The 71,650-nt window shown below is 35.3% G+C and overlaps 2 protein-coding genes across 3 annotated transcripts; one reads left to right on the top strand and one right to left on the bottom strand.

The window, feature by feature from the left end:
* Positions 1 to 25,045: 25,045 nt before the first annotated feature.
* LOC141703169 (uncharacterized) lies at positions 25,046 to 28,695 on the top strand. 2 transcript variants are annotated; one of them, XM_074506768.1, is made up of 6 exons: positions 25,046 to 25,173; positions 25,540 to 25,702; positions 26,222 to 26,884; positions 27,444 to 27,888; positions 28,003 to 28,084; positions 28,245 to 28,695. In XM_074506768.1, exons 1-6 carry the CDS (start codon positions 25,144 to 25,146, stop codon positions 28,443 to 28,445), a joined length of 1,584 nt encoding a protein of 527 aa, XP_074362869.1. In that variant the 5' UTR covers positions 25,046 to 25,143; the 3' UTR covers positions 28,446 to 28,695. The 2 variants fall into 2 exon arrangements, with proteins under 2 accessions (XP_074362869.1, XP_074362868.1); XM_074506767.1 differs by lacking the exon at positions 25,046 to 25,173 and having other exon boundaries at positions 25,380 to 25,702.
* A 444-nt stretch (positions 28,696 to 29,139) lies between these two features.
* LOC141703171 (auxin response factor 6-like) lies at positions 29,140 to 36,491 on the bottom strand. The gene is made up of 14 exons (XM_074506769.1): positions 35,731 to 36,491; positions 35,052 to 35,164; positions 34,326 to 34,424; positions 34,193 to 34,249; positions 33,952 to 34,107; positions 33,703 to 33,787; positions 33,384 to 33,474; positions 32,974 to 33,138; positions 32,776 to 32,898; positions 32,446 to 32,521; positions 32,197 to 32,344; positions 30,738 to 32,071; positions 30,324 to 30,514; positions 29,140 to 29,605 (listed from the first exon to the last, which is right to left on the bottom strand). The coding sequence occupies exons 1-14, from the start codon at positions 35,771 to 35,773 to the stop codon at positions 29,407 to 29,409; spliced, it is 2,880 nt and encodes a 959-aa protein (XP_074362870.1). The 5' UTR covers positions 35,774 to 36,491; the 3' UTR covers positions 29,140 to 29,406.
* Between the last annotated feature and the right edge of the window lie 35,159 nt (positions 36,492 to 71,650).

The following is a 71,650-nucleotide window of genomic DNA, read 5'->3' as shown; positions in this document are numbered from 1 at the left end:
TAATCAACTGTAGAGGTCGGGGGGGGGTATGAATACAATTAATATAATCAACTAGACAAAGCTTCAACAGAATCAACAATTTTTATATCAGTCTTATAAAAACTTATTACACAAGTACTCTCTCGAAAGGATGAACAAATATCCTTGAGAGCTGCTAGGTTATGCGAAAGATATAACAATGTCGCAATGCATTTAGCACGAACCTAAACTATGCTTTATATAAAGCATCTACCAATGTATAAGGAATCTATTCTATTAACAACATGGAAACCTATACAATTGCTTCTAAGATAAAGTCCCCTACCGACTTGAGTTCTTATTTCCTCTTTCTCTTCAAAGATCAACTGATGTGACAAATACTGATTTCATCATCCGTTGACATCATCATCCGTTGATATCGTTATCCGTCGAATATCAACATTCATCGATCATCATCATCCGTCGATGCTTGTAATCATCATCTGTTGATGCTTATTACCATCATCCATCGATGTTAGTATTTACCATATGTAGATGTTTCTAATAGTTTCTGTTTGATATCATCAATTACTCCTAATAATCTCCCCCTACTTGTACATTATGAAATTATGGACAAGTTCCAATTGATGATGTCAAAACTATCTAAATGCAGGAATAAAGTATGCATATTCAATGTTGCTTCAATGAATATCAGACTTTAACTCTTCATCTTGAACTGCTTCTTTAACTTGAGCAATGTCAGAGGTTAACTCCACTTCCTCAGCTCAGAATGCTTCCAGAAATCTTCCTTCTTTGACTAGCTTGGATGATTTCTGCTTCAAGTAAATTTTCTTCAATATCAAGAGCTTGAACTATTATATAGATTGAATCTATCAGAGTTTAAAATTTAAATTCCTTAGATACCGTCTCCAGCTTTGGCTTTAGACTTTAAAATCCTTAGACTTTTCTTCTATCTTCTCATTTCCTTTAAGCTTTATGTTAGCAGTTCTAATAGCTTGTGATCTGATAGATATTTTATCTTCTGTCTGACTGATTTCCCTTATAACTATACCTCTGGTTGGTTTGTTAGAAGGATCATCTTCATAAAGTACTTGAGAAACAACAACAATATCAGTATTTGCTGTCTTCATAGAATTTTTAAAGTCTTCCTCTGTTTGCCTTAGCTGTTCAAGATCAACTCCAGGATTTTCCTTTACAAATATTCTTCTACTTACCTCAGAATCAAATAATTGAATCTTTGGATCTTTGTAGAAAAGAATTGTCTTTCTTCCTTTAACTTTTAGAGTTTGAAGATATTGGCTTGCTTCAGCACCAGCTTCTTTCTCCATAATACCTTGGTCTTCATCAACAATTGTGACTTGTGAAGATTTTTGCTTTTTAATAGTCACATTCAATTCTTCAACTCTTCTTTCATTTCTCTTGCTTCCTTTTTTACTCTCCTTTTGTTCCCCCTTATTACCTCAATCAGGATTTTCATTATCAGTACCTATCAGTGACAACTGTTTGCATTTAGATTTATCAAATTTCTCCCCCTTTTTGGCATCATCTCCAAGTAGTAGAGATAGAATCATCTCCATTGAATTTTGTACTTCAGTAAGTTGATCAGACATTTGATCTTGATGAGCTTTCAATATAGCTTGACTTGCTTCAATTGCAGTTTGTCTGGTAACTATTGGTGAAATTTGTTTCTGAATTTCCTGATGAGTAAGCAGCTTTGAAGCAATAAATGATTCTTTAATCTAATTTATTTGAGTAGTTGTTGCTTTGAGCTGTATGTAAGGATCTAACAACTAAAGTAGATGTTTTCAGATGATTCAGCATATCAGGATTTGTAATCTTCTGTTCAGCTGTTTCCAGATGTTCAATTGCTCATGTTCTGAAAATGGGATATGTATTATCTTTCCAATAAGCATTCCAGAGATTATCAGAATAATCCGGCTTCTTCCTAGCATCTAACTCTTTCATTTTCTGTTATCTCACATGCATAGGCATATCTTCAGGAAAGAAAAGATCAGCCTCAAGATCTAACATAGCATTAGATACAAGTATTTCTTTACCATCATTAGATTCTTCAATAGCAGCTGGATCTTGCACTAATTTCTGAACTTTTTCATCAGCTTCAGTATGCAGAATAGAATGAGAAATTGATCCAGTGGCTTCAGAAGCTTCAACACCTTCAGCAGTCTTCTCCATATCTTCAAATATTGTAGATAAATGAATTGAAGCTTCAAAATTAACTTCCAGGAGTTCAAGTCCTGTTGGTGATTTTAGAATGGATGAATCTTTATGAATGAACTATTTTTCAACAAAAATAGGGATTATCTCATGTGGTGGAATAGTAGAATGTATGGACTCAAGAAAGTATCAGTACTTAGACTTGTAGGGAGATCAATAGCCTTTGATACATAAGAGTTTTCCTGAGATTCAACAGACTGTTGTTCAGCATCTGTTCCTTTAGTACTCTGAGCATCTGCAAACATATAGCAAATAAAACTTAATCTATCTATTCTTTTAAAGTAGTCTCACTACTCCTCACACACACACATCTCATGACTTTTAATAGTCAGAGCTTCCTCACAAGGATTACTAAATCCTATCCCTCATCTACCTCTCATTTTTCCAGGAAGGATCATGTCTCTCTTAAACTCTATTTTTCTCTCAATCTTTTCACACATCTCACAGAAAAAGGCTCAGAAAGATCATTCTACATAAATAAGAGGTGGCTAAAGAAGGATGCTATTTGATCATACAACTAGAGGTAGTCCTTAAATAAGGTCTAGATGTAATCATATCCACAGGATTTATTTATGAAAAGCATACTATAAATGCTGAAAGAACTAAATCAGTATTTAAAATATATGCTGATAAAGTAATACCGGTATTTATACCTTGTGAATCTGAAGATGCAGATTCCGTGCGAACATTCAATTATGGTACTAATAGAATATCAGTAGACCTTTGAGATGGATGAACTCTGCCTTCAACATCAATAATAAAAGTCACTACAGCAGGAGTAAGGCTTGCATTGTAACTTTGATGCAATGGTTCTTGTGTAGCTGGAGAATTAGGAGTTGCTGAATGACTTTGACAACCAGGTTCTTGTGTACTCTTCTCCACAATGGCAGTAATATACTCCCGAGTAGGTTCAATCAAAGGCTCTTGTGCTTCAATATCTGCTATACCACTTTGAGGTGCAGGTTCGTGTGTGATTGGATCAGAAGATGTAGCTGCTGTACCTCTTTTAGATACAGGTTCTTGCCTCTTGACATTAGCTTCTACTTGCTCATGAGAGATTTCCCTTGCTCTCTTGTGATATTGCATGACTGGAGTTTCAGACAGTTCTACAAGTGCCTCAGTAGTAGACTGAATATCAGGATTTAGATTTGATGCACTCTGAGTCTCCTCAGTAATTTCCTGTTTAAGCTTGAGCAAGTGCTTATTGTAATAAGCTTTGACCAATATTCTTCTCGAGAATCAGCAGCTGTGTCTTTTCCCGTTGATGAAACAACCAGTTTTGGAGAAGAATCAGACAAATGGTTTGGAAATATGGAAGATAAAGTAGCATTGTCCTCATTTGAATCTGATTCTAATCCAGCAAGTACAAGTTTCCTCTTTACAATTTCTGAAGGTTTTGAAGAATGAGGAACTTGAGATGCTTCGAGTGTTAACTTAGCTACAACAGGATTTATAGTTTTTTGTATCAAATATTTCTATCTTTTTACAATAATTGTCTTTTGAGAGACACTTGAGGTGGCTTTTATTTGAGATGGTTTTAATGTTTGAGTTGTTGTGTTGAGGTGAGCTACAGGGGGTTTTCAATGGTTATTTCCTGCAGCTTAGCACTTTTACTATTAAGCAAATCATAAGTCTCAGGAAGTCTTGACAAAAGCAAGTTTCTTGCAACTAAAGGTAACCTCAAAGGAGCTAAATGCAACCGCTTTTCATCTTGTGAAATTAAATCAGAAAAAGCCCTTTTTGTCAACTTAAACACAAACACTATTTGATTAGAGGGGATAGGGGTATTAGGAAAACAAGCATTGAAAATTAACTGACAAAATCTAGCATAGTATATTATATTTCTATTAGCATTTATCCTATAATCAATTAAAGACAGAACTACTCTACCATAATTATAATGTGAACCATGAATTAGAGAGTACCCTATCTGTTATGTCATAATAGGCAAGGAATCAAAATTTTAGGATTTATTGTTGAACACCTTTGTGATGCAATCAAAAAAGAAATTCCATTCCTTTCTTAGCCCATTCATTTTTAACTGACCAAGGTTCCTCAAATCCTTGTCATAACCAATCTCAGTAAAGAATCTCTTCATCTCAGTATCTCCTACCAAACTTGAGTAGGAGGTATGAGTAGGCAACTGTAATGCATCTCGTACAGTTTGAGGACTTACTATCCTTGTTGTATTGTCAAATTCAAAAACAAGGATTGGAGATCCATTAGCTCCTCCATCATCAAATACGCTAGTTCTCCAGATAGCAAGCACCTGGTTACCAGAGATTGTGGGTGGAGCTGTGAGAGCAAACCCAATCTCACTGGATCTAAGAAAGTCCTGAAAAATGTGAAAATCAACTTTCACGCTATTGTTAGACAAGATAGCTGAATAGTTGTTACTCACAAACTTGGCACCACCATAATCAAATCGTTTAGAAGCAGCAGGCGAAGTCATGGTTATTTTTTCAAGAAGATTTTATGAACAGTAGTTAGGGTTTCAGAGTTTACGATTTTGAGAAGAGTAAAGTAGCGGAGAGATAATTACACAGATAAGCAAAGTATCATCTAGAATCAAAAAGTGATTTTATACAATCTTTTCTCCACTAATTTAGTCACATTCAGTTTAATAGATTACATGGAAATATACAATGTGACTTAAAAAGTAATCATGTAAACGTGTGTTACTGTATGCACATTCCCAAGAATAAGGTTGAGCATTAAACGAACATGTTCCAAATCTTACTCAACAGTAAACACTTGTAACCATGAAAAAAATTCCCATTGTGAGGCTAACTTCAACCTTGGTAATTATAATGTTGATTTAAATATTATGCTCATTTAAAAACAGTCAATCAAGATTTGACCATTAACACAGGTAATCATAATTATCAGGATATAACAACTACTGATATAAACTATTAGTCAAAATAAGTTTAACTAATAACAGAGTTTATAAGCATAATCAGCAGTTCACCATGCCACTTTCATATAAGATCATTTAGCACATTTTGCATGTTATTATTGCATCAAGCATTTAGCATAAGAATCAATGCTAGAAAGTACTGACAGATAATAAGATACCATACTTCAGAAACATCAGCAAACTTAATTATCAGAGTTTGAGAACTGTTCTGAAACCATTCCCAATACAATTCACCAATCTTGTGAATGTGGCTTCACAGAGAGCTTGGTGAATATATCTGCTACATGCTGATCTGTTGGAACAAAGACCCAATTCCACTATACCAGCTTCACAATGTTCCTATTGAAATGGTTATCCGATACTGATATGCTTAGTCATTGAATGATGCACTGGATTTCCCTGTCATTGCAATAGCACTTTTATTATCACAATATATAGACATAGATGACTAGTCTAATCCATAAACCAGCAGCTGATTCTTCATCCAAAGAATCTGAGCACAACAGCTTCTGCAGCAATGTCTTATGCTTCTGTGTTGAAGTGGAAATTGACTTTTGTTTCTTGTTGTACCAAGAAACCATTCTGCCTCCAAGAAATTGGCGCTTCTAGAAGTACTTTCCTGTCTATTTTGCATCCTGCAAAATCAGCATCTCTATAGTTAAGGTTATATCTACTGAAGAAACCAGTATTTAAATCTAACTTGGTTGCAGTGGCCATAGGAGTTGATGCAGTTGAGGCAATCTTGCATTCTAAATCTTTTGAATAAGTACTTGGTATATTGATTGATTTATGAAGATTACTTTATAGTTTGGTTGACTTGTAACCCCCGAAAGTAACCCAATTCTCCCATCATAATCATTTTATCCTTGACTGCATTAAACTTTGCAAATCTCTCAAAAAGTTTATCATTAGTAGATCCAAAAATGATATCATCAACATATATATGTACTAATACAAGTCCTTACCATGGTATTTATAAAAGAGAGTTTATCCATTGTACCTCTTGTGAAACCACTCTCTAGCAGACAATAGAGCAAATGTTTTATACCGGGCCCTGTGGAGCTTGCTTCATCCATAGAGTGCTTTATCCATTAAGTAGACATGGTCTGGATACTATGGATCGATGAACCCTGGAGGCTGTTCAACATAAACTTCCTCTTCGAGTTCTCCATTTAAGAATGCACTCTTCACATCCATTTGGAACACCTTAAACTTCTTGTGAGCAGCATAGGCAAGAAAGATTCTTATTGCCTCTAGCCTTCCAACTGGAGCAATGTCTCATCATAATCAATGCCTTCTTGTTGTGAGTAATCCTTTGCAACCAGTCTTACTTTGTTTCTTGTAACAATGTCCTCACTGTCAATTTTGTTTCTGAACACCACTTTGTGCCAACTACAGATCTGTTTTTTGGTCTTGGCACAAGACTCCAGACTTTGTTCCTTTCAAACTCATTGAGTTCCTCTTGCATTGTTGTGACCCAGTCAGCATCTTGCAGAGCTTCTTCAACCTTCTTAGGTTCAGTTTGAGATAGAAAAGAATGGTATAGACATTCATTCTGAGTGACTTTACTTGTTCTTACACCACTGTCAGGGTTTCCAATAATCAAGTCAGGTGAGTGTGACTTAAACCATTTTCTTGCTGATGGAAATTGACTCCTAAAGAAGAACCTCCCCCTTGATCCATGAATTCTCTATTATTTCTTTGAGTAGTACCAATGTTGTTTCTTGATGCTCCCCCTGAATCAGTGTTCCCATGGTTATCAGTATTTGACTCGTCAGAGTTTGAGAAAGATGAGTCTGATGATCTTCTACTGATGTCTCTTGAGTTGAATCACTTGCAGAAGTCTCTGGATTTGTGTCATATTGCTCCCCCTCAACATATGCTTCAGTGTCGAAAGAATTTATTTCCACATTTATGTGGAAACTCAGATCCTTGAGTGATATCAGGACTTACTATATCAAAATTAGGATTTAAAAGTTCAGCGTAAGGTACTTCATTTCCAAATCTCAACTTCTCATGGTCATCGGCATTTTTAAACCTGTTATCTTCTTGTCATCAAAAGATACATGTATAGACTTCATGACTGTTCTTGTTCTCAGATTGTAAACTATGAAGGCTTTTGTAGTCAACGAATATCCTATAAATATTCCTTCATCAGCTTTTAGATCAAACTTGGTAAGCTGCTCCGGATGAGTTTTGAGAACAAAACACTTACAACCAAATATATGAAAGAATTTCAAATTTGGCTTCTTTCCTTTCACCATCTCAAATGGTATTTTTCCATGCTTGTTGATCAATGTTGCATTTTGTGTAAAGCAAGCAGTTTGCACAGCCATAACGCAGAAGTAGGTAGGCAATCTTGCTTCTTCTAGCATGGTTCTTGCAGCTTCTATCAAAGTTCTATTCTTTCTTTCAACAACTCCATTTTGTTGTGGAGTTCCAGGAGCAGAAAACTCTTGTTTTATCCTCTTGAGTTTACGGAATTCTTCCATAGAACTATTGTTGAATTCAGTTCCATTATTACTTCTGATGATCGTCACTTTGTATGTTGATCCTTTCTCCAGCTCCCTCACATGATCAAGAAGAATGGATGGAGTTTCATCCTTGGTGTGCAGAAAATACACCCATGTGTATCTTGTATATTCATCAATAATCACAAATGCATACCTCTTCTTGGAAATAGACATAGCATTCACTGGACCAAAGAGATAAATATAAAGTAGATGATATGGTTCAAGAATTGAGGATTCAGTTTTACTCTTGAAAGATGTCTTCCTTTGTTTGGCTTTCTGGCATGAATCACATAAGCCATCAGGAGTAAAAACTGCATTGGGCAATCCTCTTACAAGATCTTTCCTCACAAGTTCATTGATATTGTTGAAGTTGAGGTGGGAAAGTCTTTTATGCCAGTTCCAGTTATCTTCCACAGATGCTCTACTTAGTAGATAAACTTCTGAATTATCAGTTCTTGTGGAGATCCTGCCTTCATACAAACTACCATGTCTCAACACCAGTCAATGTGATCTTGCCATCAGACTTACTGACAATTTCACACTGCTCCTTATAAAAATTGACATGGTAAACTCTGTCACAGATTTGACTCACACTGATCAGATTATGCTTGAGTCCTACAATTAGAGCTACATTTTAAATGATGACATTTCCAACTTTGATTTTGCCATATCCCAAGATTTTTCCTAAGTTACCATCTCCATAAGAAACGCTTGGGCCAGCCTTCTCCTCAAATTCTGATAGCAGGGATTTATAACCAGTCATATGTCATGAGCATCCACTGTCCAAGACTAGAGCATTCCTCATGTCACCCTGAAATCAGTAATTTGAATCAGTTAGTGTTTTTAAGGACCCATACTTGCTTGGATCATTTGGCATTTTTAAGTTTGTTAATATATGCAGCAGAAGACTTCACATCAGAGTTTATGCTAACATTTTTACTATCAGTATTTATACATGCAAAAATAGATTTTGCGTTAACTAAAGAGGGTTTCAGTTTATAAAAATCATAATACAAACTGTGATACTCTTTACATGTATAAATAGAGTGCCAAACACTGCCACAATGAAAACAAGGATTCTGTGGTTTATATCTAGTTGTTCTATTCATAAACTCTGATTTAGAAGGAACAACTTTTAACTCTTTATTCTTCCTGTAAGAATTAGCAAGATGATTAGTGCTACCACAGTTTAAACAGGTCTTTCTAGGTGCATTAGGTGGGATTACATAGTTTCAATTCCTGTTAACACCTACCTTGTCATTCCTATTTTTCCTAGACCATTTACTCTTGTCTTTCATGTGTAAATCCTTCAGCTTTTGCTTAAGCTGTTTTTGAGTCATTGAATCATTCATATTTCTCATATGATTCATAATATACCCAATGTCCACTTTTATCATTATCCGGTCAAGGACAACTTTTAATGGAATTAATGTATATTAATTCTTGTATAGAAATATAATGACTTCAGGTCTAAGGACCATTACATCATTATCACTGTGAGAATTACTTATAACACAACAGACAAGTAGAATCTCACATTGGATCTGTCCAGCACCCATATACATCTGCCTGTGTTTTTTACTTTAGTATCATCATACCTATGATCAATGAAATGTGATCACCGGTCAACAAACACACCAGTCTTAATGCATTATTATTGTCCCTTAATAATAATACTCGACTAGGGACCTTTAGGAATATTGATATTTTCTCATAATCTCATTTCTAAGTCACGTACTTAGAGATATAGATATGCATATCATATTCCAAGGATATTTATTAATCTAACATTTATATCGCAGTAAATTAAGAATTAATAAATTATAAAGGGAATAATCGATGGAAAATAAATATTAATAATCCTAATGTCTTAAACTAAAACATCATAGCGGTGTCTCTAGGGCACAAACATTAACAAAACCAAAGTACCAAAGTTTCAACGGATGATCAGATTCAAAAGAGCAGTTGACAGTGACTTGACAGTCACATGCGTTGGTTGTATGCAAATGGAATATGGCAGTCTAATTCAAGTTTTAGAGAACAAAAGAAGCATTCCCATTTCCATGTTAAACAGAAGATATTTAAAGATGCTGGAAAGATAAGTGTAGTAGCATGTAATTAGACTAGAAATAATTTGTCATATTATCTTGTCTTTTTATCATGTAACTTGGTGATATATAAACCAAGTGTAGCAAGTAGAATAGTAACCAAGTTAGTAAGCATTCTACTAGAGAAATAGATAAGGAAAAATCTGTAAAGAATTTCTTTGTTCTTGTTTATTCAACTTGTAAGCAACTGTGTACATTTTGTAACACGGAGTTCTCTACTTAATATATATCTCTGGTGGAAAAGTTCAATCCACCAGAAAATTTTTAAATACTTGTATTTAAATTCTTTGTGTTTTAATTTCTAATTAACTTTCATTCCGCACTATTGCAAAATCAAACATAGTTATTTATTTGTAGAAGAACTGTTCTTGAAATCCAAAAAGAAGCCAGAATTCCATTCAACCCCCCTTCTGTAATTCTTGTTTAGATTGTTTGGGAATAACAACGCTGATGGGGTCAAGTCGTAAGACAAGATGTTGGCAGTACATCTTTGGAGATTTACAGCTAAGTGAATGCAATTATGAGTTTGTAATTAGAGGAAAAGGTTATTCCTTGAAGCATTCAACGAACAGGATCGAGACACGACCATAACGTCTCAAAGCCGTAGATCTGCACCATAGCCTTTTAACTTGTCATCGCCAATGGAGTGTGGTTACACCAAACGGACAGAGATTCAAGGTGAAACGTTCAATCTATATCCGGTAGCCATTGAATTAGAGAACTTAGGAGGGTTCAAACCCGAAAGGGTACCAACTTTGAAAAGCAAGTCATGATAAAATCTGATATGCATTTCTGTATGGATTTGTGGGGGATTATTCGAAAATGGAAAAGTTTGAGGCATGTTTTAGATATGTTATTGATGTAATTTCCTAAAACTAATTATTGGATGTTGTTCCTTGTAATGAGAACTTAAACTTTCATGTTTGGATCTGAGTCATTTTCTTAGTGTAATCCATATAGAAATTGAGGTGAAGTTAGTAGCTTGTCATGGGTTTGTGGGTTTTGTCCCATATTAATTAAGTAAAGAGGGGTGTAGTGCTTTATATAGTACCATGTGCAAGAGTAGTATACGAACTGCTATGGCATGTGGGTGTGCATGGTGTTATCATGTGCCTCGCACACGCACACACACACACGCGCCGCCATAATACTTATGAAATCATATACTTATGAAATCCTGACTGTTTTCTCTCTCTCTCTTTCTCTCCTCCATAATATATAGATTAGCTAAGGTTTTCTAGGTGAACTGAGGTGAGGTCGCTGTTGAGCTTTACGTAACTGTGGACGAATTGCTCTGTGTTGTTGTATCCTGCAAGTGATATTGCTGCAACCCAACATAGCGTAAGTGTGGCATTAATCTCTTCAAGAACAGTCTAGACTTCGCAAAGGCTAGGCGTCTCAGCTATTTATAGTTCTTTCAGATTTGTTAAAGTTTCTATTAGAGCTAAGAATTCTATTCTCTTTTTGTCAATTCAGTTACTGATTTATCTTCTTGTTTTCCTTCGTGTTTTGTTTTGTTACTTGGCTATTGCATGTTCTTGTTAATTCTAATAATATAACTGTCTAATTGTTGCCCGTAGTCTTAAATAATAATGTAGCCTGAGTAAAAGTTGATATATCCTGTCAAAGATAAAATTTTGGCTAAGTCAAAATTTATATCTCAACGGATGTTCATTATCCGTTATAAATAAACATCCATTGAATTTTATTATCCGTAGAAATATCAATTATTACTCTGGGTATATTTTTCATTATCCGTTGAATTACACTCAATCTTAGCCGTTAATTTTAAGCATCATCCGTCGAATTTACTTACAGCCTATATGTATATTTCAACGGATAATCTTAGAATTTTGACAGTTTTCTTCATTTTTAAAACGGATATTTTGGGCTAGTTTGATTGGTTACTTTATTTACTTTTTATTTTTAGACAGTTTATTTATAAGTATAAAAGCTAATTTCATTTCTACTTTTCACTTTTATCATACTCAAGTAATTTCTCTATCTCTCTTCTTCTTCAAAGCAAATACTCTCTTTCTGCAACTAACTCCAATCACAGAAATGGCACCCGTAGTCAAAATCATGTCCTTAACAGGGTTTGTTTATGAGAAAAACAACTTCGTGGCTCTGGTTAACAAGTAAATTCCGGCATCTGAAGACTATCATAAAATGATGGACTTCATCCAAAACTGCAAACTGAGTTATGCCATGCTTGAGACTCCAACCATTTACTGTGAGGTTTTCGAGGAGATTTGGTCTGCAACAGTGTTTAATTCAAAGGACAAGACTATTACCTTCACTCTCAAAGGTAATGAACACTGTGTTAACTGTGATACTATTGAAAAGTGCTTTAAATTGCCTGAAAATAACACACTTGCTCCACACACAGACACTGATGTGAGTAACATGCTAGTCTCAATAGGTTATGCTCTAACTGCCAATAAGTTAGGTGAAGTTAGAAGATTAGGCCTTAGAAAAGAATGGAGTTTCTTGTGTGATTCTTTTATCAAAGTATTTTCTGGCAAAGTCAGTAATTTTGATGTTGTATCTTACTTACTTGTTCGCATGCTTTATATGCTCCTTAGTGATAAGTACTTCAATTTTAGCACTTCTGTTATGTATGAGTTAGGGAGTAAATTAGGAGATATTAAGAAGAGGTATAAGAACATTTAGTATGCTATATATCTTTATAATGCTAGCTAATTTTTTTTTCTGAGAATCTCTCAATTGAGAACCCAACAAACAAGTTAGCTTATTGGGTCCAAGAGAGAAGAGTTATTTCTAATCTTAACAGGTCAAATCACCATAAAGATTGTCCCTTTGTGTACATGCCGATCATGGAACAGCCTCAGGTAAGTGAGGTAAACACTTTGTCCCTACTACTTCTCAACCTATCACTTCTTTGCAATAAACTGTGGCAATGGCATCTGTGACAATGACCAAACAGATGCCTACCCAAGACACAAAAACAAAATCTACAAATCCAAATTAAAGAAAGCCCCCTCTAGTTTCTCCCAAAAGAAACTAGTTGTAAAATCCACACAAAACCAAGAGGGGAGTGTGAAGGGAAGTGAGGCTGGTGAGGGACAGGGTGAACATCAAAGAAGCCCTATGGATAAGGATGAAGAGGTGAGTGCATCCCAGCCTAGCCACACTATAGTTTCCCAACAAACTGTAGTATTTAATAAGGATATTAGCTCATTGCTAGTTGCATCCCCCAAAATGATGTAACTATTAAACAAAGCTTACAGCTAAGAGCACATGTCAAAAGGGTTAGGGACACAAGCTCACCCCAAACTTATGTCAGAAAGAAGAGATAAAAAATTATTGAGGATACACAGGGTGCACACATTGTGCCTACTGTAGTTAAAGACTCAGTACATGCACCTTCTCAAAGTCAGGTTGATGTGGTTCCAATAAATGTGGAGTCACAACCAAAATCTTTAATTATAGAAGCACCTAACATACCAAACTTACCCACAAATTTTCTGGATGTTGATATGATTCATACATCAATTTTTGATTCTCCATCTCTTACTCTCAGGGAGAAGCCAAAACCTATAGCAAGTGAGCATTATCTTTTAGATGATTTGTTGGCTCACTTGCCTTTTCTTTCTGATTCTACTGAGAATGTTGTGCAAAACCTAAAATCAATCACCACAGATTCTAAAGTAGTCTCTACTCCAAAATCTGTCATATCCACTATATCGACGGATATTTTTCATTTGTCTACTAGTAATTGTATCTCGACGGATGTGCTTAACAGCGGTCATCCGTTGAAACTTTCAACTACTATTTCGACGGATATTTCTCATCCGTTGAATATCAATGCACCACTCCAAATCTCAACTTCAGTTACAAGTGCAGATGATCTAGTGGTTGTATAGTCACTCTTAGGATTAAGGGAAGGGAGTGAACAGAGTGAGAGGCTGAGTTGCTCTCAGGTAAAACAAGAGGAAATGAGTGAAACTCTGCAAGCTATTTCTTCCAGCTTGGCAAAAGTGAGTGAGTGGAGTCCCACCTTAGCAGGTGAAGGTGAGGGTGTGAGGGTGGGAAGCCAAGGGGAGCCCTTGATATAAGAAAAGAGAGAACATGAGAGAAAAGCATGTACAGGAGAGATAAGGGTGAAAACCATTACTAGTGAGTCAATAAATGCTAGTGGTGCTGAATAAGAGAAACTATTTCAGCAAGAATATTAAGCTGTGATAGATTCTATCTCTTTGGATGCTGAGACATTTACTCATCATATTCCAGCATATCAAATTCTGGATAGACAGGGTAATGAGGAGGCTGAGAAGCTACTCAACTTGGTGCACACTACTGCTTCTATGTAAAGGGTTAAAGATGCCATCACAACCATGCCACCCACGGTTGATGATGATATTGATTATGAAATTGGTGGTTCTGAAGATATATTTGGGGATGAAGATGATGATGAAGAAGAGTTCATGGATATAGGGGAGAAGCAGGCCCTAGCTCAAGATGAAACATGCCATCTTGGGTGTTTTCCAAAATATGTGATGAGCACCATTTCAAATCCACTATGTCTCACATCATTCAACAAACTCAGGCAACTCTTCAAACTACTACAAATGCCAACACCAAGAAACTTCTACAAGCACATCTGCACTCTCTCCAACTACATCAAATTCAATCTCTCAAACAAAATTTGGATGTCACTGAACTGAAGACAGAAATTGATCAAGTCGAAAAGAATGTAACTGAGAGACTGGATGCTAAGTTTCCCAACACAACCATGCTTGACATCAACAGACAACTAAGGAAAAATTCTGATCTAGCCAGCAAGGTGGACTCCTTGGACAAAAGACTCAAAACTCTGGAAACCTCAATTACTCAATCCATCTACATCAAGCCCAAAAAACTCAGCTACTTCAGAAACTGGTGGCTGCACGGACTTCTTCCTCTACTCAACTTGATGCTAACAAAAAGGGGGAGAAAGACTCAATTGTTCCAGTTAGCCAAGGGAAGTCAACAAGTGAAGGGGAGAAAGTGCTAAACATTCAAGTCAGTAAAGTAATTATGCCAGCAATTGCTTCCCCTAAGCCACCAGTCTTGGACAACATTGTTCTAATCAAGATATCAGCTGCTAAGTTGGAATCAAATAAAAAACCTAAAAAGCTTGATGGTGCAGCAGTTGAGCAAGAACTAGATGCAAAATGGAGGAAGCTTGATGAAAATATCAAGAAGAAATTTGGTCTAATTGAGAAGCAAAATAAGGTATTTCTCACTTCTGCAAATTGAGACAAATTTCAGTCAATGAAATGAGCCTAGGGAACATGGAAAGGGGTCAACCCTTATCAATCAAGTCTTCAAAGGACAGTGTGATCTTTCAACCAAAAAGGAATTATCCAATGAATTCAGACAAAAATCCACTGGACATATCTTATGAAACCCCTAGGCCAGATGAAAAGAAGCCGCTTGAAAGGTCTATTATCTTATCCAAAGATCTGAGAGACATAGTGTCAAAGAACAGAATTGCTAAGATCTACAGGAATGGTAAACTAATTTGTGTAGTGGCTGGACATCCACAGTTTGCAAAGGCCAAGAAAGAAGAAAAGGTGAGGCTTAAACAACAACAAAAGCAAGCTGCTTTAGAAGCCAAGAACCTATCCAAGAAGCCTGCAACCATAGAAATTACATTACCTGTTGTGACAACTGAAAATCTGGATGAAGGAAAGAAGGAAGAACCAAAGCAACCAAAGAGGAAGTTTAGATACAAGATCCATGCAAAGAGGAAGATAGATTTCAATGATGATAAGGAGGACTACATGCCTATCAAATCTACAACTTCAAGTCAACCATCCATACCTATAATGAAGGAGGCTGAATTCAAGGTTGATCCCAACATCACCTTACATGGTGAACCTGTGATTCCCAAGGATGAACCTATAGATTGGGACAACCTGCCTCTTCCTGATCTAAATCTTCCAATCTTTTCCAAAGTAAGGAAAGAGTAGTCAAAACAGTCAAGCATGCCAAGCTAAAATCCAAGCAAGTGGCCAAACCCAAGCCTAATGTCAACAAGGGAGATCAACTCTATATATGTGACATCAAGGAATTTTCAGACATAAATCTCTATTTGAATGAGCTAGAAGAAGTCAGATCTATCGATTCCTACAAGCACCTTCCAGAGAGATTAGTCTTCAAGTACAGGGTTGGTAAAGAGTTTACATGGCCCCTTCACAGAATTCTCAATGAAGGCTATTCCACTCTAGTAACCATCTTATCTGCAATCAACAAAAATTTTAGATTCAATATAGTTTCCAAGAAAGTGGTACCAAACAAGATTGAGGAGATAAGGAATAGCTAGAGAGGACCAAATGCACTCCCAAGAGTATTGACAATTCCTTTCACTGGAGATAGGGTGCATTTGAGGCCATACTGGATTATGGAGTTCAAGAATGAAAAATACATTAGAAGATTCTTCAGATTGGAAAACCACCTAAAGATTACAAGTAATGAAACTCTCAAGGAAATACAAGAAAAGCTGGATCTAACAAATGAGGATGAATCAGAATTTTTCAGACAGCTCCAATATCAGATTAAAGAGAATGATGTGAAGCTAGGAAAGAAGTCAAGGCCATCAAGGAAATGATCTAAATTTGCTCAGTCTAGAGGAGCACCTTGAAAATGATCTGTAAGACACTCTAAAAATCTTTCTTTGTGAGATTTTTCAATAAACTGCAGCACTTGTAATTTTTAATCTACTTTATCTCATTCTGTATTCATAGAGTGTTTTGTTATCATCAAGTTTCTCTTAATTTATGGCTACAATTCTAATAGACATAAATTGGGGGAGATTGTTAGGAATATGTTGTGTACTTGATGATAACTTGAACAAAACACTTAGTAGATTTTAGTTAAGTGAAATTATAGCTTTCAACGGATGATCAATTCCACATCCGTTGAAAGAGTAGCTTATGTAAAATAAGATTAGTAGTACATTTCTGCATACTTAAATGGCTTAGTAATCTAGATGTTGAAGAATGTTTAAGTCGTGTTGACTACTAGAATGATATGCAAGATAGGATGGTTAATTATAAATATCAGATTCCTTGTAATCTTGTATAAATGATTTAAAGGAGTCAAATGCCAAGAAGATAGTCTCAACGGATGATTCACAAAGTTTTAACGGATGATCAACATAAGTCTCGACGGATGATCAACCTGAGTTTCGACGGATGATCAACCAAAGTACCAAAGTTCAACGGATGATCAGATTTAAAAGAGCAGTTGATAGTGACTTGACAGTCACATGCGTTGGTTGTATGCAAATGGAATGTGGCAGCCTAATTCAGTTTTTAGAGAATAAAAGAAGCATTTCCATTTCCATGCTAAATAGAAGATATTCAAAGATGCTGGAAAGAGAAGTGTAGCAGCATGTAATTAGAATAGAAATAGTTCGTCTTATTATCTTATCTTTTTATCATGTAACTTGGTGATATATAAACCAAGTATAGCAAGTTGAATAGTAACCAAGTTAGTAAGCATTCTACCAGAGAAATAGATACGACAAAATTTGTAAAGAATTTCTCTGTTCTTGTTGATTCAACTTGTAAGCAGCTGTGTACATTTTGTAACACAGAGTTCTCTACTTAATATATATCTCTGGTGGAAAAGTTCAATCCACCAGAAAGTTTTTAAATACTTGAATTTAAATTCTTTTTATTTTGATTTCTAATTAACTTTCATTCCGCACTATTGCAAAATCAAACACAGTTATTTATTTATTAAAGAACTATTCTTGAAATCCAAAAAGAAGCCAGAATTCCATTAAACCCCCCCTTCTGTAATTCTTGTTTAGATTGTTTGGGAATAACAATGCTGATGGGGTCAAGTCGTAAGACAAGATGTTGGCAGTACATCTTTGGAGATTCACAGCTAAGTGAATGCAATTATGAGTTTGCAATTAGAGGAAAGGGTTATTCCTTGAAGCATTCAACGAACAGGATCGAGACACGACCATAACATCTCAAAGCCGTAGATCTGCACCATAGCCTTTTGACTTGTCATCGTCTATGGAGTGTGGTTACACCAAACGGACAGAGATTCAAGGTGAAACATTCAATCTATATCTGGTAGCCATTGAATTAGAGAACTTAGGAGGGTTCAAACCCGAAAGGGTACCAACTTTGAAAAGCAAGTCATGATAAAATCTGATATGGATTTGTGGGGGATTATTCGAAAATGGAAAAGTTTGAGGCATGTTTTAGACATGTTATTGATGTAATTTCCTAAAACTAATTATTGGATGTTGTTCCTTGTAATGAGAACTTAAACTTTCATGTTTGGATCTGAGTCATTTTTTAGTGTAATCCATATAGAAATTGAGGTGAAGTTAGTAGCGTGTCATGGGTTTGTGGGTTTTATCCCATATTAATTAAGTAAAGAGGGGTGTAGTGCTTTATATAGTACCATGTGCAAGAGTAGTATACGAACTGCTCAGGCATGTGGGTGTGCATGGTGTTATCATGTGTCTCGCACACGCACACACACACACGCGCCGCCGCCTCGCCTCGCCACGACTCAACTCGACTCGACTCGGGTCGGGTCGGGCCGGGTCGAAGGACGCTTTGGGAGAATGTCTCGGCATCTCGCGTACGCGAGGCGACCTGGGCGAGGAATTTTACTGTTTATTTAATAAAAATATTTACTAACTTATTATAATATTTTAATCTGAATATTGAATCTGTATAACAGGGAAATCAGTATTTGCTGATGAGGAATTTTTAAAATTTCTAACTCTAATTTGCTAAAATAAATAATGATCAGGATTTGCTTAAGCTGACAAATCTTATTGCCTGGCTGCATCAAGATTTGCTGAGGCTGTCAGATCCTAGCTACATTAGGATTTGCTGAGGCTGTCAGATCCTGATGCCTGACTGGATCAGGATTTGCTGAGTGTAACTACAGATGGGTTGGGCTATCATGACTGTTACGTTTCTGATTCTGATAATATTTAATTAAATGTTGTTTAAGTCAGGATATTTATTTTAATTAATGTAATATCTTCAGTTACGTTTTGATTTTGTATTATATACAGAACTAAACGTTTGAGAAAATATATACTGCAATCACATACTTATGAAATCCTGATTGTTTTCTCTCTCTCTTTCTCTCCTCCATAATATATAGATTAGCTAAGGTTTTCTAGGTGAACTGAGGTGAGGTCGCTGCTTTACATAACTGTGGACGAATTGCTCTGTGTTGTTGTATCCTGCAAGTGATATTGTCGCAACCCAACACAGCGTAAGTGTGGTAATAATCTCTTCAAGAACAGTCTAGACATGTTGTTATTGTTTTTCATATTACCGACTCTTTAACTGTATGTATCTTCTATTGATAAATTTAAATATATATATATATTACAATTACTGCACAAAAAGGTTTGTGCATGTGACAGATGAGTTGACAACCAATTTCGTCACTATCATCTACCCCTCGAGTAGCGTCCACAACCAGGCATGCAGAGTATTCGATTGATTTGGACGTAAAATCTCCAACAGAACTGGGACCCAAAGAATGGTCTACACAAGAACTGAGGCTCACGATCGGCCCGGCTCAGGCAGCACACATTCGCCCAACAGGTCGAGTTACATTTTCTTATTCATGGTCGTGAAGACATTAACAAAATAACCAGATTAGTATTTGTCAGATTTTTTCTTTTACTATAAAATAATAATAGGGATAGAAAATTGGGCACAAATGTTATAAATAATGTGGTGCTAATAATGTGATATTATATAATATTTTTATTGGTTTAGATCGGTATTAAATCACGCATTTATTTAATGGTAAGTAGGAAGGGAGACTAAAAATATGTACAATTAATAGAGGCGGATCCTCTAAAAGGTAACCGACCCCCTTGAATTTTTAATTTAGATAAATATAAATATATAACTTAAAAATAACCCCTTTAATTTTTGCTAAAAATTTTCGGACACCCCTTATGCTCGAACCAACATAGATCCGCCACGGGCATCTAATATGATAACAGTAAAAAGAATCAATCAAAATATATAACAGATGCAGTTGCACAAATAGAAAATTAACAATGGAAGGTTGGTAAATTAGAAAAAAAGGGTTACCATTCTAAATCTCAACTTGGATACTATATAAACTAATGATCTGTGCCATCACATTAAAATACAAACACAAGTTAAATCATAATAAAACCCTACATTATTAAGATAACTAGTATATAGTAACAAAGGCCATATGGCTGATTCAGATGGGACGATGGCTATGGCAATTGGTATTTGGTTTGTAGCTATGGTGTTCTTCATGAAATTCGTGATAGCGCCTCCTCTAATATTAGTCTTCTTTATTGTCATCATACTCATTGGTGTCCTTGCTTTTATGGTTAAGTAGTTGGGGATTCAATTTTAATCGCAAGAATATGGTTACAATATTATTAGCTTATTTTACTTGTAACCTTCTATAACATGGATATTAATATCTTATAAAATGTTTTATATATGTTTATTGCATTGTTATTGTTGTTTTTTTGTTTATCAGTTCATTACATGTGTTTGTAATATATTTATTTTGCTTGTGCAGTAAGTTATCTTAATGGCCAAAGTATGTTAAATATTAACATTAATAAGTTTCACAAAATTAAAACTTTAAATGTCAGATGTTGATGACATCAAGTTCATTGAATTAGATGTTCATTGAATTAACTGTGACCACTTGTTAACAAGTTTTTACGGAATGAATTTATGAAGTATTACGCAATCGTTCAGTTTTCTAGGTTGCTTGCTATAAGACCCAAACAATTGATAAACCTAATTAGTATCGTCGTGTTTTTGATCATTTTATGTATCCACCATATAATTAGTATACAAATAAAATAGTGTATAGTAGTTTAGCATATGATCAATATGAAAGTACTGATAATCTGAAATAATTATTTTATTTTTTTGCGTGCAATCCCCAATGATTTTTAGACATAAATTTTTATAAATCAAAATTTTTTATTAAGACGGTAGTTGTTAATGTTAGAAACTCAAAGTTATATTATTAAATAATATATAATAATTTTTTATTTGTGTGTAATTATGTTTCTACAGCCCAAAAACAGGAGAAGATCTTCTTCCAAATATAGTCGCGTGTTTTTGATATTAAACATCTTAAGAAAAAGATAAAAGAATTCTACTTTTTATGATTATTTTTAGAGAACCTTATTTTCTAAGATGACACCTACATACACATGGGAGGTTCTATCGAAATGTTAGCGATTCCACTACATGATATTTTGGACAAATTTTGAGATTTTTCTGAAATTTCTAATAATTTTTAATTTTTTTGCTATAATTGCTATATATTTATATATTCTTATAAAGTCATCCAACTTACAATTTTTATTGCAATCTGAGACGTAAAGAATTTAGTACATTTTTTGTTTAACAAATTTAATTAAATAACTCAATTTAAATATTTGACATGCATACGTATGGGATAAAGGAGCAGCTTTGGTACATAGTTATAAAAATAACATCATAAATCAATTGTAAGAAAGGAAATTGCAGATTGTGTATAATTTATTTTGGGTTTTCTTTTGACAAGATTTGGTTAAAGAAATTTACGGCCTCTAATCATTGTCAAAGTTTAAATAAATAAATAAAAAGTACAAAACAAGGATAACATGGCAACTGATATGGTAAGAAGAAATCATTCTGCTCAAATAAAAAATTAAAAACAGAAAGTTAACAAAAAGTTACAAAGAAATCCATTTGAAATGATATTATAGGATGCTATATAATTATATGTACAGCGACGAGCATCAAAGTTTTGTCTAAAGCCAATAAGTAGTTAATTTTGGGTGAAAAAAAGAGAGAGTAAAGTTTTAAGAAATCATTATTGATCTTGGGTTTGGTTAGATCAATATCCAGAAAAGACATGATGAAAATAAGAAAAGACATGGCTGATAAAGAGTTGATTCTGGGGATCGGAGCTGTGTTGTCGTCACTGGTGATAGCTCTGTTCTTTAAATATGTGGTTGATCCTCCCTCTGTCATCGTCTTCTTTGCCGTTGTGATGATTGTTGTGGTTCTTTGTTTTAGGTTTAAATCTAGTGATTGATTGTACTACAAGTAATCCTATTTCTCTCTTTTTATTATATTCATTCATATCGTTCAAAAAGTTCAATAATATATAGACGACGGTTTTTTCAATTGAGAAGAATGAATTTGTATTGTGTTAACGTTGGTACGTAACCATCCATGCATTTGTTTTTGTTCCTCATAGTCTTTTGCCTCTTTGTATGTCGCGGGGAAGCACCCCTAGGCTCAAATTATTTGTCGGTCGAGGCATTTTTTTACCAAATCTTAGTTTTAACTTAGAAAATCAGTACCAATTTTATTATCAAACTCAGGCTATCATCAAATTATTAACCATTTTTTTCAGTTTCGGTTAATATATTGAAATTCTTATTTCACACTTTATTAGTTCATCTTTTGATTTTTCACTTTTATCGGATTGGAGTACATTATAAATATTTTGTTTGTAAAGAATTTGAGAAAATTTATTCGCGTTAATGATTTAAATATATTTTTTTCAAAAACATGGTATGTTATAGTAATAAAATTTGTAGTACCGGAAAAGGTACGTAAATATTGAATTTTGTTTTTTTTGTAATATTGAAACTCCTTTCTGAGTCGCCATGCATTCGTTACTGTTTATTTATGGAGATTTCTTTGTCCGAAATTATGTGCACCTAATCATGGAGATTTTTTTAAATATTTACATTGGTCGAATCGAAAATTCAAAATAGTAAAATTTGAATGGAAATAAAAAGATAATTTATCATGAGCGTTTGTCCATAACAAGTGATAATTGATAAATCAATTAAGATGATTTGTTGTTTGCTTATTGAATTTAAATAAAATATGGGCTACAATATTAAATATTGTCCATTTATCATCTGTTGTAACTGAACATTGGTCATCTCCTTAATGAATTTATATATATCGATATCACTCCTACTTGCAGAATATATTTAGTTGCATGCAACTAGCTTCTGCTGCTGTAGTGCACCTGCAAAACCAAAAGTAGACAGCACAAGAATCTATTAAAGTAGCTGGGATGAGGGTTAAAGTAGTAATAAAATTGTATCGGAAGAATATCCAGCAATAATAGTCGTAAATTTTTGAAAATAATCAAATGGGTTCTTGATTTAAGAGAAAGAAATGTGTTATTGGGGAACTCTGTTCTAAAATACCCCTGCCTAATCATGTTATCCTTAAACTCAATTTTTTTAAATAAGTTCATCCTCAAGCTTATTCCATGAGTAGTTTACATATCAAGCATAAATCAATTCTTTAATTGAAATTCGTCAGACATGTAGCAGACAAGGTCATGTAAGCATGTAATCATGATCTTGTTGAGAACTTCCAAACATTCTTGTCGCTTCTTAGTTCTTAACCAACTTTACATTATTATTAGTACTAGTTGGTAACCGCGCGGAATTAAAAATAATAGTATCATATTATTATTTTTATAAAATTGAAACTCATAATCCGTACAAAATACATATCTAAATATAATAGATAAAATTTTGTTAAATAAATATGTAGTTAAAAAATTCGAATTTAAGTGTAATTCTAAAATTTCACCGTATAGTTTTAGTTATGCATGCACCTAATTATTTACTTATACAAATATGACATTTTAACTTACTAATACGATTATTTTAAAATAAACTGACGCTTGGATGTTCAGCAACAAATAAAAATTGAAGGAAAATAAAATTTAAAGAGAATAGAAGTTATTTAATAGTTGTATAATTTTTTAGTGAGTACCAGGATTTGTGACCTAAATATGGTTTCGCTTATTAGTATGGATAGTTGATACTTCTACCGTCCCAAAAAATCTCATATCTTGACTTTTTACATTATTCATGTTAAATGGTTGACTACTAATTTACTTCTAATCTATAAGATCAAATATAGTTATGAGTGATCTTGTTGGATTCGTATTTATGAGTACTTTAATATAATAAAATTTTTATATTTAATAATAATACGAAACTAAAGATATTAACAATCAAAAGTGCAAACGTGTCCAACACAAAAAAGAAAAGTATTTAGGGACATAGGGAGTAGTTGATAACCCGTGTGAAATACGGGCCCGAGACTAAAAATATCGAATTATATTTTTATAAAGAATTATTCATAATATATGCGAAACACGAATTAAAATTAATATATTAATATCAAATATTAAATTGGTATTTGCAAAAATAGTTATGTGGTTAAAAAAAATCGAATCAGTTATGAAATTTTCCACTATAATTCTAGTTTGCATTGTTTTACTTTATATAGAAATCTAACATATTAGTTTTATTTTTGTGAAACGAAGTGTATATCTTACGAACCAAATATCTGTTTTTAGATAATTTATTATTAATTAATATTATTTGATAATTATCTTATAATTAGTCTTTTCAATATAATTTATTTAATATTACCTAATTATCGATAAAAATTAATTTATAAATTAAAAGTAAATAGATGTTATTAAACTTAATTTAATATTACTTAATATAATCTAAATACAGTCCATAAATTTGTTATTGTTAAAATATGTTTTTCATTTTTAAGTAAATAAACGTTGTGATGGACAATAACAAATACAATCGTTAAATCAATAATTTTCAGTTTAAAAGTTAATAAATGTTACTAAAGTCATTTGCTATTAATTATTATTTTTAAAATAATAATATCCAATTTAAAAGTAAACTGACACTAGGATAAAGTTTACAGAGAATAGAAGTCAAGTACCAAAATTTGGTATTTTGATAGCACCAAATTATACATATTTTTGCTTATTAATAAAGAGTATAGATACAATCGCACTTAGACTCATGTATTCGGGCAAAATATAACTGTTGACATTATTTGTATCATTAATCATTCTCTGGTTTCAAAATAACAGTCGGTTTTTGAAAAAAAAAAAAATTGTTTCAAAGTAGATTTTAATTTTTCAATATAATTTTTAGATGACTAGTTAAAATTACTGAATTTATATTTTCAAGATCAACTCAATATAATTTTCTAGATAACTAGTTAAAATTACTTGGTTGATATTTTGAAGATCAACTCTACTTCATGTGATACAAAAGAAAAAAATTTGTGAACGTCATATTTTGTTAATATGTGTAAATTCTTTGAAAGTGAACTATTATTCTGAAAGGGAGTCTGGGCGAATCCTTAACGTAGCGGTAATAGTTTATGCGTACACGTAGAACAATAAAACCAGCAAGTTGGTGCACTAAAAAAAGCCAACCAATGCACTTGATTTTGTGTCTCTAGCACCTTTTAAAAGTGAATGAGAATGAGATAGAAGCAGACTCATTTGTCTAGTAATGGAGTATGAGAGGATACACAAAGTTCAGGTACACAATACTTCTATTGTTGTTCTATGCCTCCTTTATCTTTTTTTTGTGTTGTTAAATCATTACCCTGACGTTGTTATGCATATTTGAAGAAAACTGCATATATTTCAATATACGTGTGCTCTTTTCAACTGGGGCTGTGTCCACATTATTATCCCTGTGTGTGTGAAAAACATGGGGTTTGACTGCACCGGGTTTGTGATTGTTTTCAAATTTTTTTGAATTTGGGTGGGAATTTTAGCGTGTCCATTTGTCATTTGAACGAATGCTTCACTGGGTCTTTATAAAGTGTTACTCATGAGAGAATCTTTAGAATTCTCTGATTCTAGTAATATGTTTCATTTTCCTTCAATGGGTTTTATGCAGACTGGTCTCATTTCTCCAACTAAACTGAGAATGAAGCTTATGCTGCAGCAGAGGAAAAATGAAGCTTCTCATAACTCAACAAGAACACCTCCTTCTAAGCTTCAGGATATCGAGTTTGTTGAGAACAGCCTGTTAGCTTCTAATGATCATTCTGATGAGCAAGGTCAGTTTTTGATTCACCATACTTTCCAACTTATTTCGAACAATCTTCGTACATAGTAATGTGCCACTCTGCAAACCAGCTACAACTTACATGTTGCAGTTATACAAGTCATAGCAGTATAAACAGGGGCTTAACCAGAAAATGAAGTTAGTGGGGTCAAATTTTGAAAATTTCCGATGACTTTATAATTTAGTGTTAAAATTTTAGTTTAATGGGTAAAAATATTAATATTATGCATAATTTTGGTTCAAATGTGTTCAATATAGTGAAAATTTGTACATGAATTTTAGTTGAATGGGGTCACTTGACACCGCTCACTATATGCTGGCTATGCCCCCGAGTATAAATCATCGGTCATGGTACTATATTTCAGTTAATCACCAGTCACCACGTAGTACTGCAATAGTGTGTAGACTACAGAAATACAAATTACCAGTTTGTAGTTTGTTATCTATGTTTATATTCGAAAAAACACCTATATATGTATGTAAGATTCTGAGTCCATTTCTTGAATTGCAGTTTGTAGTATAGGAAATGCATCATTTAATCAGTCTAGCTCGAGCAGTATGGTGTCAAGTGGCACTCAAGGCGATCAGAGTTCTTTCTGGTTTAAGGAGTTTACATCAGGAGATCACGGGAATACTACTCGGGCCAAATTGCAGAAGGCTGATAGTGCTAATTCGAGTTCGGTTCACCCAATGAGGACATTAGATAATGATCATGATTATGATAGTAATGCTAGTTCATCTAACTTTGAATTCCCTAAAGGTGAAAAAACCGTTCACAATTCCATTGGACGGTCATTATCTAGGCCTACGTCTTCTAAATGGAATGATGCAGAAAAGTGGATAATGAATAAGCAAACTGGACCATCTAATCATTCTAAAAGGAGCAATGTGCAAAGCCAGGCGACTCGCGTGCCAATAATGAATGGGATTAAAGTTGTTCCAGAGTATGTAAATTACGATAACAAGTCATCAGTTAAGCAAGTTGATTTATATCAACCTGCACCTCAGCTCAGTTTGGAGAAGTTTTCTTTTACATTAAACAGACCTCATTCCGTTGCTGATCAAGGGAATGATACTAATGTTGCGATTGATCTGTATCCTCATAGTAAAGATTTGAAAGAAGTGGATAGTGAGAATTCATCTTGTTTAACGAGTTCTTTTGAAGAACCAAAAGGTATTCACTCCGGACAAATATATTTTCACTGATGCTATTTCGTTTTTCATGTTACCTAGTCTTCAACTGTGTATCTTCTGTTGATAAATATAAATATATATAGCAATGAATGCACAAAAAGCTTTGTGTATGTGACAGATAAGTTGAAATTATCCATCTAAAGGGAACTTTATTGCATTGTAGATGTAAATTTCATAGCAATATGAAATTTGAGTGCCAAACATTCTGGGACCTCTGTTACTGCTTACTATTACTGTATCAGTAGACTACAGATACTTTCCATTCTATGAATAACTGAATGCAAACAGTTTTTGTGTTTTACTTTTCGTTGACGTCTTCTTTTAGATTTTTAATAGTATTCGATGATTTTTTCGGTTATGAAATGGTAAACTTTTAATAGCCCAAAATGTTTGGCTGTTACACTGCATCTACAGTTCATGTGTAAGCTCAGACAGACAGCATTCTGTAAATTTCTGGATTTCTCTACTTGATAAGTTTAAAAATTCATATGCTACTTTAAGAATCTCGACTAACTCTCAATTCGATGATAATCATGCAGGTCCATCTATGAGATCAGTTTCAATGAGAGATATAGGAACAGAGATGACCCCTATTCCAAGCCAGGAGCCTTCTAGGACTGCTACTCCTGTTGGAGCTACAACCCCACTCCGCAGCCCAGCAGTTTCGTCACTATCATCTACCCCTCGAGTACCGTCCACATCCAGACCTGCAGAGTATTCGACTGATTTTGACTTGAAATCTCCAGCAGAACCTGGATCAAGAGAATGGTCTACACAAGAACTGAGGATCAAGACCAGGAAAGAGATTGTGGCACTTGGTGTCCAACTTGGCAAAACGAAGATCGCCGCCTGGGCAAGCAGAGGAGAGAAAGACAAGAATGCTTCAGCTGCCAAACACAGTAAGGTAGAGGAACTTCGAAAGATTGAATTTCAGAAGCGCGCTGCAGCCTGGGAAGAAGTTGAAAAATCTAAGCGTGCTGCAAGGTTTTTTCCTTTCGGAATGATATTCAGATTTAACAAATTAAGTTCTTGTCATGGTGATAAACTATTTGGTTTCCAATATTTTCTTCAGACTGACTAAAGTGGTTGCTTGTTCAGATTTAGACGCGAAGATATAAAAATCCAAGCTTGGGAAAGTCAGCAGAAAGCTAAACTTGATGCCGAGATGAGAAGAATAGAGGTTTGCTATTTAAAATTCTTCATCTGAGTTGACACTTTAATGATATTCCATATGATGCACTTTGTATTTCATTAAACAAAAATTGGAGTGACTTGAAAATTTTGAAGTTAATATTCAAGTAGAAATCTTCCAACTCCAAAATGTATTCATATGCATTCAGGCCAAAGTAGAACAAATGAGTGCGCATGCTCAAGCAAAGATGGTGAAAAAAGTTGCGATGGCAAAACAAAGATCAGAAGAAAAAAGAGATGCAACTGAAGCTAAGAAAACTAGTGAGTCTCATAAACTGGCAGCTCAGGCAGAACGCATTCGCCGAACAGGTCGAGTTTCATCTTCTTATATGTGCTGTGCATGGTCGTGAAGACATTAACAAAAGAACCACTACAGACTTGAAAATTTGTTTTGGCATCTATATTGCAGAATAGCTAGTTTACGCGTCTATGAGATTTATGTCCCTTTAGTTATCCTCCATCCTTGTATTAACATGCAAACACAGGTTGCAATTATGATGTAATTGTTGTGCTAACAGTTACCCTCAATGCAAACGTATTACAGTGTTAGAAGCATTATTTAGATTATAATCAGTAAAATTCGCTGATGTTTGTTGATTATCAGTTTGATGCGCAGTAATGTTATTTTAGGCAAACTATGTGAACCACATTCAGAGAAGGGATATTTTTTGACATTTGAGTGCCCATTTTAGGCTTATAGAAATCTGCAGATTTCTAAAAAATCGCCGATAAATTGATCACATATATTTGATCGATTCCCCAAATCGCCGATAAATCATCCAATTTGTCAAAAATCGCCTATATCTCAGCCGAATTATTCCGATTTTCGAAATTTGTAACCACAATTTTAGGAAAGCGAGTAAGCAGAACAATCAACTTTATGGTTCAAGGCCTCTGGCATGAATGCGTACGCATAAGATTCTGTATCTGGCAATTACAAAATTATGAAAAGGAAAAAAAATTACAGTAGACTTCCTTATTGTATCGAGAAAATCGAGCCTCGGTACTGGGGGGTATTTAAATTAATGTGAATGAGACCGACCATTCCCAGAAATATATATAGAAACAGCTGCCCAGTGATTAAGCATCCTCCCTGTTCTATCTTCACAAATATTAATCTCTACCAAGTACACTTTAATATTTTGCTGTTAAGAAACATAATAAAATACAGAAACACTTAAGATACTATAATTACAAAATTACTTAAAAGAAAAACGTTAAGCTAGAATTGGAAGTTTCTCCCACCATACTAATATTGACGAGAAATGGTAATATTACAGTCGAGATAGTTGTTTATCTAATTTGTGAGTTTCAGTAATCAAGAGAACCTACGGATGCAATCCCCGCGTTCAAATTTCTTGACTCTTGTTGGCTCACGTAGTTGTCACAGCTGGTGCTAGAGAGCCTCTGAACTGGAACCGCGTTCAGAAGCTCTATACCTTGTTTCCCCATCTGCTGCACCTCTTGCGGTGATAGTATCTTTATACACCAGACGCTGTTTACAAACTCCCTGCAATACATAAACCATTATATGTTTTTGAAAAAACAATAAACGAAAATGCATACATGGAATAGAAAGTTATTTTAAATCCAGCAAAAATAATTGCACTGTATCCTGATGTGCTAGCACAATGTGGCAAATTTAAATTGGTTTGCCGCATAGGATGTCACCCTAATGTTTTAAACTGGTAATCCAATGTAACAAAACGCATAAGTGACGCACTATATAACACTCCTATGCCTCAAATCAATTGCATATGTTAGATTTTAGTATTTCGAATATATCAAGGTTGAAAGATGCTCATTCCAGACATCAAATAATTGTATATTTTTGTTTATCAAATTTCCAAACCATTAGATGGAATTGCAGGTAACTGTAACAACAGACATACATAAAAATTTAAAACTTAAAAGAAGGAATGTAATGGCCTAGATTCTATGTTACTCGGACTCGGTCAATTTGCCTAAGTCCCTGTCGGAAACCTGACACTCGGTCTTGGACACTTACAGTAAGCCAAAAACATGTGTACATTTCAAAATATTTCTGAGTCCGACATATGGACACGTATCCAAGTCGGACACTTAACCGAGTCCCAGTAACATAGCCTAGATGTGCTATCTTTTTGTCTCCTATGGTGGTTTTATCAATTAAAGTTAATATATTAAAATTTATAAGTAGTTATAACAACTTCCATATGTTATATATATAATTAAATCAGATAACTTACGGCCATGGGTCATCGCCAAGGAGTAAAACATCATTCTCCCTGTCAACAAATACAAGCTGCCAGCCTGATCTCAGAGGATCCTCTAATTGGCCTTCAAGACCAAACATATGGGCAAGTTCACTACGCAGCTCATGATAGCTGCTGAATTTTGCTATATCCAGTGACCGCCCAAAGGACCCTGACTTGTAAACCTGACAACAATAGCAATAACCGGAAGATGGCCAGATCAGCAACAAAACCAATACAATCAAATCCCAAAACGCATTTCAAAGGTTACAAAAGGAAACCAATAATCACAACAGCAGGACCTCACATTAATGACAATTATTTCAGGAAAAAAAAAGATCGGTGAAAGAAATCATACAGCATGCTAAAGATCAATCAAGAAAATTATATACTGAAGACCAAAAATACCTTAACAAAGGTTCTGCTAGAGGGGTTTGCCTCCCCTGCCTCATCAGGAGACTGCAGAAAACTGGACTCATCGATAAAATTGGTTGGCGCCATTGAATTAAGTGAATAATCTGGCCCTGCAGTACTCATGTAGTTAGAGGAGGCAAAAGGTATGGTTGTGGAATCTCCGTCACTACCAACTTCCCTGAGGCTTGAAATCCCATTTTGCAAGAGAGTTGTTGAATCTATATTGACCCCAAAAAGAAGATGGCTTTGTGGGTCATTGCTCCCGTCTTGCTCAATCGAGAAATCCCTGCCAGGGAATGGGGGCAAAGAAACAGCACACTGAGTATGGAGTGGTGCTAAGTGTTCCACATGAGACATGTCTCTTTGTCTTGCTCCAGAAGACAGACTAGGGTCAACTGCAACTCGTTTTGGGGGCCACCCTGAAGAGGTTAATAAAGAGCTGGACCTAGGAAAATTGATACGCTGGGATGTTTCATCCTGGGGGAATGAACCCAAAAGACTGTGAAGAGGAGAAACAACAGGATTTGGTACAGGGTTTGTACTTGACTCAGAAAAACTCTGTTGCATAGAGGAAATGGTTTGGAATGAAGGGGACTGAGTGTGAGCAGTAAACTGGGACAATAGAGGGACAGCACCGGAAACTTGATGACCATCAACCAGACTCTGTTGTGGTCGTATATGTGGTTGTTGGTGGTGCTGTTGCTGTTGTTGATGTTGCTGCTGCTGCTGTTGTTGATGTTGCTGCTGCTGCTGTTGCTGCTGCTGCTGTTGCTGCTGCTGCTGCTGCTGCTGCTGTTGTTGCTGTTGCTGCTGCTGATGCTGATGCTGTTGCTGCTGCTGCTGCTGCTGCTGCTGTTGTTGTTTCTGTTGTTGCTGCTGCTGCTGCTGCTGGTGGTCCTGTTGCTGTTGCAGCAGCTGATTATTAAATGGATTCTGCTGCTGGAGAAGATGAGACTGTGTTTGGGCTAGTGACTGATTTTCACCGAGATTCTGAAAATATTGAGGTTGAGGATGTGACTGATGCATCATCTGATTGTGCAGTAAATTATCTGATCTGCTAGAACCTCCTTGAGCTTGCTGGAATTGCACAAGTGATGGAACTGTTTGTTTGGATGTCTCAATCGCCCTCATATCCTGAAGAGCAGCAACAGCCATGGCCTGGTAAACATCTGCCGTTTCCGTACCAAGCATTGAGGCGTCCAGTCTTGGATGCAACCAAGGTGAAACCCCAATCCCCTGAAAGTTAAGAGACTGAATTCCTTGGGATCCAGAATCCCCGCGAAGCCATGCAAGTGGATAATTCATTCCGAGACCATCATCCTTCATTCCTATATGTAATAAAAAGGTAAAGGGAAATGCTGAATGGATTCGAAAAATAAGGTTGCACAAGTGGCTTAAAATTATTGCAAGTATATAGAATATACAAAATAATGGGAAGAAACAACAATATTACCATTATAAGTGGGTAATCCTGGTGGCCATGGTCGCTTGAGTCTGAGAGGGAATGGAGAGGGATACATGGGAAATGTTGTTAGAGGTTCGATTTCCCAGAGGGACACTCTTGGCTGCCTTTCCCCAGCTGTAGATTCATCCCAGCCCACCTGGACTTGCCATGTAGTTGTTACAAGATTGTAAGCCGGAATATAATAAAATCATATTGTAGAAACCTAACCAGTATAAAGCTTAAACCTATGGAACAAACCTTTACTGAGCGCCAGTGAGAGTTTGGCCACCGAACCGAATCTTGGTCACTAATTCCAGTTATCGTGCCCATATATCTGGGGAAAGCCAGATGTATATCTTATAAGATAAAATAACAGTTTTGCACTTCGTAGTTTCTAATTAAAGAGCACGAGTTGGGTCAGTTATATCAAGTTAACAAACAATTCTCGTTCTATTTTTTTGGATAATTCAAATTCTCATTTCTTACATGAAATTATGACACCAAAGAACTTTTTAGGCGAAGGAAAAAAAATCATAGACAAGAAAAACAATGAAAATACGTGTAAGAAGATCCAAAATCGGAACCTACCGACGAACACTTGATTCTTCTGTTTCAAATAGCATCCGAAAGCGCATGCCAACGGAAACCCGAGTATGATAGACTGCTTTAACATACTTGGCAAGAGGTATAACAAATTCTGACGGACTAGACCTAAGTACAAAGTAAATAGTAATATAAGAAACAGATCACAATTTTATGACTATAACATAATGCAAATTACAGTACCTTGGATTGTAGAAAATAGTGAATCGGCTGTTGGTGGAGGCTGCATGGGCTGCAGCAGCAAGGAGACCCAAGTGCATACTGTCACTTGATAAGACTGATGAAGGCATGAAAGCTTGTGGTCGGCTTGCACGTCGAATACCAAGAAGTAACTGATTCTTCTCATTCCTGGAGCAAAGAACATAGAGCTCAATATCTATAATATGATTATGAGATGAGTGAGGATGCTGTAAAAAAGTTCTTAGGGCATTGGAAAATAACTTGTATTATCGTTATAAGAGGCAAAATAAGTTAAATATATTCCCGTTATTTAGCTCCTAAAAGTTAATTAATTTTTGTTACAGGAGACTCTTTAAAAAAATTCTGATTGACAGACATATAAATGCCAACATTATATAATAAAATCAACCTACCATATAAAAAGGACAGAATCACCAGCAACGAGTCTCTTTGCACTTACAAAAACACTCCATCCTGTTGTAAGTAGATGCCTCTTTGGTTGTCCTGCAATATAAGAATAACTCACAAATTTTTAAAATCCCGAGACAGTTATTTAGTAATGATTTCCATAAAAAGTGTCCTGTACTCATGTTCAACTTGTAGTGAAAATCTAATTCCAACATCCAATTGGCTACCACAGCTTTAAATATAGACATATGTAATTACTTACAGATTTCATGAGTCATATTAAGAGGTTGAACACAAAGGAGATATTCTTATGTGAGAATTTACCACGAAATATATGCCTGAATTTCCATTCATTGTCATGCAGATCTCTTCCAATCAGTTCTTGAACAGGAGGCTGCTGGGAGAAGTCCTGCTTGCGAAAACATAATCTTAAAATACAGGGTAGTCAAAAGAATGTTCTCTTAGATTATCAATTACAGACTAAAAGGAAAAAATTATGTACCGGTGGAGGGAAAACTTTTTAACGTTACTCTTAGATTATCAATTACAGACTAAAAGGAAAAAATTATGTACCAGTGGAGGGAAAACTTTTTCAGCTGCTCGACGAGGTACTGAAAATCCACCATGAGTACTCGTGTCACTTGCGGTCAATGTCTTGCAGAAATAATTAGTTGGTTGTTTGCTGGCGGATCCCAAGTCTGAGGGAAGGAACGCCTCCTTTTGCTCTTGCTGCAAATCAAAAGAATTCTAAGAATCATATAACGGATTAGTAGTATAGACATAACGAGAACTTGTCCAAGTTAAAATTACATACTGGGTTTAGCGGTTGAAGAGTCATTTGAGCATAAACTTCATCTGTCTCAACATCAGCCTGAAAGAAACATATTTAGGATTCTCATAGATCCATATCTAGACAGTGAACAAAAAAGAAAGAAAAGGCTACTCACATGCATATTCAGATTGTGAAGTTGGCATATGAGTTGTGGAGGTAAACTTGGGTAATTTGGGATATGAGCATCCACTTCTTTGTTTGTTGATGCAGCAACCTAATTGAAACTCAATCAGATAACAATCTTCATATTATACAAAAGAGATTCTACAACTGTTAAATAAAGAGGAGTGTTGACGCAAATTTCGGATAAGTGATGAATTAATTTATAGTTAAAGAACTCGAAAGCCATTATTCAATTCCCACCAGCAGAAGATGAATTGAAATATACGATCATTTGTTAACCTGAATATTTGGAACTTATTTAATTGCTAATCCTGTGCGGCTTCTTTGTTTAATGGCAAAGAAAATCTTAGTAGGATCAAAATGTAATGGAAACATGAGATGCACACATATCACTATATCTCCCATGGCCATAGTCAAGAGATCAAGCATGTTACTAATAGCTTAATTTTGTTAACCACTTAACCTAAAATGACACAATATCCGGTTTGCATAGACAAATATGTTGCAATTTTTATTGCTTAGTTTCTATCTTCTATTTACAAAATACATTTAATTTACTATGAGCGTAATAAAACGGGTAAACCCCATTTATTTTGGAAAGCTTACAAAGCATTGGATTACGGATATTGGGAGGATGAAGTAGCAACTTGTCTGATTAAATGGAGCAATTTACAAATTATCAAGACATGAGTTAAGGATACATATGGCATAGATTGACCTGCTCACTGTGACCTTGAGGAAAATACACCACACGGCTTCCAACTGCGGGAAGTGAAACTAGAGGACCGGCACAAGCATGCCAAAGTTCTGAATTAAGGCATCTATTTTCTCCTGCAAAATGAAATCAATATACTTCTAAATTTTCAGAAACTATAATTTCAGCACAAACTTTCAATTTGGCTAGCAAATTCTAAATCTTAATAACAGATTTTAATATATCCTACCAAATCATTTTAGGGTCATTCAATGATGACTATTAAAGACAAGCTGGTCTGTATCTTGAATTTCATTTACCAAGTCCACTTTTAACAAAATTAAACAGGGAAGTAAAGAGCGCAGTTAAACAGAATCTTCAAACTATGGAATTCAAACATATACAGTCCTGTGTCTCGTAAAGATTTAGCATATAATGTTCTTAAACTTGTGTTTAATTACTGTTATTGCACTGACAAAGATGTTTGTAAATGTTTATAGATTCTGCGAACCTTATGAGTTATGACTTCTGAGCTTATGAGCTGGATACGCAACAATCATATGTCTGATTTGGTTTATCTTCTTAAGATACATTTACAGAACTAGTATCTAATTAACACCACTAAATACTCAAATTACAAGCACAAGCAAAAAAGAAAAGCATTTAAGACCAAAATATAGAATGAAAGTGAAGACAAGGGTACCTTCCGGCGACTGCTGATTGAAACCAACAGAAGACAGTCTCATGTTTGTAGATTAGATAACTTTCCCCCACAAAGGCACCAAACACAATTATCAAATCCAACAATCTAGTGCAAATTTCCCCACACCCAAACACCAAAACTGCTCAAAAGATTCTTCTTTACCACCCAAAAACATCATAATCACTTACTTGTTTTACCCCCAACTAAGTACCCTTTTTTTTGCTAAATAAGATAAATAAATACTATTACTACAACCTTAATTCAATCTAGCATAATATTACACAGCCAAAAAATGCAAATGTTAAAATGAAACTAAAGTAACTACAGTAACTTCAACCAAATCCAGTTCTATAACAATAAACCATAGATTGTAACTTCATCACCTACACTAAAAAACACAAATCCTCAACTAACAATGTTATACTAGAAATCTTTAAAACTCTTTTACAACCCACAAAATATTATAGCTTATATGAAGCTTATAAGCTCCTTAAGTTAGCAAATATTAAGAACTATTTAGATCTCAACTACAAAGTAAAAAAAAGCCACTTAAAATCTTGAACCAAGACAAATGTTCACATAGTAAAGTAAACAGCAAGTATGTGTGTATGCCCAATATGATAAAGAGAGGGGGGGGGTAGTGTAAGAAAGCTAGGGTTTAAGTCGAGGTTCAGAGTTGACAGTCATGGAAAGGAAGCAATGTTGTGTGTGTTTGTGTGTGAGAGAAAGAGATTACAGCGTCCAAGCTTGTTGTCCCTTTATTACAACAATCTGCTCATCTATCATACCTTTTTTTGTCATCAATAAAAATATTTCCCCAAATTATAAAAGTAAAATATTTCCTTTATAAATATTTTTTAAAAGGATAAAAATCCTAAATAATTATATTTCAATAGTTATAATCCAAAAATTTACAGGAATTTTATATGAAAATATGTTAGATCCATAAAATCTGCAAAATAACATGTGAAAAGTGTTATTAGAATTTAGAATGATTTTTCTAAATTCAAGTTAATGACACCGGTATGGATTGTCTTAATTTTCACTCATGTTATAAATATTTATATCATAATAATTTTGTACATGTAACATTAACTGTCTTGTAAGTATCTATTACCACATATGTCACGATGAATATTCGGGTCAAGAGACCTTAAAAATGATATTTTAGTCAATTTAGGTTTTCTAATTAATAAAAAATTAACCAATTTGAATACTAATAATCTCTCTCAGCCGCATGGATAGTTCAACATGCTCATCGGCCCTGACCTGAGATGTGGATCATCCAGGTAATCTAACCTCAGGGTTAACATTAACGGTACAAACCAGTGTCTTGTTATTCCAATAATTTACTCATACAATATAGGTGATTTGATTTTTGAACACAATTTAGTATATAGTTAAATAATTATATGTTACTTTTTCTTTTTTTAATTCAAATATATATCTTAAATTTTAATTCAGAAAAAAATTGAAAAAATTTAATTAAAATTATATTTTTAAAATTCTTAAAAATACGCGAAAAAGGTTAAACGGTCTATATAACTATAATTGTACTGAATGAAGTATTTCATTATTCAAACTTGTAGCATGTTTGTTTTTCGTTTTCAGTATTTACTTCTAAACTTACCAGTAAATATAATACTTTTCATGTCACCTCAGCTGTCACTTAATCATCAAACTTTTTATTAATAAGAAAAATGCCTTTAAATAAAATATTAAAATGTTAAAATATCAATTATGTTCCTAAAAACTATATAATGAAATATAATATATATTTATTTAATATCACCTCTTGAGTTTGATTTTTGATTAAATAAAATTAATTATTCATAATTAGAATGGAAAATGTAAGTAATAATCAAATTAATTTAATATGTAATCAGGATGATCAGAAATTATGTTATTTTAAAAATCGTAATTGGACTCACACATTTAGCATTCACTGCATTACTACAACGTTAGGTTGTTGCAATGATACATACATGCATCGATGATCGAACTACCTCACAATCAAACAGTGGGTGTACTGCAAGGGGTACAGAAACAGTAGAATAACGTCATATTTGTTGCGGGGACCGTTATTTGAATTTATGAGTGTGGATACTATGATTGAAATTCGCAGTCCTGTAGTACTTTCACACGTACAATTCCACCTATGTCCGTAAGGCAGGGGAATCCACTACAGTTTTCTTCTAATATTTCATACGGACTCTTTTTTTTTATATATATAATTTCTTTACATTCATATATTAAACGAGTAAATACGTGTATTTATATTAAAATAGTCGACCGTTCCCGTAATCAAGTTTTTCTTTCCCGTTTCCAATTTTTATGAAGTGTGGAACAAATGGCACTCCCTAGTTCTACTTCTACTTGTAACTAAAGTCGAAGAAATGATACACGAATATAAATATATACTATGATTTATTTTTAAAATTTTGATTAAAAAAAATATAAAAATATACAAATTGATAGTAAAAATGATGTCAACCTTTCACCAAACAACGAGGGAGGGGTCACTCTCTTTAATCTGCATGGACCATCGTTATTAATTGTTTCAGAGAAAACTCATTCTCGAATCTCGATCTCCCCTTCCTCAATTATTTCCTTTCGTGGCCACCACCGTACAACCCATCTACATGCATGTAGTCAGCTGGGAGTCACATGCTTTCTAGATTATCCCGTTTTATTTTTTCTTCTAATTTTATTCAATACCACAACTATATATACCACTATTTTCTTCAACCCTTTTACGATACTGTATATATTTATACATACATAAATCCAATAAAAATATTTCCGGACACTGCGGTTATTAATCAATTTATCCTTTATTCGTACCTCACTAGATAGTTGCGGATCCGGAACCCGAATTTCCCAAGACACCATTTGTGATTATGCTACGAGTGAGTTATTTAAATTTAATTTATTTTTGTTATTTTTATCAGATTTTTTTTTAATATTTAAGTGCTAAAAATTAATATTTTAACTATTTAATCTTCAATTTATGATCATATAAATATAAATAAAATAAGATATGACACAAATTCCGAAAGAGCACTAGCATCATAGGAGTACTTAACTTTTTGTAGTAAAAATATTTTATGAAATAGACATATTTATATTCTAAAATTTTAATAAAAAATATTATTGTTAAATATGTGAGAGCATGTGCCGTATTAGAATCTGGCATCAGTTAGGTATGGATATGTATGGCAACAATGGGCCCTTGAAATTAGATGTTTCATTGATTATGGATATTATTTGAAATTATTTAAGAAACTGTCAAACAACTAAAAGATAAGAACAGTTTGCAAATGAGAGTAACAGAAATAAATACATGTGGATTTAAGAATGAAGAAGAACAAGCTGTGGGAACTGAGAACTAAAGCATCCTTGTCTACAATTTGATTTTGCTGTCCGTGTGCGTGTACAAAATGTGTACGAGACTACGAGTCCGTGAGGGTACCTAGCCATGCTACATTCCTGAGTTTTTGGGTTTATATTTTATTATTTTTCTACTTTGTAGTTTTCAAAAGTTTCAACTAATTTTATTTTTTGGAATTCATATTACATCTTACAAAACACTGTTTTCAATTCAATTCAATTCATCTTCATATTCACATCTAACCCACCTCTATTTTATTTGTATTAATTTTAAAAATTAAATTTATTAATTTTTTGACTGAGGATTAAAAAAACATGTCAATTACGAAACAATTATTTACTAAATTTGAATTGCTACAATGTGTTTACGGTGATCTCAAATTAAATTTATTAATTTTTTGATTGAGGATTAACGATGTTTCTGTCATTTTTTCCAGAGGACCATTCATTTTTATATATTTTTTTATTGTCTCATTCAATTTAATATATTTTGTAATTTACCAGAAAAAATAAAGTTATATAATATAAAAATTAATAACAAACACTACTTTTTTCCATTACATATATTTTATATATTAAATATTAGTTGGTATACTATTTTACCCATTTTTTTAATTTTTTATATTAAATTATATTTATTCTTAAATTCGTGTTCATTTTATTCGGATAAAAGCTGAATCGAACGAGGGAGTAATATGTAAACCATATGCAAAAACCACAAGGCAGATAAAATCTGCGAGCCTTCAATACTTGGGGGTTGAAAGTGAAATTACTGCCGGTAGTTGTCAAAAAAGCTACAAGACTGCTGTAGTAACAATGCTTAGCAAGTAGATTTGTGGGACCCAACATAAATTCGCAAAATCTTGATTTTTTCACCCGAACCCCACCTCCCACTCTCTGCTCCCCCACCCTGTCCCACCAACACCTTTTTTATTGACGTTGACTGTTGTGGTCACCTGGACTCTCGTCTCATCTCTGACCCTAATCCTCCTTCCACAAATCATGATATTTTTCATTTGTTGCTAGATCCTCTTTTTTCTCTTTTCTTTTTTTTGATATCTTGTTTATTAGGAAAATGTTAGAATGCTCAAATTACATCTCAAATATTACGTATATTTATTTATTAATTATAATATAATTAAAAAAATAAATTCATATATTCACATTTAAAACATCAATTAGTTCATATTATCACGTCACCTATATTATATTATTTGAAAAAAAAATTAATACAAAATTTAAGAAACTCTAACACTATTCAATTTATTATATGTAATAATAGATACCTTCTACTAATGTCCGGCGCTCTAAGCCTTTAATCAACAATTCATTAATGTATTGATTGAACTCTTATTTTAGTATAAGAGACGACTTATGTATAGTTCTGTGTTATTATTTAGCAAAAATATATCCCCAGCTCTAAATATAGAGGTAAAACTTTTTCAAGTATCCCTGCCAACTTTTTATTGTCGGATTTACTTAAAAACCTCCTAGTATTGCTCATATCTATAGCTATACCGCTAATGTTCCTTGCACAGTTGAACTTTAATTTTAGATTAGGCCCACCAACTTTGGATTAGCTTGAATAATAGTATCGCTTTACCAAGATTTGTTAAGATTTGGACAAAGTTAAGGAAGAATTTGGGAGACTAAACCGTGGAGGCAATCATAGTACATGCTTAAGCTGGAACCCACATTCGCTAATCAAGCCAAGTCTGGTGTTAAGAGTGTGATTAACATTGATAAAAGGATGTTTAAACGTCAAGCGGGGCACTAATTAATCATGCAGTCATGCTTAGTGATAAATAGGGGCTGCAGTGATCATCCACTGGGCCCTTTTATAAACTCGTTTACGCATATAGTAGAGGAAGTCAACGTGAACAGAGATCTTGACCAGATGCTGGAGCTTATAGTACTACTATGATAGTATTGTGTCCTTCTCTTGGTGATTTGATCAAAAAGAGGGGGCAAATAAGGCAAAAAAGTTATCAAACAAATCCCTTTTGTTTTTCTGTTCTTGATCATGTTTTGGGTGACAGCACCTAATCCCATTTCTTAATCCTTCTTTTGTTTCCTAATTGTGCTGTTAGCTAACATGAAACAACCATAATCATACATCTACATCACAGTTCAATGTTTAATCATATTTATTGCTATTAATGCTCTGTCTTCTCCATGCTTTAATCAAGATGCTTATCATAATATGGTGCGTGTACACTCCTCTTAATTAGAGTAGAATATTGTAATCTAAGCATAATTTGCAAAATAATTTTTTATGGAGCCAACAAATTTATATATCTTTATATCACAGTGAAAATAAAATACCGAAAAAAAAACTGATATTTATAGAAGTTTAAAATGATATCATGTAATAATTTTTTTTAACTGTTCACTTTCCTGCTCCGATTCTCTTGTTTACTTTGGGTTCTTGCATAGATAATCATCAGGTACAATTACTGAAAAGATCAACTTGACATGGGAAGCCAAATCCTAGAGATTAAGGTAAGCAAATATTAATATTCTGTTTTGTGTTTGCTAAATTGATTAAGTAACCTTTTGTTTTTTAAGATTTAATAGTTACTAGCTTAAAACCCATAATGTTACGACCGGCATTTTGTATAATATTATTTGTGAACTCTCTATAATATTAGAGCCGATTATAAATATACTTAATGATTGTACGTTTGTGTGAATGAAAATTTCTGCATTATAAATTGCTTTATGTAGAATATAAATTTTTCAAAGCAAGAGTTTTATTAATTGCCCTTATTTTTGATTTATAAGAAATATTCTATACCTTGGAAAATTTCCTTTTAAAAATTATTTCATTCACAAATTTCAAAAGTGATCTCATAAAATTTCTAAAAATTCAAGTTATTTTATGGTATAAATTTTATAATTTTTGAACTTTTATTTTATTTTATAAAAATAAATCTTTGAAAATTAGTTGCTTAGTAATTATCAAATTACATGGTTACCCTTGCATGCAAATACTCTTCCATTCAACTAATGGGCAAAGAAGGCATTTTCAACCCCACTCACTTTCATTCTACTAGTCAAGTTACCATTTTGTCCTTACATGCAAATCTACCTAACTTTAGCTAGAAGGTTACTCTTGTCATTTCCTAAATCCACTCACTTGTGGTCAAAAGCATAAAAACCAAGCAAATGTGATGATCACTCCACCTTCACTCCACCATTCCACCCACCTCCTTTCTCCTCCCTCCCCTCTCGGCCCTCCTCCCTCTCGGCTCTTTTGGCCGAGCCCCACCCCCCTCTTTTCTTTAATTTTTTCATTCAAGCTTCTATCTCCCATTCAAGTAAATGTTACTTCCTATATCTTGATCATATATAATCCAAAGAGTTTTGAGTTTGTATGTCAAAGTTTTAGTTAGAACTCAAAGTACAATCTTGATTCTCATGGATTTAAGGTTGTATTTTGAGGGAAATACAAGGAATGGTGAAATGCCAAGTCATGAGAATGAGGCTCTTGATTTTAATGGTCATTTCCCTTCCATTTCATTCGGCCATGACCTTGAGGGAGCCGAATGAATGGTTCTTGAGGTTGTTTTGTTGCCTTGTTTCATTCTTATGTGTTTTTGGTGGTGATAACATGAATTTTGTAGCAAAAACTTGATATAACCATTTGCATGCTAAGTGATCATTTAGTTATAGCTTATGCTAGGCTTGCATGTTGATTTTATGGTAAAATTTATTTTGGAAACCATATTGTTTTGGTTTGAATATTCGAAGACATGCATGCATGTAAAGCACTCATGATTTTCGAAAGTTTTTGATCATTTGGATTGATTTTTGTTAGTAAGCCTTAATTTCAGTAGGGTTAAGATATTAATCTTGATTTGTGCTCCTTGATATGTGATGTTAATTCATATATATTTATAAAGAAGATATAACTTGTCGTTTTCAAAAACTTGATGACTTGTAATTTGTGTAATGTGTTAACTTTTATTTTGTTATGTTACACCTTAGGTAAGGATGATCTCCACTAAACTTATTTTGAGTGTAAGGGAGTTAGTTCAATAGAACACCTTAGTTAAGGTTTGGTTTGGATTTTTGGTTATTGTTGGTTGGGTTTGTTAAGTAAGAACCTTGGTGAAAGGAGAGTATTAGTTTCTGCAGAAAATCAGTTTGGTACCCTGAGGTTTAAAGTGAGATTTGACCTTGTCATTGTTGTGCACTTTGAGTCCCAAGCCACCAGAAGCTAGCACTAGGAGTATAAAATAGGTTTTAGGTGTTTGTTGGAGGTTTGTAAGACGTTTGGTTAGGTGCACGAGTGGAAACACCAAATATGTCCAGTAGAGGACAGTTTTGTTGTAACTTAGAAATGGGAAGTTTTGATCATGTCATAGGTAGGCCCTCATTAGGCCCTGTTAGGCCTTAGTTAGGGGGAGTGTCAGAGGAGTTTTTTCAGCCATAGTTCATAGGAATTAAGTTAGAACCATGTGTCACAAGTTAGTTCAAGTCAGGACCTTTTCTGCCAAGAAAAACAGGGGAGTCATGGACTTTAAGCTTAGGCCTAGGGAGGCCCAAGCTAGGCCCTTGAGCCACATCAAGTTTGGGAGTTTTCTTATGATCAGAAGAGTCTAGTGTAGAGGTTTTGAAGGAAAATTTGAAGTGTAAGAGTGCCAAACGCACCCAAGAAACCTTAGATATCATTCTGAAATTTACCATAATAAGCACCTTCACTTACCACATAGTTTTAGAGCACTTATGAGTGAGACCTAGGTTGAACACCATAGTTGCAAGATAGCATAAAGTCAGTAGAGTGAAAGGCCCAATTTATGGTCAATAGGAATCGGATGGTTTAGTAAATGCACTTCGAGTAGGAAGCCAAAATTTGGAGATTTTGTCTAGTTTAGCAACCAAATGACTTAAATATGTGGAGCGAGATCATCCAAGCCTAGTATTGCAATATGGCGTGTGTGATATTATTTGGTACTTAAATATGGTATGTGAGCATATGTGGCTATGTGTACTATTATGTTATAAGGTGATTGTAAATTGCGTGTATATAGGCCTAAGTGCCATTGTGTTTAATTTTGGTTTGCAAATAGGTTGAGTTGGTGAGAATATATTATAATGAGGTTATTATTATTTGTGTAGGATCTCGATACGAGGGTAAACTTTCCATAAAGGTCGATTAAAGCTTCCAGTTGCTCCTACCTGCCAGTCCAGTCCAGCCTTTTTCAAGGCAAGTGATTCAACCTGCCTTTTTTTTTCGTTTACACTGCAAGTGTGTGATAACTAGTTCCTATATATGATGCTAGTATTCTGATTTACCTTGCTCTACACGAACCAAGTGGTTTTCAAATCTATCTTCGTGTTATATAGAAATACCATGAACCCTCAAGTGTCTATTGCAAGTAATTTAACCTTATTTGAAGATTGTTATGCAAGTAGATCAAAATGTCTTATTATGCTAGTATACCAAAGTAATTGTGATGTTGAACCATGTGTAAGTTATACTCAGTAACCTCTGCTTGAAGCCTAAAAGCCAGTCATCCCTTAAAGATTGTTAATGATTGTTTTATAACCCTATCCTTACCCTAAAGCGTGATACCTTGTTATACCTTGAGCTGATGATCACTTTATTTGTATTTTAATACCTATATCATACCTGGAACCAGTGATGCTTATCTTCTTGATATTTTAATACCTATACCTTATTTGAAACCACTGTTTTAAGCCTAGTCTGGCATTACTCTTTCATATTATCCGATAGCCTTACTAAATCTCCTTGTCAAAGTCCTTGTAAATAGAAACCTTTCAATTACCCTGATAGAGTAAAGTCTAGTGGATCATGGCCCTAGTGGATATATTCCCAGTGTTTCAAAGTGGATTTATAACCCTTGATAAAGATGTTTCCTGTTTAAGAAATTAATTGTCAATTGGCATCAATTTTTGAAATGATAAAAATTTGGATTTTCAGTCCCAAAGGGGGACAAATGTTTTCTTTAAATAGTGGATCTGGACTGAGACGCGAGTCCTTTTCGCACTTAAATTGTAGGCTTAAAAGTTGCCTAGGGATCCCATTAATGTTTTAGAACCCAACGAGGTTCGGGATTACTTCACGGCTGATCACCGGCTGTAATCCGTAGCGTCATAAAATGGTTTTTAATTAAGAAATGATTTTGGAAATGTTTTGATACAAACAAATGATGCCATCCCCCAACAGTCCATTTCTTGTAATTATTAGCTTTATCTTCACATTGTCATTCTTTTATCTTGTTTTATTGTATAGCACTTGTTGAGTATTTGGCTCACTACTTATTTTCACCTTATATTACAGCTAGCAGCTATGGTTAGATTCAAGCAGACAGCATGTAAGACTTGTGATGCTGATGCGTATATTCGAGCTCAGGTAGAATAAGAAATAGTTTGTGTGAGGACTCGATATTAAAAATCAGATTGTAATAATTAATAGTGTTGGGCTGTTCCAAACCCTAAACTGTAAGATCTTGGATTCGGTTGTGTTAACTATCTTTTGTTAATTATTGTAATAATTTGTATTATATGTATTGTCAAGTTGGGGGCGTGATAGGTTTTGGTATCAGAGCTACGGTTTAGAGTCCCTGAACAGCCCAAATAGGTTATAGGATATATGTATAAGTTATAGATATTATGCGAGAGAGTAGGTTAATTAATTTATTATTAATACTCCTCTTATATATATATCTATGTCTGGTTTGTTAGCAAAGGGCGCACTCCTCGTTATCCTCTGGGTCGGATGACACTATTGCTTTCTCTATGTATGTTGAGTCGAGGCGCGAGTTCGACATGCTTCAGGGCAAGTACGACCGACTGTTAGACTGATTGAAGAACGTGTATCCGGACAGCCGAAACTATGAAGGAAAGCCTAAGAAGTAGATGACTGCGAGACTTAAGACTTTGGTTCAGTACGTCAACACTAAGCTTGAGGAGATGCCATCGCACCGAGACCGTACCAGCCAATATATCATCCAGATGGTGGCGGACGAACTCTAGAGTATTGTGAAGACGCTTCGAGAGGAAAAGACTACCAAACCCCGTTCTGAAAGAGTGGAGCCTTAGTTCTTTCCATTATCTACCTTTCATGATATTGTATTGTTGGACTTCATAAAATTCCCTGTTGTTTCCTTTAAATATGCATGTTATTCCTAGATTCAGACTTTATTCTAATCTTGATGTATCTTGACCTTTAAATTTCAATTATTATGCACTATCGTTCCGTTTGCTTTCAACTGTTATTTTATGCTTTTATATGCATTACCCTATTCGTTTAAATTAAAATTTGACATGATATGTGAACAAGAATGCCATGTGACACCCTCGAATTATCTCATTGTTCATACCTATTTTGACGTAACTTTTATTTCAGGATCATGCCACCCAAAAAGAAGAACCCAACAACCATATCTACCACAGATCCTAATATACTTCGATTACTAGAAACCTTACAACAACAAACAAACCCTATAGCTCAACAACAACTAACTCTTCAACAATAATTTGAAAACCAAGATAACCGTGAACCACACCAACCACCTGATCCACCAGTACCACCTCGACAAGTTGTTACTTTCAAAGCTTTTCAGAATGTGAATTCACCTGCATTTTATGACACCACTGATCCATTAATAGAGAAAGGGATTTTGAATTGGTACAGTTAGGGGACGATCAGAAGACACCATATGTTACTTACTTCCTGAAGGGCGAAGTCATCTATTGGTGGGATTCAGTGAAAGCTATGGAAGCAAATCAGCAAGTTTCTTAGGAAAGATTTAAGAAGTTATTTCTGGAAAAGTATTACCCTAAGTACATGCAGAATCAGATGGAGCATAAATTTCTTGAATTGAAGCAAGGGAGTATATCTGTACTGGAGTATGAGAAGAAGTTCACAGAGCTGTCAAGGTTTGTGACAAAGTATACCAGCAGTGAGGAGGAAAAAGCAAAGAGATTCCAATAAGGATTAGAGTCTTGGATCAGAGATAGAGTGGCTATATTTGAGCTTGATACTTATGCAGGCGTAGTGCAACAAGCTGCTCTGATTGAGAGTAATGGGATGCATTCAAGGAATGAAAGGGATAACAAGAAGAGGAAGGTTCCATTCTATGGAGAAAAGTCTGAAGCCGGAAACTCACAAGACAGAAATGTAAAAAGGATTGGATTCCACAAAGGCGAAAATTTTCAGAAGAAGGGAAATTTGAGCAAAAGACAAGAATCAAAGGGGAACAACCAGGCAAGCCAAGGACAAGTTGGAGAACACAGATTTCAGAGACCAGAATGCAAGCATTGTGGAAGAAGGCACCCCGCAGTATGTAATAAGTTGAGCATGACATGCTATAGGTACAACCAGAAGGGACATTTGGCTAACGAGTGTAAGATGCCAAAGCCGGAAGTTACATGCTATAAGTGTGGAAAGACTAGACACATAGCTAGGGAGTGCAAGTCAACTGGACCAGTCAAAGCTCTGATGAACGTGGCAAGTACTAGTGCAAGCGTGTCAGCTGAGGTATTGGCCTTACCTCCACCACCTACAACAACTCCGCAAGCAACAGTGAGGACATTCAATTTAAAAATGAAGGACTCTGTTCAGAATTTTGAGGTGATAGTAGGTACACTTTTACTAAATAATGTCGAGGCTAAAGTATTGATTGATTCTGGAGCGATGAGATCTTTCATATCAGAAACTTTTGTTGATAAACTTCAATGTGATAAAATGGTTATGAGCGAGGTAGTAAATGTGGTAATTGCGAATCAAGAGAAGATTCATGTGAGTCAACTATGTCCAAAGTATGAGATTGATATTTCGGGGTATAAATTTTCAGATGACTTGATACTCTTCAAGTTGGGAGAGTTCAATATAAATTTAGGCATGGATTGGTTAGGGAAGAATAACACTCAGATTAATTGTAAGTCCAAGAAGGTGTATTTAAAGACGGAGAGTGGAGAGAAAGTAGTATTTAAGGGACAAAGGCAAGAGCAACTGTTTCTTATAATCGCCCAGGCTAAGAAGTTACTTAGGAAAGGTTGCAAGTCGTTCCTAGCTTATGTAGTGGATTCAGAAAGGGACAACCTCAGCATAGAAGATATCCCCATAGTCAACGAATTCCCAAATGTGTTTCCAGACGAACTACCAGGCTTACCGCCAGATCGACAAATCGAGTTCAAGATCAACCTTGCTCTGGGAATGGAACCAGTTTCGAAGGCCCCATATAGGATGGCACCAGCAGAAATGAAAGAGTTAGCGAGCCAGCTACAAGAATTGTTGGACAAAGGAGTGATACGTCCAAGTACGTCACCATAGGGAGCACCTGTTCTGTTTGTAAAGAAGAAAGATGGAAGTATGCGGTTATGTATAGATTATCGGGAGTTGAATAAGGTGACGATTAAGAACCGTTACCCGCTACCAAGAATAGATGACCTATTTGATCAGCTGAAAGGAGCAAAGTGTTTTTCAAAGATTGACTTAAGATCAGGATACCATCAATTAAATATCAAGGAAGAAGACATCCCAAAGACAGCATTCAGGACAAGATACGGACATTATGAATTTTTAGTAATGCCTTTTGGTTTGACTAACGCCCCGACAGCATTTATAGATTTGATGAACCGGGTATTTAAAAAGTATTTGGACAAGTTCGTAGTGGTGTTCATTGATGACATCCTTATTTATTCAAAGTCAGAAGAAGAAAATAAGTAGCATCTATGGATAGCATTGGATATACTCCAATAAGAGAAGTTGTATGCCAAGTTTTCTAAGTGTGAGTTTTGGTTAAAGGAGGTTCAATTTTTGGGACATGTTATTGGAGATGAAGGAGATAAAGTAGATCTGGAAAAGATTGAGGCGATTATGAGTTGAGAGAGGCCAAAGACACCTACGGAAGTGCGAAGTTTTCTAGGATTGGCGGGATATTATAGAAGATTTGTCAAGGATTTTTCGAAAATCGCCACGCAATTGACTAAGTTAACTAAGAAGAATCAGAAGTTCAAATGGAATGCAGAATGTGAGGATAACTTTCAAGAGTTGAAGCAGAGGTTGGTTACAGCTCTGGTGTTAGTACTACCAGACGATCAAGGAAACTTTGTGATTTTCAGTGATGCTTCACATAAAGGATTGGGTTGTGTGCTAATGCAACACAATAAGGTGATCGCGTATGCGTCAAGACAGTTAAAACCGCATGAATTAAAGTACCCTACGCATGACTTGGAACTAGCAGCCATAGTATTCGTACTTAAGATTTGGAGACATCACCTCTACGGAGAAAAGTGTGAGATCTACACGGATCCCAAGAGTTTAAAGTATATTTTCACTCAGAAGGAGCTCAATATGAGGCAAATGAGATGGTTGGAATTGATTAAGGACTATGATTGCTCGATAAATTATCATCCGGGAAAGGAAAACGTTGTAGCCGATGCTTTGAGTAGGAAGGAAAGATTAAATATGATAGCAATACCAAAAGAATTGTCGGAAGAGATTAATAGATTTGGAGTGGAACTTTGTGATTGTGGGATAGTTGAAGAGGTTTGTCGTACAATGACTTTTCGGCCAACATTATTGGAAAAGATAAAGAAATGTCAGGAAGAAGTACTGAAGCAAGAGAAAAATCAGCTAACTGGAGAAGATATTGGTACTCAAAGGGATGAGCAAGGAATACTAAGGTTCTCCTCAAGAATTTGGATTCCTCATGTACCTGAATTGAAGACTGAGATTTTGCAAGAAGCCCACAATTCAAGATTTTTAATCCATCCGGGAAGCACCAAGATGTATCGAGACTTGAAGCAGAACTTTTGGTGGCCAAATATGAAGCGAGAGATGGCAGAATGGGTTGCGAAATGTTATACTTGTCAAAAAGTAAAGGCAGAACATCAAAGACCAAGCGAATTAATTCAGCCCCTAAAGATTCAAGAATGGAAATGGGAAAATATTGTTATGGACTTTATAGTGGGACTACCGCGAACGAAATCCGGACATGACGCTATATGGGTTATAGTTGATCGCCTTACGAAGTCGACGCATTTTCTTCCAATTAGTGAGAAGTCGTCATTGGACAGATTGGTTCATCTGTATGTGCGTGAAATCGTACTAAGACACGGCGTGCCCGTATCGATAGTTTCAGATAGAGATCCCCCATTTAACTCGAGATTCTGGAAGCATTTTCAAGAGAGTCTTGGCACAAAGTTGAATATGAGTACGGCGTATCATCCGCAGACTGATGGTCAGAGCGAAAGGATAATTAAAATAATCGAAGACATGGTGCGCAGTTGTACAATTGATTTTGCAGGAAGCTGGGACGACCACTTGCCATTGGTAGAATTCTCCTATAACAACAGTTATCATTCCATTATTGGCATGCCACCATACGAAGCTTTATACGGACGGAAATGTAGATCACCGATAAGTGGGGATGAAGTGGGAGAAGGAAAGATTTAAGTCCCAGAATTGGTACAACAGTTGCACGAGACAGTCAAATTAGTTCAGAAAAGGTTGCTTGCTGCTCAAGATAGAAAGAGAAAGTATGCGGATCTAGCGCGTAAGGATGTTAGATTCCAAGTAGGCGAAACCGTTTTGATGAAAGTATCGCCAAGGAAAGGGTTGTCTAGATTCGGTAAAAAAGGGGAAGTTAGCGCCTAGATATATAGGTCTTTTTGAAATTTTGAGTCTAGTGGGGAAGGTGGCTTATGAGTTAGTCTTACCACCTCAGTATCAGCATGTGCATAATATGTTCCATGTGTCATTGCTTAAGAAGTACAATCTTGATGCCAACCATGTGATAGAATATGGACCTATTGAAATTCAGGCCGACCTGTCATTTATGGAGCAACCTGTCAAATTACTCGACTGGCAAGTAAAGAGTCATAGAAATAAGTCGATAAAGTTAGTAAAAGTACTTTGGAGGAACCCCAAGGTCGAAGAATCAACCTGGGAGTTAGAGTCTGATATGTGTTTCCGGTATCCTCATCTGTTCTCTTAGATTCTGGGGACAGAATCCTTTAAGGGGGAGAGGATGTTACGATCGGCATTTTGTGTAATATTATTTGTGAACTCTATATAATATTAGAGCCGATTATAAATATACTTAATGATTGTACGTTTGTGTGAATGGAAATTTCTGCATTATAAATTGCTTTATGTAGAATATAAATTTTTCAAAGCAAGAGTTTTATTAATTGCCCTTATTTTTGATTTATAAGAAATATTCTATACCTTGGGAAATTTTCTTTTAAAAATTATTTCATTCACAAATTTTAAAAGTGATCTCATAAAATTTCTAAAAATCCAAGTTATTTTATGGTATAATTTTATAATTTTTGAACTTTTATTTTATTTTATAAAAATAAATCTTTGAAAATTAGTTGCTTAGTAATTATCAAATTACATGGTTACCCTTGCATGCAAATACTCTTCCATTCAACTAAGGGGCAAAGAAGGCATTTCCAACCCCACTCACTTTCATTCTACTAGCCAAGTTACCACTTTGTCCTTGCATTCAAATCTACCTAACTTTAGCTAGAAGGTTACTCTTGTCATTTCCTAAATCCACTCACTTGTGGTCAAATCAAAAGCACAAAAACCAAGCAAATGTGATGATCACTCCACCTTCACTCCACCATTCCACCCCCTTCATTCTCCTCCCTCCCCTCTCGGCCCTCCTCTCTCTCGGCTCTTTTGGCCGACCCCACACCCCTGTTTTCTTTATTTTTTTCATTCAAGCTTCTATCTCCCATTCAAGTAAATGTTGCTTCTTATATCTTGATCATATATAATCCAAAGAGTTTTGAGTGAAAAGTTTAATTTTGAGTTTGTATGTCAAAGTTTTAGTTGGAACTCAAAATACAATCTTGATTCTCATGGATTTAAGGTTGTATTTGAAAGAGATATATCCTAAGTCCAATCATGTATGAGGATTTAGGAATAACTTTTATGTAATCTATTTTGATTTCATTAATATTAATAAAAGACTTGTTTTGTTTTTATTGCGAGCTCTATCTATTTTAAGTGTTTAAATAAGATATACCACAGTTTAGAGTAAAGCTTTTTATGGATTGTGATGAGATCATAATAATGAGACCTAAAAGATGATAACTTTAGACTTAAATAGTTCCTGGTCGTAGAATTACTAACTGGTAATTAATAATCCACAAAGATCGGTACATACTATACTTGCTTCATTATGAAGGATGTCTGTTCTCATAAACATTTGTGTGGTGACACTATAACTAATATGTAGGTGCTTATTATAGAATAAGTTCACTGAACATGACTCACACAGCTGAAAAACTGATGGAGTTCACTCATGTGTCGGCAGTTGCTCACATAGTGATAGTTGTACAAGTATCCTTAGACTTGAGGTCATCATAGTCATCTTGTGTACACTGAACTATACTTTGGTTTAGTTCTTAATCTCCAGGGACAATTATAAGGGCTCTACTGGGTATAAAAATTTGTACACGAAGATAGTGTATGATCAATAAAGGATCTACCCCTTCCAGTGAAGGAAGAGAATGTTCAATGCTGATCCACTTATGCTAGTTCAGGAATCTCTGGCCAGAGTGAATGAAATTAGAAAGAAGTTTCTAATTTACATTAAATAGAACTAAGCATAGTGAATGGGAAAACAAATGTTTAAATAAGATAGGCTTGACACAAGTTCCATGCCTTGTATTTAACCCTGACATTGCAGGGTAGAAGAAATTAATTGTACGGTAACTATTCACTGAATAGGTTCTTGGTATTCTAAGCAGTGAATTCGTATTATCCGGATAGTCGCGATATGCTGAGAAGTATCCCTCACGATGTAGAATAAATATGATTAATTAATTAATCATATTTAATGAATTAGAGAATTTATATAAATAATGATAAAATAGTTTTATTATTATTTATTTCTACTACCGGCTTAATATTGAACCTACAGGGTCACACCATAAAAGAGAATGATTTAATGGTGGAGGAATTAATTAATAATGGCTGATAATTATTTATTTATGAAATAAATAAATAATTAATTGGCAAATTTAATAATTGATTAAATGAGATTTAATTGATTATAAATTAATTAAGAAAAAGTTCTTAATATTATTAATTAAGAATTTAATTTTTGGAAATTAAATCAAGTGAGAGAATTATTTCTAAAGTGTTTAGAAAAAAGGATTAATAATTAAAAGGTGTTTTAATTATTAGTGAGAATAATAAAGGGTTAATAATAATAATATTTTATGGGAAAATTTTCAACTGAAAATTTTGCCTATAAATATACTATTATAAACCCTATTTTCGCCTCAACCTAAAAATTTACAAAACCCTAATTCTCTCCACCTCCTCCTCCTTCATTACATCGATTTCTTGGTGGATACTGGTGGAGTGCTTCACACTTGAGGAGCAGCTGCTAATGATCTCCGCTCGTGGTTCTTGGATCGCTTTTAAAGGTTAGAAACGATCCCTCGATTTAATTTATGATTTGTATGCGTATTATATGGATTTTATATCATAAAATTGTTTTACCATGCTTCCGTGATGTTTAAAATCCTACAATGGTATCAGAGCATAGGTTGTATGCATATAGATCTGTGATAAAAATTTCAGAATTTTATGTGCTTGTATGAATTAATTATGATTTTTACAAGTTATATCATGGATTAATTATGACTGATTAGAAATTTTTTCTCAGAATTATTTTGACTGTAGATCTGGGTTCTACAAGTGTTGTAAATCGTCTGGGTATTTTTTTCATAATTTTATGATGTATGGATTAATTGTTATGAATTTTTGAAGTTGTTTCAATTAAATTTCGTAATTAAATATATGTATATATAGTATATATATTTCTGTTTGCTGCTGGGAAAAGATTATTCTGCTGCACTAATGTTGATGGTGGGAGGCTCGCTTTTCGGTGTTAGACGACAGGCGGTGGCGGCTGGTGAATAAAAAAAAACGGCGACAGTCAGAACAAAGCGGAGGAGCGCGCGTCTGACGTGCGCGCGTGGGGTACACGCGCTCGTGTGTCATGCGCGGCGCGTTTCAGACACGCGCGGGTCAACGGTCAGCCCTGTGCTGATGTCATCAGATGACGTTATGCTGACGTCAGCTTAGGGTATGGGGCGCGTGAAACGCGTGTGCGCGTGTGCGCGTGTCGGCGCGTGGATTTTCTTCTCGGGGCGCGTGAGGGCGCGTGGTTTGTCAGAATGGGGCGTGCTTGGTGTCGTTGGATTCGTCTTTTCGAGACGCATCTAATGGTATATTATATGATATTTTCTGAAATTGTTTCGGACTGTTTATAGCTAACAGTAGTGTTTTAAAGTTGTTTTTGACTGTTTTAATTGCTTTTAAATGCCTGATGTGATACATAGAGATGTATAATGCTTAGACCAATATGCTACATGATTTAACATGCCTACCTTTACATTTATTCATGCTTATATATGTGATATATGCTTAGTTTATCATTCGATAATAGATTTAGGTGAACTTAATTAACATAAGGCGTTTGTTAGACAATCTAGTATACTGAAATTGTTTCATGACCTTAATATAAATATTATGATTACGATCATGAGATTCTTGTGTTTATGAAACACATAATTGAATATGAATTTTCAATATTGAGAGAAAGGATGATTCTGTCAACAACAGATTTCTATCTGTAAGAAAGGGTTATTAAGTGATGCCTCTTGACAATGCTCCACCCGATCTGGGAATCATCTGATTATCGATTATTGATTTGAAATATTTAATTTAAAAGGAAGAATCTCTTTATAATATGATTATGATTGTAACGTAATATAATCCCTCTAAAATTAAATAATATTAAGTAGTAATTGGCCAATGACACAACGGGCTTGTGTCGGTCATAGCCTTCCAACATGATAGAAAGTGGTTCTTATTTTTAAATCATTGTCATTTTGTGCTACAGTCGAGGGCTTTGATTTCGAAATAAGAAATACTTGTCTATTACATAGAGATGTGTACATTGAATTAGAATCTAAAGGTCGTTACGTGCTACAGCCGTGGGTCGTTGGAGACTGATTCAATTGTACGAAATGTTGGGTTAGACTTGACTTAGAATATTGAGTTTGTCGTGCCACAGCCATGACTCAATTATTCAAGAGGCTAAAGTTATATTAGGGAATAATATAAGATGTAATTGACAAGAGTTGTCTGCCTATTGAACATCACATGACGTTTCGTGCTACAGCCGAGGTTGTGTGATGGAATGTAGGATCCCTATTCCCACTAGCATTATGAATGCTTAATTTTCACTTAGGGGTTGTATAAATTAGATAAACTAGTGGGAGCCACTTATGAATAAAGACCCGATTCATATAGTGTTTTGAAATGAAATTGAATATTTTCTAAGTGTTGTTATGTGTTTATCATTTGCATATTTACTATATTCGTTATGTCTTCTGCACTATCACTCTGGAGCATACTAGATGCTCACAAGTTGACTGGTCCTAATTTAGCTGTTTGTTTTCACTGTAACAAGTTGGGGCACTGGAAGAGGAACTGCAAGGTTTACCTTGCAGAATTGAAGAAGAAGAAGAAGGGTAGTGAGACTACCGCTTCTGATTCAGGCATGTTCATGATCGAAGTTAATATGTCACTAGGTCAAATTTCTACTTGGGTATTAGATACCGCATGTGGTTCTCATATTTGCAATTCGTTGCAAGGACTAAAGGGAAGTAGGACTCTTGAAAGAGATGAGATGATTCTACGTATGGGCAATGGAGCAAGGGTTGCGGCCATATCTGTAAGATCATTTAGTTTACATATGCCTACGGGCAAGACTATTATTTTGAATAATTGTTATTACGTTCCCTCTATTGTGAGGAATATTGTTTCTATTCCTATGTTGGATTTGGATGGTTTTTCATTTATTATTATGAATAATGAATGTTTTATTCTTAGAGATAATGTTCTTTATGGACGTGGTATTTTAAATAATGGTCAGTATGTATGTGACGTAGAGCATGATTTACTTCAGATTGAACAAACTAATAAAAGAAAATGAGATGATGAAAATCTGACCTATTTATGGCACTATAGGCTAGGTCATATTAATGAAAATAGAATGCGGACATTGCATAAGGAAGGGTTACTTGACCCCTTTGATTTTGAATCATATCCTACATGCGAGTCTTGTCTATTGGGTAAAATGACCAAATCTCCATTTAGTGGACATAGAGAGAGGGTTGCAGATTTGCTAGGATTGGTACACACAGATGTATGTGGACCAATGTCTACGTAAGCCATGGGTAGATTTTCATACTTCATTACTTTCATAGATGATAGATCTAGATTCAGATATGTGTATTTGATGAAACACAAGTCTGAAGCCTTTGAAAAGTTCAAAGAATATAAACATGAAGTGGAGAAACAAACCAAACACAGTATTATAACTCTTCGATCAGATCGAGGTGGTGAATACTTGAATGGAGAGTTTCTAGATTATCTCAAAGAAAATGGTATAGTCTCCCAGTGGACTCCTCCATATACTCCACAGTTGAATGGGGTATCTGAAAGGAGAAATCGAACTTTGTTAAACATGGTTCGGTCCATGATGAGCTATGTGAATCTTCCAGTATTCCTATGGGGTTATGCATTGGAAACCTCAGCATAATTACTGAATAAGGTACCTTCCAAATCTGTTCTTCAAACTCCATATGAGATATGGAAAGAAAGGAAACTGAGTCTTAAACACGTTAAGATTTGGGGATGTTCAGCTTATGTCAAGAAAGTTGACCCAGATAAGCTGGAATCTTGATCCGTAAAATGTAATTATGTGGGATATCCTAAAGAGACTTTGGGGTATTACTTTTACACCGATCATCGGGTGTTTGTCTCCAGACATGCTACCTTCTTGGAAAAGCAGTTTATCCTTGAAGGAAACAGTAGGAGCAAAATTGAACTTGATGAAGTTCAAGAAGCACAAACTACTACGGATCAAGTGGAAACACCTATTCAGACTGAACAACCTTCTGTGGAACAGCCCATTCATAGGACAGGGAGAGTGTCTCGCCAACCTGAGAGGTTTTATGGCCTTGTCATTGAGAATGGCAATGAGTTGTCAATCATTGATGATGACGACCCTGTGACCTATAATGAGGCTATGAGTAGTGTTGACTCAGAGAAATGGTATAGTGCCATGAAATTCGAAATGGAATCTATGTATACCAACCAAGTATGGACTCTGGTTGAGGCGCCTGAAGGTGTGAAGCCTATTGGGTGCAAGTGGGTATACAAAAGAAAGATTGGAGTAGATGGCCAGGTGGAGACCTATAAGTCTAGGCTCGTGGCAAAAGGATTCAAACAAAGGCAAAGGATTGACTTTGATGAAACTTTTTCACCTGTAGCCCTGTTAAAATCAATTTGGATTTTGCTTGCAATTGCTGCTTACTACGACTATGAGATCTGGCAAATGGACGTGAAAACGGCCTTCCTCAATGGGGAACTTGAGGAGGAAGTGTATATGACACAGCCAGAGAATTTTCTTTCCAAGGGAAATGAACACCTAGTATGTAAGCTGCTGCGAACTATATATGGTTTAAGGCAAGCTTCTCGTAGATGGAACATCCGTTTTGATGAGACAATCAAAGAGTTTGGTTTTATCAAAAACATAGATGAACCATGTGTCTACAAGAAGGTTAGTGGGAGCGCGGTAACATTTCTTGTATTTTATGTGGATGACATACTTCTTATAGGAAATGATATACCGATGCTGCAATCAGTCAAAGTATGGCTATCAAAGAACTTCACCATGAAGGACTTGGGAGAAGCATCCTACATTCTCGGTATGAAGATCTATAGAGATAGATCTAGAAGAATGATAGGTCTTACCCAGGGTACATACATCCAGAAAGTGCTTAAAAGGTTTAGCATGGAAAACTCCAAAAGAGGTCTCATACCGATGAGCAATGGAGTGTCCCTTTCCAAAAAAAATGTTTCCTAAGACACTTGAGGAAAGAGAGCGTATGAGTAAGATTCCTTATGCTTCAGCAATAGGATCTATCATGTACGCGATGTTGTGTACGAGGCCTGATGTTGCTTATTCAATTAGTGTGACGAGCAGATATCAGTCCAATCCAGGTGAAGACCACTGGAAAGCAGTGAAACACATCCTTAAGTACTTGCGAAGGACTCAGAACATTTTTCTTGTTTTTGGTGGTGAATCTGAGTTGAAAATAGAGGGTTATACTGACTCTAGTTTTCAATCAGAAAGTGATAGCAAATCCATGTTAGGGTACGTGTTTACTCTGAATGGTGGTGCGATTAGTTGGAAGAGTTCCAAACAATCTACAACGGCTGACTCCACAGCAGAAACAAAATATATAGCTGCAAGTGAGGCTGCAAAAGAAGCCGTTTGGATGAGGAAATTTGTTTCTGAGTTGAGAGTTGTTCCTAGCGTTGAAGAGCCTATTGTTTTGTATTGTGATAACAACGCAGCAATAGCACAAGCCAAGGAACCTAGGTCTCATAAAAATTCCAAACATGTCCTGCGGCGCTTTCATCTGATTAGGGAGATTGTTGAAATAGGAGATGTCAACGTCAAGAGAGTTGACACACATAACAACATAGCAGACCCTTTAACAAAGCCACTTTCTCAAAGTCACTTTGATCGTCATAAGGACAAGATGGGTATTAGATACCAGAGTGATTGGCTTTAGTACAAGTGGGAGATTGAAAGAGATATGTCCTAAGTCCAATCATGTATGAGGATTTAGGAATAACTTTTATGTAATCTGTTTTGATTTCATTAATATTAATAAAAGACTTGTTTTATTTTTATTGCGGGCTCTATCTATTTTAAGTGTTTAAATAATATATACCACAGTTTAGAGTAAAGCTTTTTATGGATTGTGATGAGATCATAATAATGAGACCTAAAAGATGATAACTCTAAACTTAAATAGTTCCTGGTCGTAGGATTACTAACTGGTAATTAATAGTCCGCAAAGATCGGTACATACTATGCTTGCTTTATTATGAAGGATGTCTAATCTCATAGACATTTGTGTGGTGACACTATAGCTAGTATGTAGGTGCTTATTATAGAATAAGTTCACTGAACATGACTCACACAGCTGAACAACTGATGGAGTTCACTCACATGTCAGCAGTTGTTCACATAGTGATAGTTGTACAAGTATCCTTAGACTTGAGGTCATCATAGTCATCTTGTGTACACTGAACTATGCATTGGTTTAGTTCTTAGTCTCCAGGGACAATTATAAGGGCTCTACTGGGTATAGGAATTTGTACACGAAGATAGTGTATGATCAATAAAGGATCTACCCCTTCCAGTGAAGGAAGAGAATGTTCAATGCTGATCCACTTATGCTAGTTCAGGAATCTCTGGCCAGAGTGAATGAAATTAGAAAGAAGTTTCTAATTTACATTAAATAGAACTAAGCATAGTGAATGAGAAAACAAATGATTAAATAAGATAGGCTTGACACAAGTTTCATGCCTTGTATTTAACCCTGACATTGTAGGGTAGAAGAAATTAATTGTACGGTAACTATTCACTGAATAGGTTCTTGGTATTCTAAGCAGTGAATTCGTATTATCCGGATAGTCGCGATATGCTGAGAAGTATCTCTCACGATGTAGAATAAATATGATTAATTAATTAATCATATTTAATGAATTAGAGAATTTATATAAATAATGATAAAATAGTTTTATTATTATTTATTTCTACTACCGGCTTAATATTTAACCTACAGGGTCACACCATAAAAGAGAATGATTTAATGATGGAGGAATTAATTAATAATGGCTGATAATTATTTATTTATGAAATAAATAATTAATTGGCAAATTTAATAATTAATTAAATGAGATTTAATTGATTATAAATTAATTAAGAAAAAGTTCTTAATATTATTAATTAAGAATTTAATTTTTGGAAATTAAATCAAGTGAGAGAATTATTTCTAAAGTGTTTAGAAAAAGGATTAATAATTAAAAGGTGTTTTAATTATTAGTGAGAATAATAAAGGGATAATAATAATAATAATATTTTATGGGAAAATTTTTAGCTGAAAATTTTGCCTATAAATATACTATTATAAACCCTATTTTTGCCTCAACCTAAAAATTTACAAAACCCTAATTTTTTCCACCTCCTCCTCCTTCATTACATCGATTTCTCGGTGGATACCGGTGGAGTGCTTCACACTTGAGGAGCAGCTGCTAAGGATCTCCGCTCGTGGTTCTTGGATCGCTTTTAAAGGTTAGAAACGATCCCTCGATTTAATTCATGATCTGTATGTGTATTATATGGATTTTATATCGTAAAAATTGTTTTACCATGCTTCCATGATGTTTAAAATTCTACAGTATTTTGAGGGAACTACAAGGAATGGTGAAATGCCAAGTCATGAGAATGAGGCTCTTGATTTTAAAGGTCATTTCCCTTCCATTTCATTCGGCCATGACCTTGAGGGAGCCGAATGAATGGTTCTTGAGGTTGTTTTGTTGCCTTGTTTCATTCTTATGTGTTTTTGGTGGTGATAACATGAATTTTGTAGCAAAAACTTGATAAAATCCTTTGCATGCTAAGTGATCATTTAGTTATAGCTTATGCTAGGCTTGCATGTTGATTTTATGGTAAAATTTATTTTGGAAACCATATTGTTTTGGTTTGAATATTCGAAGGCATGCATGCATGTAAACCACTCTTGATTTACGAAAGTTTTTGATTATTTGGATAGATTTTTGTTAGTAAGCCTTAATTTCAGTAGGGTTAAGATATTAATTTTGATTTGTGCTCCTTGATATGTGATGTTAATTCGTATATATTTATAAAGAAGATATAACTTATCGTTTTCAAAAACTTGATGACTTGTAATTTGTGTAATGTGTTAACTTTTATTTTGCTATGTTGCACCTTAGGTAGGGATGATCTCCACTAAGTTTATTTTGAGTGTAAGGGAGTTAGTTCAGTAGAACACCTTAGTTAAGGTTTGGTTTGGATTTTTGGTTGTTGTTGGTTGGGTTTGTTAAGTAAGAACCTTGGTGAAAGGAGAGTATTAGTTTCTGCTAGAAAATCAGTTTGGTACCCTGAGGTTTAGAGTGAGATTTGACCTTGTCATTGTTGTGCACTTTGAGGCCCAAGCCACCAGAATCTAGCACTAGGAGTATACAATAGGTTTTAGGTGTTTGTTGGCGGTTTGTAAGACGTTTGGTTAGGTGCACGAGTGGAAACACCAAATCTGTCCAGCAGAGGAAAGTTTTGTTGCAACTTAGAAATGGGAAGTTTTGACCATGTCATAGGTAGGTCCTCATTAAGCCCTGTTGGGACTTAATTAGGGGGAGTGTCAGAGGAGTTTTTCAAGCCAGAGTTCATAGGATTTAAGTTAGAACCATGTGTCACAAGTTAGTTCAAGTCAGGACCTTTTCTGCCAAGAAAAACAGGGGAGTCATGGACTTTAAGCTTAGGCCTAGGGAGGCCCAAGCTAGGCCCTTGAGCCACATCAAGTTTGGGAGTTGACTTATTATCAGAAGAGTCTAGTGTATAAGTTTTGAAGGAAAATTTGAATTGTAAGAATGCCAAACGCACCCAAGAAACCTTAGATGTCATTCTGAAATTTATCATAATAAGCATCTCCACTTACCACATAGTTTTAGAGCACTTATGAGTGAAGCCTAGGTTGACCACCATAGTTGCAAGGTAACATAAAGTCAGTAGAGTGAAATGCCCAAGTTAGGGTCAATAGGAATCAGATGGTTTAGTAAAGGCACTTCGAGTAGGAAGCCAAAATTTGGAGATTTTGTCTAGTTTAGCGACCAAGTGACTTAAGTATGTGGAGCGAGATCATCCAAGCCTAGTATTGTAATATGTCGTGTGTGATATTATTTGGTACTTAAATATGGTATGTGAGCATATGTGGCTATGTGTACTATTATTTTATAAGGTGATTGTAAATTGCGTGTATATTGGCCTAAGTGCCATTGTGTTTAATTTTGGTTTGCAAATAGGTTGAGTTGGTAGGAATATATTATAATGAGGTTATTATTATTTGTGTAGGATCTCGAGACGAGGGTAAAATTTCCATAAAGGTCGATTAAAGCTTCCAGTTGCTCCGACCTGCCAGTCCAGTCCAGCCTTTTTCAAGGCAAGTGATTGAACATGTTTTTTTTCGTTTACACTGCAAGTGTGTGATAACTAGTTCCTATATATGATGCGAGTATTCTGATTTACCTTGCTATACATGAACCAAGTGGTTTTCAAATCTATCTTCGTATTATATAGAAATACCATGAACCCTCAAGTGTCTATTGCAAGTAATTTAACCTTATTTGAAGATTGTTATGCAAGTAGATCAAAATGTCTTATTATGCTTGTATACCAAAGTAATTGTGATATTGAACCATGTGTAAGTTGTACTCAGTAACCTCAGTTTGAAGCCTAAAAGCCATTCATCCCTTAAAGATTGTTAATGATTGTTTGATAACCCTATCCTTACCCTAAAGCGTGATACCATGTTATACCTTGAGCTGATGATCACTTTCATTGTATTTTAATACCTATATTCTACCTGGAACCAGTGATGCTTATCTTCTTGATATTTTAATACCTATACCTTATTTGAAACCATTGCTTTAAGCCTAGTCTGGCATTACTCTTTCATATTATCTGATAGCCTTACTAAATCTCCGTGTCGAAGTCCTTGTAAATAGAAACCTTTCAATTACCCTGATAGAGTAAAGTCTAGTGGATCATGGCCCTAGTGGATATATTCCCAGTGTTTCAAAGTGGATTTATAACCCTTGATAAAGATGTTTCCTGTTTAAGAAATTAATTGTCAATTGGCATCAATTTTTGAAATGATAAAAATTTGGATTTTCAGTCCCAAAGGGGGACAAATGTTTTCTTTAAATAGTGGATCTAGACTGAGACGCAAGTCATTTACGCACTTAAATTATAGGCTTAAAAGTTGCCTAGGGATCCCATTAATGTTTTAGAACCCTGCGAGTTTCGGGATTACTTCGCGGCTGATCACCGGCTGTAATCCGTAGCGTCATAAAATGGTTTTTGATTAAGAAATGATTTTGGAAATGTTTTGATACAAACAAATGATGCCATCCCCCAACAGTCCATTTCTTGTAATTATTAGCTCTATCTTCACATTATCATTCTTTTATCTTATTTTATTGTATAGCACTTGTTGAGCATTTGGTTCACTGCTTCTTTTCTCCTTATATTACAGCTAGCAGCTATGGTTAGATTCAAGCAGACAGCACGTAAGACTTGTGATGCTGATGCGTGTGTTCGAGCTCAGGTAGAATAAGAAATAGTTTGTGTGAGGACTCAATATTAAAAATCAGATTGTAATAGTTAATAGGATTGGGCTGTTCCAAACCCTAAACTGTAAGATCTTGGATTCGGTTGTGTTTACTATCTTTTGTTAATTATTGTAATAACTTGTATTATATGTATTGTCAAGTTGGGGCGTGACACATAACTTAAAACCCATAGCACTGTTGTTTTAGATCATTGTTATTTTTTATTTTAATGTTTTATAAATTATATTTGTTAACGGTGTGTCTATATAAATATAGTTTAATGTATCTTTTATTACATTATAATAACTATTTATAATAGTTAGGTTTTAAAGAATTAAAGTAGGTTCTGGAAAATATATATCGGTCCAATTAAATAAGCCGAGTTTAATAAGTTACATTTTTCATTGAAATATTTTAATTTAGAATTATTTAGATTGTTAAATCTTGAACTAATTTATACTATTTTATCTAATCATAAATTTGATTAGAAAAATTCATCGATTATAATTTAAGCGACCAAATTAAGTTTATTAGAGATTAAAGTGAATTTTTATTAGTGGTTTAGCATAGGAAATATTAGTGTGTTAGTACTAATGTTAATATGATATATCAAGGGTTGTTTCAAAATTTAATTAAATAAAAATTATATTTGTAAAGTAAGTTAACTTCAATATCAATTAAAATAATATATAGCTTAATATGAATTTGAATTTAATTAAATTGGTTGAAAAAGTTAATTTAAACACCAACTAGTATAATATAGACTTTAGTTGAATTAGAATTTAAATTGGTACAGGAAATTAACTTCAATATAAATTAGGATTATAAATGACCGATAGACAAACCGATCAACCAAATTTTTAATGTTTTATTTATTATAATATAGTATAGATAATAATTGGAAGAAAATATTGAATTCAATATCGATTATGATAATATAGAGTTGGATATCGATTTGAATATGAATTATATATGAAGCTAACATCATTATCGATTGGAATTAGAATGACCGACTGACTGAAAAAAATTTAATGTTTCGTCTATTAAATTATAGCGAAAGAAGATGCCAACTTTAATATTGATTATATTCACCAATAATATAAATAGACTTTAATTTTCTTTTTGAAAAAAGTTAGACTTTAATTTAGATAAATTGATTAAGTAACTATTTGTTTTTTAAGATTTAATAGTTAACTAGCTTAAAATCTCGTGCGATACACGTGCCTTTTATAATATTACATATTTTTTTTATAGTTTTATTCTGAATTTAATTCTTAAATTTATTCCTTTAATATTTTAAACGGCATGATTTAATGATAAATATATTAATATATATTCATGACTTTTTTAAGAAAAGATATCTAAAAAAGTAATGTTGCCCATTCAATGATATATTTTTATTCATATTTTTAGGTGTGATCATATTTTTTTAATTAAAAGTAAAGTTAGTTTAGATCAATAGTAACGAATTATGTTTAATATTGATCTAAGGGGGTTATTTGATAAATCTGATTAAAAAAATCTGAATTGTAAAATTTTTTGAGTGATTAAAATATTTGAATTCTGAATGAATAATACTTTTGGTACATAAACTTAATAAAATATTTAAAAATTTCTGAACAAAATTTTATTTTTACTTATAATTGAATTTTGTTATTTGAGAAATTATTTAAAAAGAGTAATAGTTTATGGTAATTATAATATTCAAATTCATAATAAATAACTTAAATAATTTTTATTCAGGCTAAAAATCAATGTATTAATAATTTAATAATTAAATATAAATATAACATAACACATTATGACAAAACGTTTTTATCAAACTTGTAAGACTATCCTTGATTAACTAAAGTGGTAATCTTATGTATATTATATTGATATATAAATATTAAAGTAAATACAATACCGTATAAAACTGAAGATTTTTTAATCACTAAGCAACCTTTTTCCTTCTTAGCGATTGAGAATGTAACAATTGTTAAGATATTTTACAAAACAATTCAAACAGTCTTAATTGTCAAGAAATGCTTGTTAAGAAGGATCACAGGTGATTAATAAGTAAACAAATGAATCCTTTTCATTTGTGAGGAACTTCTCTTTATCTTTGAATTAATAGTTTATATTATTTTATTTTAACCAAGATTCACTACACCGACCAAATCATTATAATTTTTTTAGATCCGGATTAATATGATAACTTTGTTTTAACCAGGAAGGATTTTATTTTAGTTTGTCGAATTATATTTTGATTTTAATTTTGTTTTAGTTTGGATCAACTATATAATGTGATATTATGAGTTTATGTGATCAACTATAAAAAATAGATCTGAGAGATTGGTAGTGGCGTTCTTACTGTGGAGTGGTATTCTGAGTTGCTGGGTGGGGTAAGAGTGGCGGATATGAACACCACTGGTCGGAGGTTCTCCCCCTCCTTCTAGCGCCAATGATAATCCCGATTCACCCCGGGGTACTCTCCTCGCTGGGCCCGGACTTATGCTCCGCTTTGGCAGGAATGACGGCGGCGTGCGGTGTAGCTATAGGGTGGGAACCTACAAAACAGAACTGGAGGGGGTGGCGTCCCCGCGGCACCTCCGGTGTGAGAATGAGAGAGGGTTTTGAAGGAGAAAAGGGGTAAAACGGGAATTATGCAAGTGTTTTTATGGTGTGTATGCGTGTGTGTATATGTAAGTATACGTGAGAGGGAGTGTAACCTGTAACCTTCCTTTTGTCCTTCCTTTTATAGGCCTCCTACTAGGGTTTAGGGGTTTGTCCCCTTTAATCTGGACCGTAGGTATGTCTTTTGGACTGTAGGGCGTGTGGACGCCTCAGATTCACCGAAGTACTATCGAATTCGGACCGTAGGAATGTTCTGGATTCGGAGCACCTGGACGGTGGTGATGTTGCCACGCGTCCGGGGCTCTCCAAGGTTGAAGCTGAGTCTTTCCTGTGCTCTTCTTATTGGGCCCTGGGCCTCTATTATTGGGACTGTACTAATATAGGCTATCATTTGCCCCCCACTCCCTTATGCGGGTTTACCCGGATGAGGGAGTAGATTATTTATTATCGTGCCGCTACGCCTTAGGAAATATTTGAGGGTTATTTGATTAGTTGCCCCCTAACCCCGGGGTCAAATGGGAATGAGACTCCGGGGTTGACTTGGCTTGTCAAATGATGTTAATCCATGGTGGGATTCCTTGAAGTACTTAGAAAAATTTTGAGGGTTTATTTGATTTGTTGCCCCCTAACCCCGAGGTCAAATGGGAATGAGACACCGGGGTTGACTTGGCTAGTCACTTGATGTTACTCCAAGGTGGGATTCCTTGAAGTACTTAGGAAAAATTTTGGGGGATTATTTGATTTGTTGCCCCCTAACCCCGAGGTCAAATGGGAATGAGACTCCGGGGTTGACTTGGCTAGTCATTTGATTTGAAATTTGAATTTTGGGCAAGGTTTGGTGGGTAAGGACAATCCTGGCATTTGATTTGACCGGACTCTGAAAAGTTGACGCTGCAAGTCCGGAGTGTCAGGCGACTGTTAGGATTCCAGCCGGGGCAAAAGATATACACATTTTATGCGTATCTTTTGAGTGTACAGTTTTTAATTTCCCCCATTTTTCTCCTAAAAAGTCGTGCACACGTAATGATTACGTGACAAGCCGTGTAATAACTGTTGTGCAGTTACTTTCTGGGACCAATCGAAGGGTGCCACGTGGGGTGGGGGTTAATTTTTACCCCGAAAAACCTTTCATCTTTCACCTTCCCCTCTTCCTTCTATAAATACCATCCTCTTCCTTTTCTTTTTTCTTTTACGCGATAAAGGAGTTTGGGAGAGAGACTGAAAAAATCAAAACCTTTGGAGAGACATTTTTGCGAGATTGAAGCCTTCGTTTTTTCTCCTGCTAATTTGTAATTTTTTGTCTCCTTTCTTGATTTTTCATGCTCTTCCACCATGCATGTCTTTTTTTTTTATTTTTTTACTGATTTTGCTTCGCTACTGTGTACTTTTTGTGCGAGTTTTTGTTTCGCCATTCTTACTTGTTTTTGTGATTGCTTTGTTGTTTTGACCTAGAATCTTTGTAGTTGTGTGGGTTTTGTACGGTTTTCACGGTGGTTTTGTGTTTAATTTATGTAAATAACATAGGTTTTGCTAGTTTAATATGCGAAAAAGTGGGTTTCTAGTAGTGTAAAAAGTTGAAGAGCCCGGCGTGTGTTCTTGATATGTGTTTTTGGTTGTATGTGTACGTATATGTCGTAGATCTTGTTTTTGGGCTAAGATTTGTGCACGATTTGTTTCTAAAACTCTTCTATTTTTTGTTTTGTTCTTGTTGTTGGGTTCGGGTTTGGCATTGACTTTGGGGTGTGTTTATATAGATACACATAGTATATTCCAGGTAGCCACTTTAAGCGTACTGCTACCCTTAGAAATCGGTACCCCGAGCGGCCTACCGGCTTAGGCGAACTAAACGCATTCTACCCTTCTTCCTCTTCTTCCAGTAGTAGCTCCGTAGAGATGCCTCCCCGAGTTGACCAGCCACAGCAGGTTCTAGCCCAGACTTCAGTCCTAGGCCCCGGGGGTACCTTGTCCAATCTGGATGGGTCTTGGGAAGATTAGATGAATACTTCGTCTAGTGCCGAATAAACCCTAAACCCTTGGGCTTTTATTATAGAGATTTATCCGAGGTGTATGGGGGCCCGGATGGGTTAGGCTGTAGGGAGCCCTATGACGAGGATGACATGAACATGAAGTTTTATACCGCCTCGGGGACTAGGTACGAGTGTGGGGCGGTTCATAAAGAGATTTAGGACAAGTATACAGATGCCGAGGTAGATGGTGCCCTTAGGCTTGTGTTTAACCTTGAGGATAAATATGAATGGAGATGGACCGAGAGTCACGAGAGGGTGTATCACAGACCAGAGGGAGGATGGGTCAGGATTCCCTTAGAACACCTCCGAGGCATGCGCCTTGGATTACATCAATTCACCAAATCCCTATGCCGGGATGTGTACGGGATTCCTTTCACCCAACTGGCCCCAAATTCCGTGAAGTGGATAAGTTGGTTTTTAGCCTGTTGCCATGCCAAAAACTACCTCCCCACCTTCAAACTTTTCCACCATATTTTTAAGATCAAGAGATCCACCTCCCGACCAATATATGAGTTCTTGTTTAGGATTGAGGACTGCGGAAATCCTTCAGATAAGATGGTACTCCCGGTCAGCATGTTGACATCACTTAAGGGGTGGCACCGGGAGTTTATCTTTGTCCGGGGTGGGGATTTGAAGTTTATGCCACTCCATAAGCTCGAAATTAAAACAGATAAATTTCCGGTCCAGCGGCTCGGGCAAGCAGCTCTCGCGATGGTTTAAGCCATCTGTGGGGCACTTGGGACGTAATGGACCCGGGACACCTTTAATAGCAATGAAAATATGCATACTTCCGGCTGTAAGTCTTTTGTCTTACCTTTATTTCGTTGCTCTAACTTTTATTGTTTGCTTGTATCCGGGACTGATATCTTGTTGTTTCTTTTTCAGGTATTCCCAAGTTAATTCCTTATCCCCCGAACATGTCCGCTCAGCTCAAGGATTTGTCAGCCAAGCTGCAAAGGATTGGAGGAGTGACGAATGTGGATCTCGGGAAGAAGAAATTTGGTGAAGGCGAAGAGGCGGCCTGGAAGGATGCCCCGACTAGGCCGGGGAGGACTACTATTGTTATCAATGAACCCTGGGCTGAGGATGTGCAGCAGAGGGATGCGATGAGGGTCCCAGTGCCCCGGAAGAGGAAGAGAGCCTCTGCAGGTTCCGGGGAGAAAGGAGGAGAAGGGTCTGAGGGTCATGCTTCCAAGAAAGCTGCTGTTGAGCTGGCCCCGGATACCCCGGAGACCCTGAAGGCCTTGCTGGCTAGGTTTACTCCGGAGACTCGCCGGAAGGAGCTCTTTGAGAATTATGCCAGCACCGCCGAAAGGAAAAAGTACAGAAAGGAGCCCATCAACGACTTCCTGGTCGGACTTCAGGAGGAGATTACCGCTGTAAGTTTTTTCTTGTAATATTTTGGTTTTGGACTTGCTTTTTCTGTATCTGTATCATCTAATCGTGATGTGTAATAATTTCAGGCCAACTCCCGGGTTGCTGGATTAGTTTGCATAACCCGAAGCTTGCAGGCGAAGGCTGATGCTGCCGAGGTTTATAAAACCGAAGCCGAGAAGCTGTCCCGGGAGATCAAGGACTTGAAGGAGGCCGCAGCGCATAAGAAACTTCTTGATGAGATCCGGGAGAGACAGGACCGGGCCGAGACTTCTGTCCGGGAAATGAGGGGGGAAAACAAGAAGCTAAAGGATGAGCTCGCCGCCCGACCAACTCCCGAAGAGGTCCTAGTTGGGTTCCGGGGTACTCCGGCGTACTATGAGGAGCTGAACGATAAAGCGCTGGAGAAGATCCAGATCTGCTGGAGGGTTGCTTCCAAGTACCTTGGCGAAGATCCACAGGGTACGATCGACTTTTTCCTCGAGAAGTACATCGAGGACGAGACCCGGTTGAAGCAAGAAAAAGAAGCCATCCTGGCAAGGGAGACCGGGGTCGCAGCTTCCAGCAGTGCCGCTCCTCTTCCCAAGTCACCCCTCGCCCAACAGCCTCCGCTCCCGGAAGATGATCCTGAGCAGCCTCCCTCTGCTCCTGCCGAGCCAGCTGTAGAATCTTAAAGACTTTGCCATTTTTTGGCATGTAATTTCCATTATGTTTTTTAAGTATCGTATGAACTCAGCCTTTTGGCTATTTTAATTTCGTTTGTAACTTGGATGACTTCGATTTGCCCCCCGGGGTGTGTTTCCCCAGGGTAGTTTAATGTAGTGCTTTTCTTTCTTTTCACTTGTCGCTTTAATTCGCATATGAGAGTTTCTAACTTAGAAATTTAGGAATACTTAGGAATTTTCCTAAGCAAACACGGGCTGTATTTTTGCAGACCCCGGGATGGGGTAAAATTTCTAAATTATAGGAATTTTTCTAAGTGCACATGGGCTGTGCTTTTATATAACCTCGGGTAGGTGTAAAATTTCTAATCAATAGAAATTTTCTAAGTACACATGGGTTGTGTTTTTATATAACCCCGGGCAGGGGTAAAATTTCCAATCAATAGAAATTTTCTAAGTACACATGGGCTATGTTTTTATATAACCCCGGGCAGGGGTAAAATTTCCAATCAATAGAAATTTTCAAAAAAGCAACATAATGAAATTGATTCAAGTTGTGGGACGCTTAAAGTAGAGTTTTTCATTCACATTGAAAGAAAAAATTACATTCTGGGGTGAATGAGAGTAGTGTTTACATCAAAATATCTAAGTATAAATGTAAAAATATTTCCAGAATGTGCACCTTTCTCTTACTGGTAGAACTTTCTTAACCGGGTTCCATGCCAGGTATTGGGGACCTCGGTCCCGCTGAGGTAGTTCAGCTTGTAAGTTTCCGACCGGAGCACTTCCTTGATTATGTAGGGGCCTTCCCAGTTCGGCTGCAGTTTCCCTTGGTTAGTTGGGTCTGAGGCTTCGGTGTCCCGGAGTACTAGATCTTCCACCACATATTCTCTTATCTTGGCCTTCTTTGCAAAGTAAAGCTTTGTTTTTTCCTTGTAGATCTCCATTTTTTCTACAGCCCGGTCTCTTACTTCATCCAAGAGTTCAAGATTGGTTTTAAGGCCTTCTATATTGGAGACTTCATCAAAGTTGACCACTCTATGAGAAGGGGACCCGGTTTCTACTGGTAGCCGAGCCTCGGTACCATAGGCAAGTTTAAATGGAGTCTCACCGGTTGCAGTCCGGGAGGTGGTTCTGTAACGCCCTCCAGACCCGGGGTATAAGTCTGGGGGTTACTAGCTAATCACCAAACCTGTATAATCTGATTAACAAATAATAAAGAAATGACACTAAACCCCTTTAACACTAACCAGGATCTTTTTAGGTTGAAGTATGAAAATAAGAACTGCTAACTACTTTTATTACAAACCAACATTCAAAATCTCACAAACTCTTTTTATTATAAATCATTGTCTAATTCATTTTTAAACTAAGTTCATCTTTTATTCAAACACACACACTATTTATCAACACTCCACCTGCTCGGGCAACTCAAAGCTTTCTTCCTGAATTGGGATCAACACCTTGGGTATGAGAGGATCCCGAGGCTTGACCCGCTTCTTTACCACTTGAGTCCTGATGGGTTTCATATTCCTTCTTAACTGAAAACAACAAGGTGA

The sequence above is a fragment of the Apium graveolens genome, unplaced genomic scaffold (genome assembly GCF_009905375.1).
Source record: "Apium graveolens cultivar Ventura unplaced genomic scaffold, ASM990537v1 ctg6297, whole genome shotgun sequence".
NCBI lineage: Eukaryota > Viridiplantae > Streptophyta > Magnoliopsida > Apiales > Apiaceae > Apium > Apium graveolens.
Note: the sequence above shows the minus strand (reverse complement) of the source record. Positions and strands in the feature narration are given on the sequence as shown.

Excerpts from the sequence above, each read along its gene's own strand:
- LOC141703169 (XM_074506767.1), top strand. The coding sequence starts at position 25,471 with ATGAGAGAATCTTTAGAATTCTCTGATTCTAGTAATATGTTTCATTTT. Across the intron at positions 25,703-26,221 it reads TGATCATTCTGATGAGCAAG|TTTGTAGTATAGGAAATGCA; the intron begins GTCAGTTTTTGA and ends CTTGAATTGCAG. Across the intron at positions 28,085-28,244 it reads CCGAGATGAGAAGAATAGAG|GCCAAAGTAGAACAAATGAG; the intron begins GTTTGCTATTTA and ends ATATGCATTCAG.
- LOC141703171 (XM_074506769.1), bottom strand. The coding sequence starts at position 35,773 with ATGAGACTGTCTTCTGTTGGTTTCAATCAGCAGTCGCCGGAAG. Across the intron at positions 34,425-35,051 it reads CTCAAGGTCACAGTGAGCAG|GTTGCTGCATCAACAAACAA; the intron begins GTCAATCTATGC and ends AGTTTCAATTAG. Across the intron at positions 29,606-30,323 it reads CTTGGCGATGACCCATGGCC|GGAGTTTGTAAACAGCGTCT; the intron begins GTAAGTTATCTG and ends TATGTATTGCAG.